Source organism: Capsicum annuum, chromosome 9, assembly GCF_002878395.1.
Source record: "Capsicum annuum cultivar UCD-10X-F1 chromosome 9, UCD10Xv1.1, whole genome shotgun sequence".
NCBI classification, from domain to species: domain Eukaryota; kingdom Viridiplantae; phylum Streptophyta; class Magnoliopsida; order Solanales; family Solanaceae; genus Capsicum; species Capsicum annuum.
In genome coordinates this window covers 100,157,030-100,229,118 of record NC_061119.1, presented here as the reverse complement: position 1 = coordinate 100,229,118, position 72,089 = coordinate 100,157,030, and positions in this window count along the sequence as shown.

Sequence of the window (72,089 nt, the reverse complement as noted above, 5' to 3'; positions counted from 1 at the left end):
TCAACTATTAGGTTTAACATGTGAAACCCTTTGTATGATCGTGGTTAGATCCCACAATTGTGGCATGTCTTTGTACGATTCTTATAAGTAAAAATTGCACTTTTTTTCTCTGGACCTATTTAGCCTTGAAATATAATAAAAGCATATCATACCCACATATAAATGACTTTTTACTCATAAATATCTCTAGTTTTTAGCATTAAAATTGCCATTAGTTCACGGCACATCCAAATCTTGACCAGGAAGACCCCAATCTTGATGTTTTTACATTGTTTTCCAAATTTCTACCAAAAATTTGGAAGAGGAAAGTACCATATAAATATTTCACATTATGTTTACTAAGACTAAGACACCAAATTAAACTTAACAGGCCAAATTCTTTTGATGGGTACTCGGTCATAAGCCCTCTTCAATTTTTAGGTCAAGACTTCCATGAACTTTCTAAATCTTATGCTTAGAACACTATAAGAGAGTTGTAAATATATGAAATACTAGTATGCTACTAGAATTCATTCCTCATAAATAAAAATAAAGATATACCCAATAACCTGATTTGGGGTTTAATTCTCTACTAATTCGATTTTAGATTTACTATGAAGAGTAGTACGCAATGTAATAGAGTGAACGACTAGAGTATACCATAAATGTTTGATTAAAATAGAAGTTGACAGATAGAAATTTCAAGTTATTGGAATGTGGAGATAGATTAAAGGGGGAAGGGATGCATTTTCCATTTTTAAAACTATCGAGAAATCACTATAGTGTCCTCATACTCACTATAGCACTGCTGTTGTACCGATCCATTTTGGTGTTGCAGCCATTACCTATCTCATTTTTATTTAGTTACATGTGTTGTTTCTAATATTTTTCCTTTATCGAGCATCGTGAGCTCTCATAATAACTAGAGGTGGTGAAATTTTTCCTTAACTACTATTGTACAGGAATTTTGTGAACTTAAAAGATAGTGAGGATGACTTAGTTTGTTTATGGGTTTGAATGGCCACACTTCTCAAGAGTGGTTTAGTGAGCGCCACTTTTTGTATATCTTCTTCAAAAAATTATCTGATTACCTTCTTTATTATAATATACTCTTTAGGGATAAATGATTATTAAATTGTATCTATTATAATGACCCATTTCCTCATTACTAAAGTTTTCATGATAAAATTATTTGATTCCACTAGAATCTTCTGCTATTCTATTCCAATGGTTAGAGTTGTGTCTTTTGTTTTGTTCTACAATGTATTGGATCTGTTGTTCATGTCTTTCTAGGCCTTGGGTAGTATGTATAGTGAAACACCATGAATTTTGGTGCTTTAAACATTTTTGAGTTTTAAACTTATTGGCTAGGCTACAATTCTCTTTACGAGTTGTAACGTGTCATTGCGGGTCTTAGGGACCAAATCGTATCTTGGCTAGTAAGTTGTACTGGGGTTTCTTGGGTGACTTTTACTAAGGGATAAAAGTTTTAAATACTTAAAATGAGTCATATAGTCCCATCCGTAGCCAAACCATTATGATACATAAAGTATTCTATCTTTTCTACGACTTAGAACCTACGAGTAGTAGGGTCTCATAACGAGTTATAGGTTAGATTCATAGGGTCATCAGAGAAGGATCCTTATCTACTATTTTTACTATGACTCATGGTGATGGGTCATAATAAGTCCTTACGAGTCGTATAGTAGCCTATAGTCACTGGCGACAATTTTTTAGCTTTTTATTAAAGGCACTTTGGATAATTCTGTTTTTCCCCAATCAATACCTATGACTTAAAACCCCTTTTGGGTATTATTAACACACCAAAACAAATCAAAATATTTTCTTAAACTCTCTCAATTCTAAAACATCAAGATACTTTAGGTTTTAAAGAAGTTGATCAATTAGGGCTCTCAAGGGTGATTCCTCTCCATAGTTGAGATACTTTTGGGCATGTTACTCTTCTTGAATTCTTATTTTATAAAAATCAATTGTTTTTAATGGTTAAGATTTTATGTATTTTAATTTAGGTTTTTTATGGTTAAGTGTTTTGGAATGTTTGACCCTTGAATTATTTTCCCACGATTTTGTAATTTTTTCATGCTTTTAACTTAATGTTTTGAACTAATAGGGTGCATGGGTGTGGAAATTCGAATAGTGGTCGAGGTATTACCCTAAATTGATGTTTTAAGCTTGGAATTGGTTTTGAATAGTTGTGTTTTCTCAACCCACTTGTTTAAATGGCTTTGAATGGTGAATTGTCACTTGGTTTGATTTACTCCCTTAAACTATTGCATTGCACAAATGGTTAAACAATGAATATAGATTTTAAAGGCCTTGTTGGCTTTGTTTTTTATTGTAACATGAACAGTAGAGGTAGAGGCATTCCTCCAATTTGATTTAGTGAACAAAGTGGGTATAGGCATTCCGCCAATTTAATAAGGTTGCTATGGCATAGTGTTAAGATTGCAAGTGTAAAGGTATGACAATACCTATGGTGTGCCTTAATAGTTAAATCCTTGGTTAAATAAATAAGTTATGTGAAACTTGTTTTAATTTGGGCTTAATAGGGGCTATGTAGTTAAGCCATAAAGGTATGGGTCATGGATGTCTTGTATAGGTAAATCATCTTTATAGATGTGAGGTTTCGTATTGATGAGCATATACACACTATTAATATAATTGTATCATGGATTAATGCGGGATCATGGAATTCCATGGTCTTCCTTGATAACTCCAGTTTTTTTATGTTTTGCTTACACATACTAGGGCTCTTTCAGTATGGGGGGTCAAACATATATAGCCCGTGGGTGCATATTTATGATGGATGATTTACATAGTCCAGGATAAAGTTTTACTTCATGCTAAGATTTGTTACCTATGTCGGCATAATGTAATACATATATATAATATTGTGGGCATGATTTTGAATTAGATGTGACTTGGCATTATTTTATCCCTTATCTCTAAGATACATGCTAGTGCTTAACCCACTAACTATCTCCTAATATTGTATCTCCATGCAATGTAGGGTCTGAAGGAAATTCAACTTTTCTTGCATAGTGTTATATTAATCGACTTATTTCTTCGATCATTTGTGGAGAAGTGGAGAGCTTCCATTCTTTTAAAGACTTGATCATTTCATCAGCTTCCTTCCATTACTTAGAATTGAAGACTTTACATTAACATTATCATTGTCATTATGATTGTCAATTTCATTATTGGAGTTGGCGACATATCCCAGCGTAGGTTGGTATTAGATTAGTAGAGGCGTTGTGGATATTGTTGTGTTTTAGGTATTTATGTTGACATTCTTAGATGTCTTTGACTTTATAAAATTCCTATCTTTTTATACATTTGGAATTCAACCATTGTTATGTATTATGTTCTGTGTTAGCTAGGAAAATAGGGTAGTTTTCGATCTTTGATGGACTTGAGATACCTGTCACGACCAGTCCCTTGTTTAGGTCAAGACAAAATTTGTATCATAGCTAGGTTTGGTATCATTAGGTGTGCACAAAGCAAGGTCAAGTAGAGTCTCTTTTATAAGTGTGTAGTGTGCAACGCTTACAATGGAAAGGATATGAAGAATTTAGGAAAGTTTCCCTTTCTTGTGATCTACTTTCGAGCTGTAGAGTCTAGGGTGTTGAAATTTTCCCTAATTACCATTTGTTCTCTATTCAGCTCATGCCTCCCAGATAATTTGATGCTCATGGAAACTCTTGTATCCTACTTAAGGATAATGTGGATGGGGGTCTTCCTAATCATGGAGTTTAGACCCGGTCTAGGGTCGCTGCTTCTGATTTATCTGGTAGAGTCCCAATGGTCGAAACTAATCCTTCTCCCGCTAGTAACATCCCTGCTCAGTCACTTCTAGGAGATATTAGTAATGCTAAGTTTTATTGTTCTATTTATCTATTGACCTAATTGGTGATATTTCAATTATATCAGTTGGGTCCTATTGGTGCTACAATGATTTCTTCTAAGTTTACTAGAGTTGGGAAATTTAATAGGCTCAATCCTCTAGCCTTTATAAGCTCAAAGGTTGAGGAAGATCCACAAGGCTTCATAGATAAAATGGAGAACATCTTTCAAGTTATGCATGCTTTTGGCTTTTAGGGTGTTGATTTTACGAAATACCAACTAAAGAATATGGCATATTAGTGGTACGAGGAATCAAATATGTTTAGGGGTGATGATGTTAAGTCAACTTTATGGGATAACTTTTTGGGTACTTTTATTGATTGTTTCTTTCCTCAGGAGTTGAGGGAGGAAAAAGTTAAGGAGTTTGTAAATCTGAAATAGTGTAGGATGACTATAAAATATTATGCCCTAATATTCTATCAGATGTCCCATTATCCTCCTAAGATACTATCTAGCATGAGGGTTAAAATGAGAAAGTTTGCTTTGGGATTGTCTTGAGACTCAGTGTTTGAGTGCAAGGCCACCTTGCTGCTTAGAGATATGGACCTTTTGAGTCTTGTGGTGTATATATAGTAGGTTAAATATGAGAAGAAGAAACAAAAAAAGATAGGGTAGAGGCAATGTGATAGATCCCGATATTCTAAGCAGAGTAAAGGACAACAAAATAGTGGTAAGGATGGCAAGTAGTGGTCTAAGAAGAAGTGGGCAAATTCTAATTCATATTACATGGCTAGTGCATTATTTCCTAAGCCATTCGATGATTGTCGTATTCATAAAAATAATAGTTTAAGGCACAAGGTTCCCAATCTCAGGCTAGTTGGGCCCAGTCAGCTCCATAACATCCTCCTTGTAAATTTTGTGGATAATTGCACCTTGGCTTTTATGATGAGGGAAGGAATAAGTGTTTTAGATATTGCCAGCCTTTCCATATTCAAAGGAACTGTCCTTTTGGGGATGTTTCTACTAGGCTAATAAGGTCAAGGTTGCTACATCTTCTGCTCCTTTAGTAAAGGGTCCTACTTCAATATCTAGCAGTTCACAGAATCATTTGTATGTTCTTGCTACATATCAAGATTTGGAGGCATCTTCTACTGTTATTACTAGTACACTAAAACTTTTCTCTCATGATGTATGTTGTATATTTGATCTCAGGTCTTCCCCTTTTTATGTAACCCCTTATGTGGCAATACATTTCAATTTTAGTCCTAGACTATTATGGATCTCTTTTCTTTGTCCACCCAGGTGGGTGATTCTGTGTTTGTTAGAATCATATAGGGGTTATGTGATATCTATCTACTGTAGGGAAACACTAGCGGATCTGATATAGTTGGACATGTTAGATTTCAATAAGGTTTTAGGAATGGAATAGTTGTACTCATGCTATTCATCTCTTTAATGTAGGACCCAAAAGGTCAGTTTCTAATTCTTAAAGGAACCAGTAATTAAGTGGGAAGGTAGTTCCGCAGTTCCTATGGGAAGGTATATTGTGTATCTTAGAGACTAAAAAATAATTTCCAATGGGTGTCTATACAATTTAGTGCATGTTAAGTATTTTAGTTCTGAAGGCCTATCATTCCAATCTATCCCTGTTATCTGTGAATTTTTTGAGGTGTTTCCTGATGATCTACCCAGTGTTCTGCTCTATAGGGTAATTGATTTTGGGATTGATCTTGTTGCAGATACTTGTCCTATTTCTATCCCTCCCTATAGAATTACTCTAGCTGAGTTGAAAGAATTTAAGAAGAAGTTGAATGATCTTATTGATAATTGTTTTATTCTCCCTAATGTTTCCCTTTAGGGTGCTTCTATGCTTGTCATACATAATAAGGATGGGTCCCTTTGGATGTGTATAGATTATCCCTAGTTGAATAACATGACATTAAAGAATAAGTATCCTCTTTCTTGGGTTGATAACCTATTTGATAAGCTTAAAGGTTTTAAGTAATTCTCGATGATCAACCTTCGGTCGGGTTATCATTAGTTTACTATTAGGGAGGTGGATATCCCTAAGATTGCTTTTCAAACTCGGTGTGGTCATTTTGAGTTCTTGGTGATGTCTTTCGTCTTGTCTAATATGCTAGTAACATTTATGGATCTTATGAAACTATTTTTTTATCAGTTTTTTGATTTATTCATCATCATATTTATTAATGATATTTTGGTATATTCAAATAATAAGGCTAATCATGTCGACCACCTCCTCCTACTGTTTAAGACTCTCAAGGATCAACAGTTGCATGCTAAATTTTCTAAGTGTGAGTTTTGCATAAATGTTGTTTCTAGTGAGGGGATTAGGGTGGATCCAGAAAAGGTTGTGTTGGTTAAGAAATTGCCTAAACCTATGACTACAACCGATATTTGAAGCTTCTTAACTTTAGTCAAGTACTATAGGAAGTTTGTGTAGAGATTTTATTTTATTAATGCCTCATTGACTAAGTTGACTCAGAAAAAAGTAAAGTTATTATGGTTGGAATCTTATGAGGGTAGTTTTGAGAAGTTGAAAGACAAGTTGACTTCTGCTCCTGGTTTGACCCTGTTCAATGGTACTGATGGATTTGTGGTTTATTATGATATGTCACCTATAGAATTAGGTTGTGTTCTGATATAGCATGGTAAGGTAATGGCATATATTTTTTACCTAGTTGAAATTTAATGAGAATAATTATTTGACTCATGATTTCAAGTTGTTAACTATGATTTTTGCTTTAAAGATTCGACACCACTATTTATATAAGGTTCATGTTGACATCTTCTTAGATCAAAAGAGTTTGCAATATGTGTTAACCCAGAAGGAATTTAACCTTGGGCAGAGAAAATGTCTTAATTTTATGAAGGACTACAATATGAGTCTTCATTATCATTAAGGTAAAACTAATATGGTTGTTGATACTCTTAGCAGGTTGTCCATAGGGATCTTATATCATATTGATAATAAGAAGTTTTTGGTGAAGTTTATTCACTATTTCGCTAATCTTGGGGTTCGATTCTTGGACTCTAAGGATGGAGGTGTGATTGTGCAATAGGTGGTGAAGTAATCTCTTAGTGTTGAGGTGAAAGAAAAATATGTTTTGGATCATATCTTGATGTGAATCAGGGATGATGTATGCCACCAATAGGTTATGGCTTTTGAGAGTGTTGGTAATGGTATCTTGAGGTACCAAGGTAGATAATGTTTTTCTAATATTAACTGGCTGCATAAGAAGACTTTGGTTGAGGCTCATGAGTCAAGGTATACTATTCTTTCTAGTTCGACAAAAATATACCATGTCTTAAAAGAAATCTATAGGTGGAATAAAATGAAATGAGATATGGCAAATTTTATGGCTAAGCGCGTGGTATTTCAGCAAGTTAAGATAAAACATTTGAGGTCGGGTAGATTATTTCAAGAACTTGAGTTGCCTGTGTAGTAGTGAGAGGTGATTAATATGGATTTCATTACCAGTCTTCCACAGTATCGTAGTCAGTTTGTGTTAACTTTAGGTCATCTTGGATTTGATGACTAAGTTATCTCACTTCTTTCCGATGAAGACAAATTTCTCTATTGAGGATTATACTAAGCTTGTTGTTCAGAAGAATGTGAAGTTGCATGGTGCACCAGTTTCCATCATATCTTTGAGGAACTCAGTTTTAATCTTACTTTTGGCATTTATTTCATAGAGGTTTGGGAACTGAAGTGAACCTTAGCATCACTTTCCACCCGCAGATAGATGGAAAAGCAGAGAGGATGATACAAATATTGGTGGATATGTTAAGGTCTTATGTGATTGACTTTGATGGTAAATGGGTTGATAATTTGACTCTCATCGAGTTTGCTTATAATAATAGTTATAATTCTAGCATTGGGATGGCTCTGTTTGAGGATTTATATAGTAGGAGATGTCGCTATCCAATTTGGTGATTTGAGGTGGAAGAGGCTGGGTTGTTCAATCCTGATTTGGTTCATCAGGCTATGGACAAGGTAAAGCTTATTCTATAATGGCTTAAGACTTTACAAAGTCATAAAAAGTCCTATGCATACTTAAGGCAATGGGAGTTGGAATTTGAAGTTTGTGATTGGGTGTTCTTAAAGGTGTCTCCCATGAAGGGTGTGATGCAGTTTGGAAAGAAGGGGAATCACAGTACCTATTATATAGGTTCGTATTTGATTTTGAAGTAAGTGGGTAATGTGTCTTATAAGTTAGAGTTTCCTTCCTGTTTAAATTCTGTTCACTTATTTTTTCATGTTTTGATCTTGAGAAAATGAATGGGTGATCCTTCTTTCGTGGTTTCATTAGAAAGTGTTGGTATTTCGGACTTTTGTCATGTGAAGAGGTCCCAATTGAGATCTTGGATTAACAAGTCCATTGATTAAAAACAAAGGAGGTAGCTTCCGTAAAGGTTCTATGGAGGAACTAAAAGTTTGAAGAAGATACATGGGAAGTAGAAGAGGACATGGATTAAAAATGCCTATCTTTGTTCTTCATTCCAGATAATTGTGCTTGAGGTATGTCTTAATCTTGGCATCTTTATATTTGGACTTTATTGAAGAAATTGGAATTTCCTTGACATCTTTGTTTTCTGTGTTTGTTAAAGGTGAATGTGGTTGTATTTAGTGTTAAATCATGATAGAGGGTGCCTTGTTCCATCATTCGAGTACGAATGATCTTAAGGGGGCAGAAAAAGACACCCCAAATTTTAGTCCTTGAAAAAATTCTGAGTTCTAAACTCAATGCTTAGTTAATTACTCTCCTTATGAGTCATAATGTGTTATTGCAGGTCTTAGGTACCCAATAATAGCCTAGCCAGTAGCTTGGACTAGGGTTTCTGTTATGACTACAACTAATGTCTATGAGTCGTAAAGAGTCAAAACTAGTCATTTGTCCTTTAGTAGCCAAACCAGGGCGATACCCAAAGAATTCTATCTTGACTATGACTTGGACCCAACGAGTCATAAGGTCTCTTAGTGATTCATAAGGTGGGAGTCTTAGGGTCATTAGAGAAGGGTCCTTCAGCTACTAACTTGACTACGACTCATGGTGACGGGTCATAATGAGTCCCTACGTGTCATATAGTGACCTGTAGTCACTAGTAACAACTTTTTAGCTTTTAATTAAGGGTACTTTGGACATTTCCCATTTTCTCCAGTCATGACCCATAACTTAAAACCCTTTTTGGGCATCATTATAACTCCAAAACAAATCAAAGTAACTTCTTAAACACTCTCAATTCTCCAAAGTCAAGATAGTTAGGGTTTCCAAGAATATGATCAATTACTGCTCTCAAGGGAGATTCCTCTCCATAGTTGTGATACTCTCATGCATGTTCCTCTTCCCTAATTCTTTTATGAAAAGTAATTCTTTTAATGGTTTAAATTTTATGGATTTTAAAGTGGGTTTTGTTATTGTTGAGGGTTTTGGAATGTTTGATCCTTGAATTATTTTCCCGTTATTTTTGTGAGTTATTCATTCTTTTAACTGAACGTTTTGAACTAATGGGGTGCATAGGTGTGAGAATTGCAATGAGGTGTAATACCCCGGGAAATTTTTCGTTGAAATTTTGTGCGTAAATGTGTTGGGTTCTATCTTCTAAAATAAATTATAAATTTTCTGTGAGAAATATCTTAGATTATGACCCACCATTGCATAGAGTATCGAATAATATTTCCAACGATATGTGGATCATCCAAAACAGACACCCGAGCGATGAGTTATGAACATTTCGATCGAATCGTGAATAGTAGTAAACAGTAAAATGCACAGGAAAAAGTACTGAGGCCTGGCGTATTTTTGCTCCACCTTTAACCGATCATAACTCCTTCTACATAAATATCTAGTTGATCTACTATATATCAATGGAAAGCTCTGCGAGTCCTCTTTCCAATGAAATTGGTTTCATCCAATTTTTCTATCGGAGCAAAAATTTATGGTTGATCTACTTCAGCCTAACAAAAGTGAATTTTTGGGTCAAATTCAAATGATCATAACTACTCGTACACAATGATCAGGGTGAGATACTATATATCAACGGAAATATATGAGAGTCCTCTTTCTAATGAAATTGGTTTTATCTAATTTGGATATCGGAGTAAAATGTTATGGTTGATCTACTTCAAACTATCAAAACAGTCCACCAAAGGACAGATTGAAGAATTGTTTGATTTTTAGGGGCGTTTTGGTCATTCCCCCTCACCCAAAATCTGTCCAAACCCTATATTAAAGCCTATTGGAAGCATTATATGTTATATTGTATCAAATTCCCTCAAAAAGAAAACCCTAAGCTCCTACATCCAACTTCAAGAACCTCCAAAGTTCATTAATTCTGCAAATTTATTCAATATTCCAAGTTCTTTGTTCAAGAACTCCAAGAACCATCATTCAAAGGCATGATTAACATCTCAAAAATGAGTATTGATCTAAAGTTCATCATTCAAAGTATGTGGGATTTTTCAACAAGAACTCTCTTTCGTTCTTGTGCCCAAAAGTAATTTTCTTTACAAAGGCATGATTTTTATTTGATTTTTACGAATTTGAAGCGTGAACCCATATCTTATGATTATTATGAAATCTTGACTAGTATATATGTTAGGAGTTGACTAATAAGTCATATTTTTTTATCTTTCTGAAGTTTTTTTATTCTTGGGCAATGATTAATCTGCTGATATTTGAGGGTTATTTATGGAAACCCTATTGATTTCTGTTGAACTGACTGAAAATGGATCAAAGGGTTAGCTTGGGGCTACTCGTTGCCTCAAGCACTATGTGACACGCCGGGACTTATTTTTTGGGGCATTACAAACTTGGTATCAGAGCCTAAGGTTTTAACGTGTCCTAGGGAGTCTAACAAGCCGCGTTAAGTAGAGTCTTGATCAATTGTGTGTAGCGTGCCACATCTATGAGCAAGAGTCTACAAGACGTTTTATGAAAAAGTGTGATTCTTTCTTTCAGAAGTCTATCGTGCTTAAAGTGTCTCTCTCTGCTATTGATTCTTGCTCTCCTCTTTCAGAAATATGCCTCCACATTAAGTGAGAAGAAATAATGATGGTCAGCAACCTCAATCCGTTGACCCATTGAATGAAAATGTGTCTCATGCTGAATTTTGGGCAGCTTTTCGGGCATTGGCCTAAGCTGTTATTGCAAATGTTCAGGCCAACCCAGCCCCGGCTCCACAGCTGCAGGGAGGTGATTCAGCTGCTGCCAGGATCCGTGACTTCATGCTGAAGAATTCGTCAAAATTCTAGGGGCCGAAGTCTGATAAGGATCCACGGTTGTTTTTAGAGGAGGTGCGGAAGATTACTTAGGTGATGCATGTATCTGAGGAACATAGTATGGAGTTGGCTGCATATAGGTTGAAAGACCTTGTTTATGACTGGGTTGTTGCTTGGAGGGAAGGTAGAGGTAAGGGAGTTGTCCCTACAACTTTGCAAGAGTTTTAGGATACATTACTGGATAAGTTTTTCTCTTTGGAGATGAGAGAGGCAAAGCAGAAAAAGTTTATGAACCTGCGATAGGGCTCTATGACTGTTAGGGAGTACTTTCTAAAGTTCAATCAGTTGGCCAAGTATGCTCCTGACTTAGTGGGTCATAATAGGGCTAGTCTGAGTAAGTTTGTGACTGGAGTGTCTAGTTATGTGGTTAAGGAGTGTAGGTCTGCTATGCTGAATAGTGAGATGAATCTTTTTGGGCTGATGACTCATGCCCAACAGATTGAGGCAGACAAGATTAAGGAGAGAGACAGAATGAGAGGGAATAAGAGAGCTAGGTTCGAGCAGCACGAACAGGGTCAGACTAGATCGTAGGGAGGGAGTCACCCTCAGTATCAGGATCGTTCATCTATGCCAGTATCGTCATCTGGTAGTTCCCCGTGCCTAGAGGTAGGAAAGAGCAAGGTAGCAGGTCATATGCATCCAGGTCCCAGTACAGTGCTAGCAGTAAGCCAAATTATACCCTGTGTCCTAAGTGTGGTAGGCCTCATTCAAGTGAGTGTTGGGGTAAGAAGAAGGGTTGTTTCTAGTGTGGTGACATGGGTCACAGAGTTAGAGATTGTCTACAGGATGGACAAGGGCATCATGACTATCGCCCTCAGATCGAGACTCAGACTGTTAGTGCTCCAGTTCTAGTGCTTCGCCAGCCCCAGCTAAGGGTGCCTCTTCTAGTAATGCTGGCGGGCAGCGCCAAAATAGATTCTATGCTTTACCGTCCTACCAGGAACAGGAAGACTCTTTAGATGTTGTTACTGTTATGCTTTGTATATTTCAGTTTGATGTGTATGCTTTGTTGGATCCTAGATCCAGTTTCTCATATGTTACACCTTTGATTGCTGTGAAATTTGAAATAAGTCCAACGATTATTCCTGAGCCTATCGTAGTTTATACCCTAGTGGGTGATTCAATTGTTGCCCAGAAAGTGTATAAAAAGTGTCCTGTTACTGTTCTTCATAGAGTCGTGTTGGCTGATCTGATTGAGTTAGACATGATAGATTTTGATCTGATTCTGGGTATGGACTGGCTATATTCTTCTTATGCCTCATTGATTGTTGAACCCGAGTGGTCAAGCTTTAATTTCTGGGTGCATCTGTGTTTGAGTGGTCTGGGAATTCTGTGTCACCCAAGAGTCATTTTATCTCTTACCTCAAAGCTAGAAAGCTTATTTCCAAGGGATGCATTTACTATTTGGTTAGAGTCAAAGACACTAAGTCTGAGACTCCAACTCTCAAGTCTGTTAACATTGTCAATGAGTTTTTTGATGCCTTTCTGGGTGATCTCCCAGGGATACCTCCTGATAGAGAGATAGAGTTCAGGATTGATCTCCTTTTCGATACTCAGCCCATTTTTATTCCTCATTACCATATAGCCCCTGCAAAACTTAAGGAGTTGAAAGAGCAACTCAAAGATCTACTAGATAAGGGTTTCATAAGGCCCAGTGTTTCTCCTTGGGGAGCTCCTATGTTGTTTGTGAGAAAGAAAGATGGCTCTTTGCATATGTGCATTGATTACCGCCAACTGAATAAAGTCATCGTAAAAAATAAATACCCCCTTCCGATAATAGATGATTTGTTTAACAAATTGCAAGGTGCAAGTTATTTCTCAAGGATAAACCTTCATTCCGGCTATCATCAACTCAAAGTTAGGGACTGTGACATCCCAAAAACCGCTTTCCAAACTTGTTCTGGCCATTTTGAGTTTCTTGTTATGTCTTTCGGGTTAACTAATGCCCCAGCAGCTTTCATGGACCTCATGAATCGAGTGTTCAGACCATATCTTGATATGTTTGTCATATTGTTCTTCGATGATATACTGGTGTACTCCCGTAGTGAGGATGAACATTCTGATCATCTCCAAACTGTCTTGCAAATCCTTAGAGATCGCAAGTTGTTAGCCAAGTTCAGTAAGTGTGAGTTTTGGGTAAGGTCAGTTGCTTTTCTGGGTCATATCATTTTTGTAAGGTATTAGAGTTGATCCCTAAAAGATCGAAGCTGTTAGAAATTGGCCTAGACCTATTTCTCTGACTGATATCCAAAGTTTCTTGGGTTTACCTGGCTATTACCATTGTTTTGTTGAGGGTTTCTCCTCTATAGCATCTCCTATGACTCGGTTGACCCAAAAGAAAGTGAAGTTCTTATGGTCTGAATCTTGTGAAAAGAGTTTTCAGGAGTTGAAGACTCGACTCACTTCAGCCCCTGTTATGACTTTGCCTGATGGTGTTGATGGTTTTGTGGTGTACTGTGATACTTTAAGATTTGGGTTGGGTTGCATATTGATACAGAAGGGTAAGGTGATAGCTTATGCTTCTAGATAGTTGAAACCCTATGAGAAAAATTACCCCACCCATGACCTTGAATTGGCTGCTGTTATGTTTGCTTTGAAAATCTGGAGACACTATTTGTATGATGCCCATGTTGATGTTTTCACTGATCATAAGAGTCTACAGTATGTGTTTACCCTGAGAGAATTGAATCTTAGGCTGAGACGATGGTTAGAATTGTTAAAGGACTATGTTATGAATGTGCTGTACCATCCGGGCAAGGCCAATATTGTGGTGGATACCTTAAGTGGAGCGTCCATGGGTAGTGTTTCTCATGTGGTAGAAGGAAAGAAAGAGTTGGCTTGTGATGTACATCATTTGGCTAGATTGGGGGTTAGGTTGTTTGACTCTGCTGAAGGTAGTATAGGGGTTCAGAGTAGTTCCGAATCCTCCATGGTTTCGGAAGTAAAGGAAAAACAATACTATTCAGAAGTAAAGGAAAAACAATACTTAGATGCTAGTTTGGTCAGACTGAAGGAGTCTATCAAGGAGCAAAAAGTAGAGGTTTTCTCCCAAGGGAAAGATGGTGAGTTGAGATTGCAGGTAGATTGTATGTCCCGAATGTTGATGATCTGAGATAAAGGATTATGGATGAAGCGCACGGGGCGCAATATTCTACTCATCCCAGTGCCACCAAGATGTACCAAGATTTGCAGAAAATCTATTGGTGGAGTGGCATGAAGAAAGATATAGCAATGGTTGTAGCTAAGTGTGCAACATGCCAACAGGCTAAGGTTGAACACCAAAGACCTGGTGGTATGCTGCAAGATTTTAGTATTCCCACCTGGAAGTAGGACGAGATAAATATGGACTTCGTGATTGGTTTACCTCCTTCGCGATGCCATCATGATTCTATTTGGGTTGTGGTTGATAGATTGACTAAGTCTACTCATTTCTTGCCTGTTCATTCTTCATATACTGCTGATTGTATATCCGAGAGCTAGTCAGATTGCATGGAGTTCCCTTGTCTATCTTTTCGGGTAGGGGTACTCAGTTCACTTTGTAATTTTGGAAAGCTTTTCAGAAGGGTCTTGGTACCAAAGTGCTTTTGAGTTCTACTTTTTATCCGCAGACTGATGGTCAGGCTGATCCATCCAGACCTTAAAGGATATGTTGAGAACTTGTGCACTTGACTTTACGGGAAGTTGGGATGATCACTTACCATTGATAGAGTTTGCTTACAATAATAGTTTCCACTCTAGTATTGGCATGGCTCCATTTGAAGCCTTATATGGGAGGAAGTGTAGATCACCCATAGGTTGGTTCGAGGTGGGTGAAGCAGGTGTAAGTGGTCCTAATTCGGTATTTGAGGCTATGGAAAAAGTTAAGTTGATTAGGGAAAGGTTGAAAATTGTGCAGAGTCGTCAGAAGTCATATGCGGATGTTAGAAGGAGAGACCTTGAGTTTGAAGTTGGTGACCTTGTGTATCTGAAAATTTCACCAATGAGGGGGGTGAAGAGATTTGGAAAGAAGGGGAAGCTTAGTCCCCGTTATGTTGGCCCTTACAAAATTCTTAGCCGTGTTGGTAAGGTAGCTTATGAGGTCGAGTTGCCTTCCGAATTGTCCTCTGTTCATCCAATATTCCATGTCTCCATGCTTAGAAAGCATATTAGAGGTGTTGTGGTAGTGGATTCCTCTGTGAGTGCTGACATTTAAGAAAATCATTCTTTTGATGAGATTCCTGTTGAGATTCTTGATTTCAGTGTCCGAAGACTACGGAACAAAGAAGTTCCCTTGGTCAATGAGTTGTGGCGAAACCAATCTGTTGAGGGTGCAACTTGGGAAGCTGAGGCGGATATATGATCTAAGTACCCGCACCTATTTTTCGAAAACTCTGATCAAGCTGAATGTATCGTTCTTACCTAAATCATGCACTTTTGATAAATGTTGCAGTAGTTTAGCTATAGTTTCTTCAATATATGCATTCTATGTTGCATGCGGAGTGAGAAACGATGTGGTGATGAGTCTAAAAAATGGTTTCAGCTGTATGCTCTATTCCCTATCTAATCTTGGCATGTCTAGCATCATTCGACGATGAATGTTTCCAAGGGGGGTATGATGTAATACCCCGGGAAATTTTTCGTTGAAATTTTGTACGTAAACGTGTTGGGTTCTATCTTCTAAAATGAATTATAAATTTTCCATAGGGAATGTCTTATATTATGACCCACAATTGCGTAGAGTATCGAATAAGCTTTCCAAAGATATATGGATCACCAAAAACGGACACCCAAGCAACGAGTTATGAACATTCCGATCGAACCATGAATAGTAGTGAACAGTAAAATGTGCAGGAAAAAGTACTGAGGGCTGGCGTATTTTTGCTCCATGTTTAAACGATCATAACTCCCTATACATAATGATCAGGGTGATCTACAATATATCAATGGAAAGCTGTGCGAGTCCTCTTTCCAATGAAATTGGTTTCATCCATTTTTTCTATTGGACCAGAAAGTTATGGTCGATCTACTTCAGCCTATCAAAAGTGAATTTTTGTGTCAACTTCAAATGATCATAACTCCTTGTACACAATGATCTGGGTGAGATATTATATACCAACGGAAAGATAGGATAGTCCTCTTTCTAATGAAATTGGTTTCATCCAATTTGGATATCGGAGTAAAACATTATGGTTGATCTACTTCAACTATAAAAATAGTCCACCAAAGGACAGATTCAAGATATTTGATTTTTAGGGGCGTTTTTGGTCATTCCCCCTCACCCAAATTCCGTCCAAACCCTATATTAAAGCCTATTAGAAGCATTATATGTTTTATTTCATCAAATTTCCTCAAAAAGAAAACCCTAAGCTCCTACATCCAAAGTTCACCATTAATTCTGCAAATTTATTCAAGATTCCAAGTTCCAAGTTCAAGAACTCCAAGAACCATTATTCAAAGGCACGATTAACATCTCAAAAATGATTATCGATCTAAAGTTTATCATTTAAGGTATGTGAGGTTTTTCAACAAGAACTCTCTTTCGTTCTTGTGTCCAAAAGTAATTTTCTTTACAAAGGCATGATTTCTATTTGATTTTTACAAATTTGAAGCATGAACCCATATCTTAAGATGATTATTCTGAAATCTTGATGTTTATGATTTTGAAATATGAATTTACATATGTGGAGATATAAAGCATGAATCTTGAATGATATTTATCATGATTTTGATATTTGGGTCATGAATCCCAATTGAAAATTGTGGTTTTTTAGAAATTGTGTGTTACAAGCACGTTGATGTTGAATATTTGAGATATTTTGAACGATTTGACATTTTCGTCTTTATGGAGTTGTTTTAAACTCGTGTGTGAAAGAAATCCACAACGTGGTTGATTTTGATAGATGGAAAGCATGATGGCAACTGATGTATATTTATATATTACTGAAATTGTTTTGGTGTGGATTGTCTTTGAAATGATCTAAGCTAAGTCTGGGAGAAATCTTTAGCACTGAGTGGGAGGTATAAAGTGACCTTACCTCCCTAGAACTACGTGCCCCCATAGGAGTAAGTCTGAGGTTGTTTTATATATTGATCACTAGTTTCTGTGGATTTGATATCGATAGTCTTACTCTGATGACAAGGATAGGATAGCTCTCCCCAACGTGGGTTGTATGTTGGACTCCATATAGCTCACATGGTTTATGTCGGTTAGAGGATCACCCTCTGTATGTGTGTGTTTCCTTGTGTCTATGGTGAATGGTGAAGTGATTTGAAAGTTATTCTTTCAAAAGATTTAAATGATATTTACATTATGAGAATTGATATTTTTGATGAAATAAAAGTGATTGACAAATTATATGATGACTCACATGTGTTATTGTACTTATTTCATCCTCTCATGATTATGATGATTTTCTTTGGGCTATGTGAGTCTTTCATACATCTTGCATATTTCTTATAAATATTTATGATGATGATGTTTATACAACTGTATACACCCCCATATACTCGATTCCTTTCCATGGTACTGACCCACATCTTCGGATGTGGGCTGTATTTTCTCGGAATGTAGGTTCAGGTGCTCTGTTCCAGGTTCGACAGTGATTCTTTGGTACGTTGTTCTACATCCTCTATTATGGTGAGTCCTCATGTTCCGAGGATGTGATGTCTGATGGTTTTTTCACAAAATTGTTTACATTTGATAACTGTGTATGAGTCAGTTAGGGCATGTCTCAATGGCTTGATGGTTTTATTGATTTTCTTAGAGGCTTGTCAAACTAGTATAGATGTTGGAAGTTGACTAATAAGTCGTATTTTTTTATCTTTGAAAAATTCTTTTATTCTTGGATGATGATTACTCTGTTTATATTTGAGGGTTCTTTATGAAATCTCCGTTGATTTGTGTTGAACTGACTGAAAAATGGGTCAAAGGGTTAGCTTGGGGTTACTCGTAGCCTCAATCACTGTGTGACGCTCAGGGACCCATTTTCTGGGGCGTTACATGAGGGTTGGGGTATTCCCCCAAATTGATATCTTAAACAGGGAATTGGTTTTGAATAATTATGTTTCCTCAACCCACTCGTGTAAATGGATTTGAATGGTGAAATCGTTACTTGGTTTGATTTAATCCCTTATACTATTGCATTGCACAAATATTTGAACAATGAATATAGATTTTAATGGCCTTGTCCGCCATGTCTTGCAATGGAACATCAACAAAGGAGGTTGAGGCATTACTCTAGTTTGATTTATTGAACAAAGAGGGTCAAGGCATTCTCACAAGTCAATGTGGTTATTATAGCATAGAGTTAAGCTTGCAAGTGTAAAGGTATAATGATACCCATGGTATTCCTTAACGGTTAAATCCTTTGTTAAATAAATTGGTTATGCGCAAATTCCATAAATTTTGGTTTAATGGGGGTTATGCAGCTAAGCCGTAAAGTTGTTTGTCTTGGATGACTTGTACAGGAAACTCATGTTTGTTGACGTGAGGTTTGGTTTTGATGATCCTGTGCATAGTTCACACTATTGATATAATTGTATCTTGGATTAACGTGGTGTCGAGTCATTCCCTGGCCTTTCTTGATAGCTCTTGTTCATGCGCCTAATAACACACAGTGTGTCCCTTTCAGTAGGGAGAGCTTAACCTATATAGCCTACGGATCCTTGTTTATTATGGTTGAGTTACATAGTCCAGGATAAAGTTTCACTTCATGCTAAGCCTTGTTCCCAATCATGATATAATACTTATGCATGAATATGATAATGTAGGTATGATTCTGAATTAAATGTTACATGGCATTATTTTATCCTTTATCCCTAAGTTGCATGCTAGTGCTTAACCTACTAATCATCTATGGATGCTATATCCCCATGCGATGCAAGGTCCGAAGGCCATTCTACTTTTCTTGTGCAGTGTTAGGTGAATCAGCTTTGTTTTTCCATTATTTGTGGTAAAGTGTTGTTCTTTCAGTCTCAAAATACTTGATCATTTCATCAGTTTGCTTCCATGACTTAGAATTGAAGACTTTATATTAACATTATCATTGTTATTGTCAGAGTCGGGCATATGTTCCTATGCTGGTTGTTATCAGATTAGTTGTGGCTTTATGAATATTTCTTTGGATTGGGTATTGATGTTGACATTCTTAGATGTCTTTGACTTTATAAATTTCCTAAGTTGTTATATGTTTCGAATTCAGCCACTGTTAGGTGTTATGTTCTGTGTTAACTTGGAAATGGGAGTGGTCTCGTATCATCGGTGGACTTGAGATACCCGCCATGACCAGGCCCTGGTTCGAGTTGTGACATATTATTTGATACTATAAAAGATCTTTTTACTTAAATAGGTTTATTTCTTATATGGGATTAGGGTCATTTCCTTGTTTTTTGGGTTTGTGGAAAGTGTCCTCCTATCTAGTTAAAGTAGAGTAGGTGTCCATACCATCCTATAATTTGGATTGTAGTACATTTGCTAACATTTATACTATTAATTAGCCTATATGCATGTGTATCTAATTTAAATCTGTAGTTGTGACATCATATTCTTGATCTCCTCCATCATAACTGCTAATTCTGAAGGTACCTTCACTCTTCTTATAGCCCTTTTTTCAGTGTGGGATACTAAGTCTCTAAAATAATGTTATTCATATGATTGGTGATGCATTTCTTGAGTGCTTTTAGAAAAGTTGTAGCTTCTTTCTTTATGTTTGTGCTTATTCTAAGATCTTGAGATTCAACATACTTTACATTTTCATTGATGTCTCCAATGCAATACCTATTTGTATTGCTCTTGATGCATCCAGGCTCTATGAAGCCCCACCTAACCACCTTGTAATGTAACCTTGGGTTCTATTATGATACTAAATCACCAACTTTCCCTATTTATTAGTACTCTTCACTTATGGATATTTTAGTGTAATCAATTGCTAAATAGTTTGTTGACTTTACTTAAGCATCCTATCGAAAATTTTCTCCTTTGCATACCTCATGCAATTTATCCACTTCTTTATTGCCAACATGAGAATGACTGAGATAACCCTGAATATGCCTTTCAATTTTTGAGTTGTCAAAACCTAAAACATGGACCATAACAACACCTGAAACACCCTCCGGTAAAACTAAGCCTATTCTAACACACTAACGATAAAAAAGTAAAATGGAAGTAGAAGAAGTACTATATTGAAATAATCCCAGGAGTGGTTGACTAGTACAAGCCTCTAATTCAAAAATAATGAAATAGACTAGAGTATCACAAATACAACTAGGCAAGAGATAAAATAAGGAGAGATTTGAGTAACCTTTAAGATAAGTCAATTGCTACCTCAATCTCTGGAAAAGTCAACATCGGGAGTCACAATCAACAATTAGCCACTGGTTAATACCTGCACATAGAGCAAAAAGATATTAAAATCAGGGAATGACTATAAAAATTGGTTTGCTTATCAATAATCATTATCAATTGAACCTAATCAGACTTAATGACGATAAACATAACACCAACTATCAAAATTACTTTTAACTAACCTACATTTAGAAAAGTCGAGATCTATTCTACCATATAACCATAATTAACAAGTTAGCCAAATTACTTAAATTAAATAAACATACATATGTTTAATATAAATAAATAGTAATAAGTCACATCGGGAGAGAATTTCACCAACATAGTGTATTATATCCACTCCCCATGCCAAACCAACAATATAAGATAAGATAGAGAAATTGTATATCGCGTCACAAATAAATGTGACACAACAGTCTCAATAGATTAAACCATAACAAATACAAAATATATTACATCATTTCAACAACAATATCATGCAAAATAAAGTGCAATGCAAAAGAATGCATTGATATGAGATAAAATATAAAGGCCAAAGTACAACATGTAAACAACTTTCGAGCCTACGCTGCAGGAGATAACTTATAGAGGTGGGGGAGGGGGAGGGGGTTCACAATACATATATGAATCACGATCTCATAAATCAACATTGTTGGCACATCCCTCAGTTAAGGTATTCTATAAAATAGTTCATTTTTTTCTCAAAGAATCCAAGTTCCATAGTAGTACCTATTCCACGAAAAATGAGAGATGAATGAACATGCATTATTCATGAAAACATATATAATATGCATAATAATAAAATGAAAAATGGTCTAAATGAACCCAAGTTAAAAAAAATTAATAAATCATGATACAATCCACCAGCATAGGCATTACAATAGTGAAAGAACCAAATAAGACTCTAATAAGGTTAATAGAGCTACCTATCTAGCATCAAAACTATAATAGGCTCTCAAATAAATTATATGGTCAATACCAGTCCCTACATAGGAATCACAACTATAATAAGCTCTCAAAGCGATAATAAAGTCAACACAAGTCCTGATTTAGCACAAAATACTGCAACATGGGAGTTTCGTAATTCAGTTCCTTGATCAGATCTGAATTCAGTAATCTTACAATTCAGCTTCATTTTCATTTTCTTGGCAAAAGTTTCCAGAACCTTATAGGTTTCATCCTTTGTTCTCAAGAAAACTGTCCAAGAGAATCTGGAGTAGTCATCCACAATGACAAATACATATTTCTTTCCTCCTCTACTTTGTACTTTAATAGGTCTACATAGGTCCATGTACATAATATCAAGAGGTCTAGAAGTACTTAACTATTTCTTCATCTTAAAGGAATACCTGATTTGTTTACCTTTACTGTAAGCATCACAAACTTTGTTGTCTGGAAATTTTTAGCTTTGGCATGCCACACACATGGTTCTTTGAAATCAACTTATTCAACAAAGAGGAACTTAAATGTCCTGGGCTTCTGTGCCATAGATTGGAATGTTTACTTTTAACACTTAAGCAAGCTAATTACCCATCAGCTATTCATATAACTATTCTTGATCCTTTAGGCTTTGAGAATAACTGTACCAGACTTCAATCTTTACATAGTGCATCTATCAGATGAGAATTTAACTTCATTACCCTTATCACATATTTGAGAAACACTTAGAAGATTATACTTGAGGCCATTCACATAGTACACATCTTCTATTACTTGATCAAGTAATTTTCCAATATTTCCCACACCATGGATATAACCCTTTTTGCCATTTCCAAATGTGACACCTCTACCCTGAAGTGTTTTGAGAGAGAAAATATAGTCAGTCATTCTAGTCATATACTTTGAACATCAACTAACCATGAACTATTTCTGACTACAATCCATTTTCCCAGCTGCAAACATAGTAATTTGTTAGATTTGGGAACCCACTTGAGTTTGAATTCCCAGAAGGAATACAAAGGTGTGGTCCAATATTTCTTATCCCATCTAGTTAGTTAGTTATTCTTCATATTTTTTAAAGGATTTGAACCCTTAGGATAGGAATTCTCTTGCTGGATATATCTAGAACTATTCATTCTACCTCTAATCTAACTTTGATAGTTTTCCTTCAGGTGCCCATCTCTTATATAATGCGTACATAAAGGTTTGTGCACTATGTTTCTAACACCATGAACAATTTTCCCTTGAGACCCAAATTATTGGCTTTATACTGATATCTAAGGCTTTTATCACTTTGATATGCTAACCAGTTAAATTAGTAAGGGTTTGTGAGGATATGATCGACTTTAGTGTTTTGTTAAGTTATTCTTTAATACAGACCAGGTCTCTTTCTAATTCTTCATTCATATTTCGTGTAGTTATGAGGCGCTTTTGAGAATCCCTTAATTTTTCTTCAATCTAAACTTGACGGCTTGAGGCTTCTTTCTTCCCTTTATCATCAAAAATTATTTACTTTCTCCAGTTAACTCATTAAGCTTAGATTTTTAGATTTCAATATTGTGAACAGTTCTTCTAACACATCAGATAAGCATAAATCCATCTTATTAGTCATGCATCAGATTTGCATATTTAGTATGTTATATTTATCCATTAATCATACAGCCATGATATCGTGTGACAGTATCATTCAACGATGGATGTCCTCAAGGGGGAGATATTGCAATACCCCATATTTTTCCTAGTTTGAAAAGTTTCCCAAGAATGGTAGAATCTTTCTTTGAAAGATGAATCCACTTTTGTACATGTGGTATTTTCAAGATTTTCACTTTTTTTCATGTGGTAAATTTAATAAGCTTTCCATCTATACCAAATTCGTCCAATTCCAACACTAGGGTGAAGAGTTAGAGCCTTCTTAGTGAAATAGTGTGTCACCCGAGCCTTCAACGCATCATGGAGATAATTCAAATGGAAATTGTCAATTTCCAGTGTTGCTCCATGATAGTGACATGTCGCGCCAAACTTCTAGGTGGTAGACAAGGTGGCAATGCGATACCTCCGCATCGTGCCACCTAGGAACTTCCCATTTGTCATTTTTCATTGACTTGGCGCGATAGTGGCGCGTCATGCCAAGGATTGTGAACAGTTCTTCTATTTTAGATGTATGGAGAGTTAAGACAATCAATTCAAGATCTAGATATTCTACTTTCTCTTCTAAATCAATTTTCTCAGCAGTCAGTTCAGACACAGAATCAATCAACACATTTGAAAGTTTATTTATCTTTCTAGTAGAGTAGTTATCAAAATTTTCCTTAATGTTAGAAAGAGTTACCTCATTTTCTTCTTCATCTTCTATGTTTACAATATGATCAAACAAGGAATCATAGATAACTTCACACTCCTCCATAGCAAACACAGACACCTCTTGAGGCTTTTTAGCTTCATCAGATAAACTGGATGAATATCGAAACTACCAGAGCTTGTTTCACTACATAATCAGTTGCAGCCTTTCTTCTGGACTTTTCAGGGACCAGGTCCTTCCCTTTTCCAAATATATCTCTTTACCTTAGATATTCCTGATAGCCAATTTTGTGTATTGGACAATCCCTGAGGAAATGCTCAGGACTTCCATATTTGTGATAGACTTCAATAGTACCTCACTTATTGTTGTTGCTTTCTCTTCTTTGAAACTGACCACTTTTCTTTATTGATCTAATAATATTTTTTTCCAAATAGAAAACATCGATGTCTTTCTCACTTGAATCAGACTTTGAAGCCTTCCATTCCAGAGATATTTCCCTTTTTTACTTCCTTATTCTCTTGACCTTGTTGCTTCTTGAGATCATAAGTCCTTAGATTACCAATAAATTCATCCGTATTGAGAGTTTTTAGTTTCTTGCCTCAGTAATAACATCTACTTTGCTTTCTTATGACTTAGGAAGAACACCTAGAATTTGTCTAACTTGGTTATACAAAGGAATCACTTATCATAAGTAGTCCAACTCATTTGTTATAGAAGTGAATCATGTATGTATCTTTTGAATTATCTCTCCTTCCTTCATAGAAAAAGTTTCATACTGAGCTGTCAGCATGTAAACTTTTGAATCCTTCACATCAATCATTCTGTCATAAGATGTCTTCAGGCAGTCCTAGATTTTTTTAGCATTTTCACAAGTAGAAATCATGTTATACTCATCTGGTTCTATACCACAAAGAAGCAATTTCGTCACCTCATAATTCTTTTAAACTTCTTGCGATCTTCATCATTAAATTCTCTCCTGGTTTTGATGACCATTCTTGTTATGTCTCCTTCTTTAATCAGTTTAATAGGGAAATGAGGACCATAAAGTATTACATCCATCATCTTAATTTCCTTAGCATAATAAAGTCATACATTCTAGTTTTTAAACACCCATTACCCATTAAACAAAGGTGGTCTAGTGGTAGATTTCCCTTCTTCCAGATTAGGTAGAGCAACCATGATCAATAACTCACTCTAGGTATGAACATTTTAAAGTGCCCATACTCTGATACCAAATGATGAATCATGGGGGATGCACCATCTTATAAGGTATCACGCCCTTTAGAGTCAGATATGGAAATAAACTAGTAAAGCAGTAAGGAAATAAAAATTTGTTGGAAAGTAAAGAAATAATGGTTTAACGCAGAAACCTCTTTGCTTAATTAAGGAAAAACAATGAATTTCCCTAATAAGAACTAAAAAATACGCTATAATCAAACTCATGATTATAGACTCCATTGAATCTTAGCTCCAAGCGCCACTAGTTTGTAATAACTCTATTACAAACTTTCCTTGACAACTCTGCCACGATCTCCTCCTACTATTGATTAACTCTAACCAATTTTAACTAGGGTAACTCTACCTAAGAACTCAAAACACAAAAGAAAATCATTACTCTTATAAGATGAATAATTCAATTAAAAACCATGACTTGACTCAAGAACAATAACTCTCTCAGCACACAAAAACTTGAAACTTGAGCAATATTGAGTTTTACAATTTTTTCTTTCAATAATCAAATTGCAAAAACCATTGAATTTAGAAAAATTCTATTTTATTTAGCAGGATAATCTTCGGGCAGAATTCTGATTAGGCTAGGTATCGTAATTAGTACACAACTCACCTGCACAGTTTGTTACATTAACTGAAAAAAATACGCTGACATTTGACAGTTGTACTAAATTCATGAAGAACTAGGGACCCTGTCCCTGGTTGTTAGCTGATCATCATCAAAACAATGTATAGAAACCTCCAACCTACGATGGCACTTACGAGGGGAGTAAGTGGTAATTACACCCTTAAGTAACCCTCCATAACTCTCATAACAATCATCAAACTTCAGATCTTCAAAACATATTTTCTCTAATACTTATGTGGCCCCTTATGGTGATAGGAAGTACCACTTACATCCCATAAGTAGGTCCTAAATTATACCTCTACAAATTTTTTTTCTTGTATTTTTCTTCAGAACCAAGTTTTCAGCAACACAAACAAAAAAACTCATCACATCTAATAAAAAAGACGTAAGTACTAACATATTTTCTTATTTTTAATCATAGAAAGTTCCATGAAACAATGGCACATCTACACGTAACTAAACAAATGAGATTAAATTTGAAACATAGTCAAGTCCTCAGATAGGAATAAGCACTTGTGATCATAGCTAATCGTGAGTCTAAGGGAGACCACTAGAACCTACGTCATAATAGGATATAGAACACAAAGAGTATATGGTCAATACTTTGGATTCTACTAAGTATATGGGGATGTATGCAATGCAAATATTGTCAGTACTATGGAATGTACTGAGTATATGGGGATGTATGCAATGCAAATATATGCAACTAATGTAGATCATGATTGGAGTAAAATTTATACAATAGAAGTATATAATGACTCAACATTCCCAGCTCAGATTCTCTTAATCAACATACCTTATTTGAAAAACATGGAGCCCAACTTATAACCCTTTTAGGGAAGATATCTGATAACTCTCAACTCAATCCCATAATTGAGGGGTGAGGTAGTCGTTGTCAAGTAACATAATTTGAATTGGGATTGAATCTCAAGAAGAAAATTATAGATTTCAAACCCTATGGGTGTTCAAATTGCTATGAGGTTACCCAGAATGCTAAGAAAAATGACATGTAAAATAAAATGCAAGGATTTGTTTGGATACTTTTAGTTCAATCTTTAATAAATGATCAAAAGATGACACTTTTGTTTTAAGCAAAAATATTAGGGGAAATCTTTGGATTATATCTACCTAAAGGTAAAATTATGTGGGTTAATGATAGTTTAGCATGAAATTTAGTTGATAACTAAAGGATAGGCTAGGCCAAAGGTCATTGTGGTTAATCTTTCGATAAAACAACAACGATTTCACCTGTTGGCTCTTCCGAGTGCCTAACAAGTGTGAAATTCATAATCACATAAAACCAAAATCAAGCATGTTATTTATAGGATGATGATCTTGGCATGATTTACACTCTTAATACATTATTTCTAAGATTTCAAAAGAAAACAAACTACAGGTTTAATTGTCCACCATTGCCTTATCCTCCTATAACCCTCTATCAAGGATGTTACGAGTTACCTCATATTCACCTGCATCCCACTTTCAAGAATGATAAAGGGTTTTTTAGAGTTTCGGGTTTTCACCCATCAAACCCATTTGGAGAATTGGGGCTTTTATCCATCAAATTTCAATTCATAAACTTAATCACTGGTGAAATTCTTACTCAAAAACTAATAATCATGCCAATACAATAATACCAATACACAAATTATAGTCTAGTTTAACATAATTCAAAGACTAAATTACTTAGCTACTCATGAAGAAAGTAAAGAGATATATACCATAAGGATTATCCAAAGCATTCAACCTTCAGAAAAATGTCAAGATGTCAAGCTTCCAAAATTAGTTACACACTTTCCCAATTAGGGTTTCGATATTTTAATTCAAAATATCTTATGAGGTAAGCAATACCCAAAGAAGAAAGGGTTTTTGCTTATATATTGTTTGGAATTCATCCATGAAATATTATAAATCTGCCATTGGGGATATTTCCTCAGAACCTTGATCGCGCAGGTCTGACCACGACTACGGTTCTATTTTGCGACCACATTATGCTGACCATTTGCCTGACTATGATCATGGCATGACAACCACGGTCGCAGTAACTGAGGCTGAACAACATCAGCTCTCCAGCTGAACTCTTTTTTATCCATTTGATCTCTTCTTGAGTTTCGATCCATATCTTTCCTACTTCTTAATTTTAGACCCTCAAAATATAGCGATCAGTCCATTAAATAACTTTTTTTCTTATTTAACTTTATGAAAATGGTTGTACACACAAATAGTTAGTGCATATGAGTGGTAACATCACCACTCATTAACAATTTCATTGTAAAGGGTGTTAGTTCCCAATGGTCATGAAGGATCCAACTTAATTACAACCATAAAAAGCTATTCACGCATGGATAAAGGATTTTAACAATTCCCCTCAACATAAAATTGAATAGCAAAGGATATAATAGACTTCAAGGAGCTACCACACAATAACTACTAGAACTCTAGAAATGACTAACTTGTTAACCGCACCATGTTAAGTCTCCTTTGATCTCATTATGCAGAAGATGCCAACTTCTCCCACCTTAACTCATTCATATTCCTCCTCGCAAGAAAGAAAATTTCACACTCCTAGCTACTAATCATGCTAGAAGGAATTTTAAGTGTGAAAACTCACTCTCTCAAGAAATTCTTTATGTTAACAAGTACCATGACATAGGCTTTCCCCTATTTTTAATCACCACTATTATGACCACACTAGGTTGAAAATCACAAAGGGATTCTTTGAGCTTGTAATGTAGGTTAGAGGTATGGTAGGATATCAACTTAGGAAATAAGGGAAAACACTTCTTGAAATTCTACATCACTTTTTTTATGCTTTGTTATTAGGCCACTTCATCTCACATTACTATTTAGCCTATTTTCTCCCTCTTTTTTTACCAAATTTCTTTTTACCTCTTCTTCTTCACTCTTTTTGCTTGCATCAAGCTTCATGAAACTCATTCTTTTTATGGAATATATCTTCATTCAAAGATAAATGCTTATTTGATTAAGCTCGTAGGCACTTTCTTATGAATTTGTGGCTCGACTATACTTCCTTTCTCTTTCTACCACCCCCAACTTTGGTTTATTTCCTCAATTTATATTCTTAAGTTCAAGGAGGATAGGGTTCAATAGAGGATTAATAAAAGGGTCACGTCTTATAATTCATTTGCCAAAGAAAAGTCCTAATGCTCAAAAAGGGTGACTAGGGGTAACTCCTATGTATTGGTAGGCTTTTCAGGCTAATGTATGCTTCCAAAACCACAAGATGGCCCATGATCATTTTACCAATATAGCACAATAAAAATTTATATTTAAAAGATTATGGGGAAAGTTGTACATGGTACAAGTACATATGAGATGTAGACAAATAAGCTCACACACATGGAATGTGAACGTTGTCAAGGAGATTCAATTGATCTACCCATTTGTGACAAGGATGGAGTATTCACTATTTTTCCAAAGTTAGTTTTTCTTTTTTTGGAGTCATATAAAGAGGGAAAGTTTTATCAAAAGGTTTCTCACTTTCGTGCCTTCAATTTGTGCAAAGTTTTCAAATAGAGGGGGATGTTTGCTTTTGTATACGCACTATGCATAATTTTCTAATCACGGAAGCAACCCAATTTATAGTCTCACATTGCAAACTATTGTATGGGTGAACCCTCAACGTGGTTACCAAATTTTCACCAATGGACATGAATGTGATTCCAAAACTTAAATTCTACAGGTACTCAGACTTCCCTTACATTTTTTGACTCGATGCCACAGGTACTCAGATTTTCCCTGCTTCTATGGTTAGGAACACAATCATTAAAACTAAAATAGTAAGACATACTAATAAAAAGGTAACTAATCCATACATATGTGGGAACTATCAGAGTGCTTGAATATTATAGCCAAAATAAAATAGGAATTATCCAAAAAATCATAAAAGTATGCAATAATATCCATAATACAGGACCTAATTAACGAATAAGGAGGCACCCCCAAATAAAAAGGTAGAAGTGTCCCTACTGCATAAATAATCAAGGATAAAAGAGAGATAATGTTTCTCCCTAAAACCATATCATAGCTTGCTATCATTTTTGTACTCTATATCACCACCATCCTCCTCAAGATCGGACAACTCGGTTGGGGCCTCATCATCACTGTCTACCCAAGAAGAAGGAAGTCCATCCCAGGGTTTTAGGACCTTTCATAGGTCCTTCACACAGTTCCATATCCTAATAAAAAACTCATCCCATTTTTTCTTCCTTGTAACCATTTTTTCATATGCGATCCGAAGGCCTCAGAGTGAATCTGCCAAAGAGGAATAGGCCTTCTTAAGCTTATCAATGGTGTCTTCTTTCTTATTTTGGTCTTTCTTTTACTTCTAAGAATTGGTATATGATGAGTGGTGGAAGGCTCTCCCGGTCCTTGGGGCAATTTAGACAGAAGCTCTTTGATGGTGAAAATATTTACTCTAATTTCCTTAAGAGATCCCGTTGTGGATGTCCTATGAGACTTGGGCTCACTAAATGCAAATTTTTTTAAATCAATATTTGTTTTCTTGCTTTTTCCAGGTGCGCACTCACCTCAAATACTCAAGGGATAAATGGGGAAACTATAGCGCACCCATGTATCACTAGCATACTCTTCCACCCCCGCTCTTTCGCAAATCTCTGTAATCAAGGAAGGGAAGAATATATGTGTGCCACCTTGGTTCTTGAAATGATCTTATTGATTAACCATGATTTGACCAATATGTAGAGGAATGATGTCTAGAATGCACGCAACCATCTGAGGAAGCAATTTTAGGAATATTGTCATATAGGTGCAATGAGAAACTCGGCTACAAATTATGTAAAACCATATTCTATCCTCAAAAGTGAAGTCTTTCATAGAAATATTTCTTTTATATTTAGTCCTCGAGACTTCCTTTTTGTGGCATAGCCATTGTGCCATCTAATTCCTCAATTTACACCCCCTCTCTTTGAATTCGCCCATGTCTACCTGCTTGATCCCATAAACATCATTGATTTTTTTAGTCCTAACTTTCACCAGCTTTTATTGAATCCTGATAGTCACATTGAATGGGTCAAAAAAAGGTACTTCACTAATGATTGAATAAAATTCATGGACCCATTGTTCATTTGTAATGCATGGAGCCAGGGAGAAGAACTACCATCGTATGGATTCAAGTTTGTCTAGGAATGTCGGTAGTTTATCTGGCACATTCTCCAAGAAAATTCCACTCTCCAAGAGTAGCTTTGTCCTCAGAAGATCACTTCATTAATGAGTGTGGCACTCTGGTGTCATGAATCGGATGTGATCATACTTATACATGAGGTGGAACTGAAAGCACTAAGCAAACGTTATATCTTTCGATGTTATTTTAATCATGCACGTTGTGCTATATTGATCACTAAAGTTCATTGGACTAGGTTCTTGGTGTTTCTTGATTAAAAACTAGGTGTAGGTTTTTTGGCATGGCTGGAAACTATCCTCAGTTACCGCAATCATGAGTCAGGATTGAGTTTGTGGTCTATGACCGCGGTCCTGCTAGTTGAGGCTAGTTTTGTGTCAGCTCTGCATGTATAGATTTCATCCAAATTTAAGCTACTAGTATGTTCTACAATATGGATGCATATGAAGATCATTGGATGATGCTAACAAGTGTATGAATGTGCCCTTTAGAAAGTAAATATTAATATTGAAAGTTTTTTTGATCATTTTATCAAACACTTGGTGTGCATATATTATTGGTCTACCTATTTTACACATCATTGGGTACTCAACATTTCCCCACTATGTGAACACCTTAATCAAATAACCAAAATCACACCAATACCATGTATGAAAATATGGAAAGCATAACAATCAAAATTTAAGGCCATTTCATAATCATGCATTCTATGGCCTATTTTCAAAAGTAAAGGCATGGAATCATGTCACATACCAAATTTGTGATGCAAAGGGATGCAAGGATACTATTTGAGATCTTAGAAACTTAATTTATATATATATATATATATACATACTGAAATGGAGTGTGAGGGAAATAAGGGATACTAGGGGTTAAATGACTGAAGTGGCAGCGATCGCGGTTAAGGGACCATGATCGTTAGCACCCACATGACTGCGATCACACTTAGGGACCAGGATCGCGGTAACTGAGTGAAATCATACTCCCCTATTTGCCCCTATTCTTCATTTTACATAAATTTTTACACATTTCTTCCATGTTCAATTCTTAATGCAGATTTACACACTTTCCCCTTTTTAAGCTCATCCAATACACTCCATAGTTATACAAATACATGGGTTATTCATATGCAAATGATAACATCTACCCTACAAAAACATAACAAAAAGGATACGAGCCACACTCATGGGATTTGTGGGTTTCCTCCTACCTAGCGCCTTAGTTATCATCATGGCGTGACTTTTTCCTTTATTTATTATCAAGGTGGGTCATCGTACCCCTCCTCATTCACCAACTCATTTTACATATCCACCAGGGATACTACTTGCAACTCCGCAGTTTGCTTCTTTGACTTGCAAATTTTGAAAAAGAACTCATCCTCTTGTACTCTAAATTTCATCTCCCCCACTCTATATCAATAATGCCTCTCCCGGTGGCTAAGAAAGGAAGACAAAGAATGATAGGCACCACTTGGTCCATTTCAAAATCCAATACTATGAAATCCTCCGGGAGATTGAACTTGTCACAAGGACATCAAAAATATACCCATAAGCATTTTTATAGACTGGTCTACCAAAAAGAGACACATAGAGGTCAGCGTTTGAGTATCCAAACTAAGTTTATTGTATATGACAAAAAGCATTAAGTTGATGCTTTCACCAAGGTCATATAGAGATTTTGCAAATTCTTGTGTCCCAATTATGCAAGGAATAGTGAATGATCCGGGGTCATTTTTTTTTCCGCAACCTTGCTATCCATGATAGTGCTATACCTATGAGTTACCTCAATAGTGTCTCCTTCAACAAGTTTATTCTTGGAAATTAACTTTTTTATCAACTTATCGTATCTCGGTACTCTTGGAATGCCCCAAGAAATGTGATATTTAATGATAGGTTGCTAAGATTGGCCATGAACTTCCTCAATTTGTTATTTTCCTCTTTTTTATGCAGATGTTGAGAAAATGGGGGAGAAACTTGGATGGTTGGTCTTGCTTCAACTTGTGGCCTTTCAACTTCAACCACCTCTTCATTGCATTCATCAATATCTTTCTCATTATTTCCCTCTCTTCTTTGAGGCATCACCTCTTTTGCTTTGGACTTGGGCATATTCTCACTCACGCCTTCTCTAAAAGGTTCCTTATGTTCTTTTCTACTCTTTGTGGAAATTGCTAGGACTTGAGCGTTATTCATTGGGTTAGCAATTGTGTCACTTAGAATACTATCTTTACGTCTAGCATTTAATTGCATGGATATTTACAACACTTAGGTCCCTAATTTAGGTGAAATGAGACACCACCATTTAAGAGGGTTGGGAGAAATCACCCTTCAACTTACAGACCATCTTTTCTGTGCCTTCTACTATATTCAGGATCATTGCTTATATATCCTCGATCTTGAACTTTTCACGGTCAATCGCACAATATTCCTTGACCTTAGCTCGATCATGAGGAAGGACATAATGGTAATAATCACATCCATGATCTCTCCATTCTCGATCCCAATCATGATTCATCAAACGTTGGTTCCCACCTTGCCTTTGATACGCGAGTAGGAACCCCCTGAGTAGTTTTCCAAGTAGTGAATTTCTTCATCCCACTTCTTTGCCACTTCATTATCTTCATAAGATTTTGATGCTTGGCGTTTACCACTTTTGTGCGTTCACCTATAACATGATTCGTCAAGAGCTTAAGTTGGGTCATCATTTTATCCATGTTCTCCTCCTTTTCTTCTTCTCATTTTCTTTATTCATTAGCCACCAAAGAGGTAGTAGAAGGGATTTTGGAATCTTTGTTATCTCGGGTATACCAACCCCAATTTTTTTTATACCTATCCTATAAATCGGAAGGCAGCAAGTGGAAGAAATTTTACTATAGAGCCACTTTCCACATTATCCATCACCATTTTGGTAAATGGATCAAGAGCCCTATAGAAAATCTTGAGAATCATCTCTTTCGGGACCTCATGATTTGGACATTGAGCTAGCTTTCCATTATACCTCTGCCAGACTTCAAATAATGGTTCTCCATTCATTTGTTAGAAATTCACAATCTCATCCCGCTTTTGAAGCATTTTTCATGGTGGGAAGTATCTATCAATTAATATTGTGGTAAGCTCTTCCCATGATATAATTGAGCCAGATAGAAGTGTGCGAAGCCATAAAACTACCTAACCCATTAGTGAGAATGGGAAAAATTAAAATTGGATGGATTCTTGTGTAATATGTGCTATGTTAAATGGAACACAAACTTCTAAAAAGTTCTTCAAATGGAAATTTTATTCCTCATATGATTGACCCCCATACAACCCTTTCATTTGCAACATGAGAAGCATAATGCTAGTCACATGAAACACTCCATTCTACTTGGTTGGCGCAATATGAATTGCTCTTGTTTGTCCAGTTTTATTTTATTGGACTTCATCATTAAGAGGGGCATCGAAGGGGCCCATATTTCTTATGTTACTGCTCATTAATCCGTTTACACTTTGATAACCTACAAAAGATTCAAAAACAAAAAATAAAAAAAATAAACAACTCTGGGTATTCCCAAGTAAGAATGAGACCACACAAGTGAAATCCATATTTCACTCCTTGGAAATGGCGCCATTTTGATTACGCATAACTCACTCCCATAATTGGAGGGTGAGGCGGTCATTGTCAAGTAACCCAATTTTAATTAGGTTCGAATCTCAAGGAGTGAATTATAGACTTCAAACCCTAAGGGTGCTCTAATTACTATGAGGTTACCCAGAAAGCTAACAAAAATGACATGTAAAATAAAATAGTGGATTTGTTTGAACACTTTTTGTAGAATCCTTAGAAAATGATCAAGAAATGACATTTTTATTTTAAGAAACAATGTTGGGAGAAATCTTGGGATTATGTCTACCTAAAGGTAAAAGTATGTGGGTTAATGATGGTTTATCATGAAATTTAGCTTTTAACTAAATAAAAGGCTATATCGAAGGTCATTGTGGTTAATATTTCAATAAAACAACAATGATTTCACCCATTGGGTCTTTTGAACACCTAACAAGTGTGAAATTTGAAATAACCCAAAACCTTAATCAAGCATCCTTATTTTTGTGATGATGCTCTTCACATGATTTACCTTATTGTTGTGATGATGCTCTTGACATGATTTACACTCCAAATACACTTATTTCTAAGATTTCAAAAGGGAGCAAACCATAGTCTTAATTGTCCACTGTTGCCTTGTCCCACTATAACCCGCTTTAAAAGATATTTTGGGTTACCTTATTCACCTTCAACCCTCTTTGAAGGATGATACTCAGAGAGTTTGGGGTTTTCACCCATCAAAGCCATTTGGAGATTTGGGGCTTTCACCCATCAAATTCCAACTCATACGCTCAAGCATTGGTGAAATACTAACTCAACAACTAAAAATCATGCAAACACAACAATACCTACAAATAAATTACACTCTAGTTCAACATAATTCCAAGACTAAATTACTTAGTTACTCATGAAGAAAGTAAAGAGAGATATACCATGAGGATTATCCAAGGCATCCATACTTTAAAAAAATCTTAGAAATCAAGCCTCCAAAATTAGTTACACGCTTAACCAATTAGGGTTTCAAGATTTCAATTCAAAATATCTTATGAGGTAAGCAACACTAAAGGAAAAAAGGGTTTTTTCCTATATATTATTTTGAATACGTCCATGGAATATTATAAATCAGCCCTGGGGATATTCCCGTTGAACCGCAATCGCGTAGGTCTGACCACGACCGCGGTTCAATTCTATGATTGTATTGTGCTGACTGTCTTGACTGACCACAATCGCGGCATGATGAGAGTATTCGTGGTAACTGAGGGTGAACAACATCAAGTCTCTAGATGCACTCTTTTTTTCATTTGATCTCTTTTTGAGATCTGATCAATATCTTTCCTCCTTCTTAATCTTAGACCTACAAAATATGGAGATCAGTGCAGTAAATAAAAATTTTATCTTATTTAACTTTACAAACATGGTTGTTCACATAAATATTTAGTGCCTATGAGTGGTAAAATCACCACTCATTAATATCTAACATCTTCTAGGAGTAGAGAACCATGGCGTGGCGTGAATTCACCAATGGACCAATTTCTGGGAGAAATAAGACAATCTCAACTAGTTAGGACTATTTGATAACCTATGGTGGCATACTGTTTAGTAATTTAGGTTTTTATCTGAAACCTCATTCCCTCGGTACTAAATCATACCTCCAAAATATGTCATATGGCTTATACTATAGTATTTATCATAAAGTAAGCATAAATTAATGTATGAGTTTAAAACCAGATACTGCTATTTCTATCTTATATCAACATATAATATTTCTTGGTTTTTATGCTAAGTCTATGACCATATGGCCGAATTATTTCAAATACTAATATCATACTAAAATCTTATGGAATCTACAAATTCATAGAGGTTTTGGTAAATTCAAGTGAAAATAGCAAAAGTTTATGCTTGAATCTCATAAGATAGAAATCATACTTTTGGAAAGCTATAAAATCATAGGAAACAAGAAAATCATACGACAAAACCAAAATCATAAAGCAAGTGTAAACCCTGGTATTTAAATTCAAAAATACCATGTTTAGAAATAGAATTTTGGGGCAAAAAGATGGAAGGAAACCCTTTTTAAAAACCCAAATACAAGAAATTAGAGAAATTCTTGGAGGAAAGATTTTTGTGTTTAAAGCCTTCGAGGTTGAATCTCTTTATAGAAATTATTGTTTTTGTTTTCATAAGACATGGAAGGAGAATGAAAGATTATAAATATTTTTTTTCTAAGTGTTATGCATGACTTTTGGGACTAGGATGGGTTTGAGGAGGTTACATGTGGGAATAAGGAAAAATTTACCCATATGTTTTAAAGAAAAAGTGAAAATTTTATGTCTAGAAGGACGGTGTGCATCGCATGACCCATCTAAAATTGCCTAAGCATTCCTCGCATGACCTATTATAAGAGACCCAGATGTTCTTCGCATGGCCTTTCACATGGCCCTTGACAAACTGGAAGTTGTTATATAATACAAGGCCTAAGGCTGAGGTCCCCGTATACGGTGTATGACCTCCTATATAGATCCATGATTTTATTTTCTAGCCCAATTTATACCCCAAATGTTTATCAACCTTATTAAGGGTCAAATAACATTATTTTATTACCATAAACACATAGAAGACATGCTACGAGCATGCATAAACTTTGAGAGTGTTCAAATTTTATAATTCGTGGGTACTTAGGCATATGGTCATACTTGATTCTGACCAATTTTCCAACTACTACTCATGAATGTCTCATCATGATAATATTAATTTTCTAAGTAAGTCCACCTCAACTTTTACACCAGAATGACTAGGCCTTTTGTAACAACCCTTATTGTGATTTTCAGTTTTTGTTGTGTTTTGACTATTTTACCCTTTGCATAGTTGTTTTATACTATTTTTGAGTTGTGGGGTTGGTTGGAACGAGCCTCTAAGCATTTGAGAGTTTTTGAATGAGTTTGTATTTTTTAAAGGCTTGAAAGTATTTAGTTTGACTTTGATTAATATTTTGTGATACATGCATTCTATGGTGATTCTAGCAGTTCCATTAAATCAAAAATGTCTATATTGATTAGTAGCATGATTTTTCCAAATTTTAAGCCTTATATTTAGTTTTCACCGATTAGGTAAGAAACTAGTTAAATTTAGCCTAAAAGGGTTATAGCGGTTAACTTGTTGAAAATGGATTATTTTTATAAATTCAATGGTTCCATTGTTTCCAAACAATCAAAATTACCTTAGTATCATAATTATATTATTTTTTTAGGGTCCAAAACTAATCGTGAGGATCCATTAAAAGACTTTTCCAACCTTGTTTACATTTGGTTTGTTGCTCTAGTGCATGAGGAATCCTTCTTAACATCATACGAGCAATTGGTTCTATTTATAGAGAAGAAAAAATATTGCTCACTACAAATATGATGGTGGGACCATATTTATGAAATGTAGCTTCTATTGTTCATTGCAATCGCAGGGTTGTGGCCATATTTAAAAAGGGATAATTGGTCCTGGTTTGGGCCGTCCTTCATAGCTATTTCAAAGATGTATCATAATTATGGGACTAGGATCGGTTTTGTCTTCGTGTTTTCAGCCAAGGACCCATGTGCGTGAAGAGAATTTTGTACTTGGAACGAATAAAAAATTCCATTATCATCTGAAAATCTATTTTCACCATTTTTCATTTTTGAGACTTCAATTTTTGATAATTTCAACACAAAATTTCATCTATATTTTGAGGTTAAACTTTAAACTACTATTTTCATTATTACCTATTGATTTTATCTTCCAGCTACTTCAAATTCTTGATTTTAAAATTTCAGGCTTTTTTTCGATAAAGGACAAAATTAGGTTTTTTCAATTTCAAGTGCAAATTTTAAATAGTTTTTCATTGGGTTTTTAGATTTAGAACTCTCTTAGTATGTGGAACATTTTTATTAAATAAAATTATATTTTTACCCTTTTCAATTCTAAGTTAATTTTTGAACAATTCTTGGATCCAATATAACAGTAGCCAATATAGGTATTATTAGACTCATTTTAATGTGTAGAGAATATTTTTGTTAAATTTGGTTTGTTTTGAAACCACTCGTAAATGAAATTCTATTTGTTGAATGGTCTAGGCTTGTGTTTTGACTTTTTCAGATAAGTTATGGCTTAACTTTTTTTAGAGTGGCTTGAGTAGTTAACAATCAATGTGAAGCATGCTATGGGTTGGGGATTGCATAGTAAATTCATATTTTGAGATTATTATTTTATCCTGTTGTCCATATGGGGTCTTATTTGAGAATAAATGTTGACTTGAGATATTATTATTTTTGTAATATCTTAATAGGGGCATATATGTGTATTATATTTGAATTAAGAAATGATTATTATGTTGATACCCGAGTGGGGTTTGATATTAGTCTTGTTTGAACATTATTTTCCATTTATCTTTACTGTGATGCATGAGTGAGGGCTTGAATTGATATTGTTGATGTCTTACTTATATATTCATTAATTTGGTGCTATTTATACCATTATTATCTTGATTCATTACTTATGATATTATATTAGTTGTTGAGAAAGTATCCTCATATCATTCATCCATATACATAGAATTGATATAATAGAGAAATTCTAATTTTTTAAAAAAAGATAAAACAGTTTATAAATCTCTTGATAAATATGTTACCAACGAGTTTGATTAATATATAAGATTAAGATTGTGAAAGTATATATATTGTGAACCCCCAATGGGTCCTACGCTGAAATCCTATGCTCGAAAAGTGTGTATGATACCATGTAATGACTGCCATGTGATGTCTTTGCTTTGTATGATTTGTATTTTTATTTATATGTTATTTTCTTATATTTAGCCTTGTAATGTATATTTGTGGGTTGTCATCCTTATATAGATACTGCACTTGTAAAATTATTAGGAGATACATTTTTAGCCACCATTAGAATCTTTTCTATATATACATAGAAGTGGGCTCAGCGTATTCTTATTTGGTTAGTTTTCTACTTTGCTCAGTTATCCTATGCTACTACTGAGTATAAGTAGATCTTACTGACTCCAGATTTTGGGCCATTTTGGTATAGATCCCAATACAAGTGCAATTTGTGGTAGTTGATTTATGCTTCGAGTAGTAATCCAAAGTACTATGAGCTCCTCATCTGGAGACTTTACCATATTCTATATATTTTTTATATCTTAACATTTATTTGGTGACAGTGATGTATTGACAGACTTCTATATTGTCATAGATACTCTTTATTCTTAAGAAGCCAGATTTGGGATTCGATTAAATTTTTAGTTAAAAATTTAGATTTTATAATTATTATGGTCTAACTTTGTTCTTAAAGTCTCATATTGATTCACTTGTTTTTTTTTTCATATTTCATATATATTGTGGATTTTCAACTTCTTTTCTAAGGCTGGGTCAGAGTAGGTGCCTTCTTGACCATCATTTCTAAGTCAGAAAAACTTATTTGATATTTTACTGCCATATCTACTTGTAATGTCTTACCAACAACACCAACTAATGAGAATACTACTTTCTTCCAAAATAAATTAGGTGGAAGAGATGGAAAATAAATACAAGCAATTGCAGTAGTTACTTCCTTATTTAGATCAAATAGTGAATCCCACTTCAATGTGCATATAGGAGATGTCCAATGCCTATGTGTTAAATGAAAGGATGGATTTAAAAGTGAGTGTAGATAATCCTCCAACTTTTTTACTCTTATTATAACATGTCTACTACTAAATAGGCTAATTGTAATAATCTTTCATGTTATTTTCAATAATTCTACTTAGTTTTATTGTTATAGCTTTTCCATTGCTGTCCCAAGTCATTTATGACTTGTTGCGACAAATAATTTATTTATCAAATAGTTTGTTTAGTTAGTAGAATGAATTCCCAATTTTGAAGTCTTTGTTAGTTCCAAATGTCTATCGAGCAAGAATTTCAGTAAAATGATCTCATATGCAAATTTTTACTGCACTAGTAGTTTCAAAATGATTATTTTAGGCTAGGTAACACAACTAAATATCAATTTTAGTCTAGGTAGAACTTTTATTTTTGTCCCAAGGCACTCGAGATTATTTTGACCTATAAGTCGGAAAGTTGAAAAATTGGAAATTTGGGTGTGGGACCCATATTTGGTCAAAATAACCTCAGATGAAAAATCCGAGTGCTATTGAATTTGGAATGTTGAATTTAGTATGGTTATATAGTTCATTTGTGTATATAGGATTCTGAATGAATCTCGGGGGCTTGACAGAATTAGGAAAACTTTTAAGTTTCAGCTGTCAACTAATGCAGCGACGATCGCAGCCAAGGGCCGTAATCGTGACTCGTTGTGCTGAGGATATAGAGAACTCACCAATGGCTTCTTCGGATTACAATAATCCTTAAAGCTGAAAAGTAGTGCAATTACACACCTACATGTCATGATCGCGCCATTTGTGGCCCTGGACTAGGTATAAGTTTTGCCCATTTCAATGATTTTTTAGGTATTTTTCATATTCCCCCTTCAGAGCTAAACCCTAAAATAGTGTGTTAGCTTAAAATTAAAGCTTTTGAGAGCTTGGGATGTTATATTAATAGCTATTTTCATGATTATCATCTGATTTAAGGTAAGAATTCAACCTTTTTCTTATTGAAATTTCTTGATTTTATTCTCAAAACCCCAAAATCTTTAAGGATTGATTTTAACCCTAAATTATCTTAGTTTTCACCCATCTATGAGGATAATGATCCCTTGATCTTGATATTATATTGGGTTTGTTTCAAAAATGTGATTTTTGCAAGTGGGACCCAAATAATATTTTTGAGGTGATTTTTTAACCTAAAGAACAATGGTGGAATATGGGTATCTATATTATTGTATTGATTAATAGAATGTGTTTTTGATCGTTTGGCATTTTGAGAAAACTTCTTAAAAATAAAAAACAAAGGTTTAGCTATTCATGGAGCTTTATTCGATGTTCAGATAGGCAAGGTTTATCCCTTGTAAGATTGAGCTATGTCATAATATTCTTATGATATTTCATTGGATTTTGGATGGGTTTAGGTGGTGGATTGATGAAATTCAAGACTTGGGTTTAGTTGGATCATATATGTTAATTAAAATACTAAAGTTGGAATTCTTAGTTTGTGGCCTGGAACCTTAGTGAATTAGGCTTTAAGTCTCATGTTTTGCATGAGAATGCGTTAGATAACTCAAGTTAGATATAATGACTTGGTCACTCATGCTTAGGGTAAGTTTGTTCTTAGTTGCCTACACTAATGAAGGTTGTCTTTGTTCTATTGGACTTAGTTTAAGTGCTTGAGGAGAATCTCTATCTTAGGGTAAATGAGGTCTTGGCATACATCCAAGCGTGGATTTATATGCCATGACCTAGTACGGGGTAGTGTTTTAATATAGAATGTATTTACGGGACTCAAAAGTGAGCCCTTGACCTACCTTAAGTAAAGATTGATGATAGTTCTCTTGAAACCCTTTGTACGCTTATTAAATTCATAAAGAATTCCCTTTTTGTCAATGTTTACAAACCTTGGTGCTTGTTGTTATGATGAAATACATTAGAATTAATGCCTAAACAATCATTCCATATGTATGAGTTATTTGGTAAGCTTATGATGAGCCATTGATTATGCTATTATTTTGGTAATTGATTAGGCTACTGAATATACAATTAAATGAGCCCTTGACTATGATATTGCCTAAGACATAAATTATGTTATTGATTATTCTATGAATATGCTATAGATTATGCCATGGATTAGCTATTGTTCAAGCTATTGATAAACTATCTTTATGCAAATAATAAGACATTGAATAGGCTATTAATAAGTCAGTGTTCATGATATTGCTTATGATTATGACCATGCTAGAAAGCATTCCTAATGATGATATTAGCAATTATTCCATAAATTATGTTAGAAGTCATGCTAATTGATTATATTTTAAAGTTATGTAATTAATTATGTTTGAAATCATGATAATTCATTATATGATTGTTTATGGTATAGATTTTCCCACCGATTATGACTATATAGGTTTATTGATACCCAGCAATGACTCTTGATATTATGTTTATACCTGACAAGGCTGGACAATAATATGATGATATTGATATCCGAAAGGTCCAAAGGACATTATGTTGATATATTGATGCCCGACAAGGCCAAAGGAAGACTATGATGATATTGGTAACCAAATAGGCCAGAGGATAATTATCTTGATGTGTCAATGTGTACGCCTACAAGTTTGAGTCTGGCTAGCACTATATAAGGCAAATTATATGCTTATATATATATATATATACACATATATATATATATATACATATACACTTATGTATAATTTGGGTGATATTGATATTAGGGATGCCAATTATAGCCCAAAAGTAATAAATATTTGTAAACTGGTACAATTGATTATTAGTGGTAAATAAGTATTAGTGGTGGATATTTGTTTATATGTATTATAATGACTAGTAGATAAATGAGGTTTAGTTGGTAATGATGTTTAGTAATAAGTGATGATTAGTAATAAATGAATCTAAGGATCATTGATGGTTATCTAACAAATGATAATTAGTGGCTATGTGGTAAATAGTTATTAAATAATGATTAGGTGTTATCTGATGACTAGTAGTCAAATGGATTAGTAATAAGAGATGGCTAACTAGTAAATAGTGACTAGTGTATAGTTATGATATGATTGTTTAATGATGATAATATTATGGAATCTGAGTACATTATCTAGTGTTCGGAAATGATGAAGTATTGATAAAGGAAAAATTGATGATAATCATGGAAAGTTGTTAAATGATAATGAAAGCTAATTATTATGTAGGTTGACTACTTTATGCTTATCCTTAGTGTACTCTCTATTAGTATGGGAGGTTATGACGAGTTCTTTACTTTTTTTAAGCAATTGGCAATGGGAATCAATTTTGTGATTTTGTATGCTTGTGTTTATGCTTTGTGTTAAACTATTATTCCTAACCGTTTACTTATCTAGTATGATAAAATTTGAGCGCATTGATGCCTTATTTTATACGGTCATTCCAAATTAATTACGTATCTTTTATAGGGGTATTAGAGGTGTTCAGTTTATTTTGGTACCTTGACCAAGTTCATGTTATCTCGCATTTTATCATACTTATATCATGATTTATCTCAGTCGGCCAATGATGCCTACTGAGTTCCCATTGTATTGTTTCTCATACTACACTTATGTACCTTTTTTATGCATATTAGATTACTAGTTTCTTCCATTAATTCAAGTTTGTGTAGTGATTGATTTCCAGAGATAGGGTGAGATATTGTAGTCTGAGTCGCCTATTTCTTCTATCTTATTATTATTCATCCTTTGTATCGAGATAGATGTATTGACTATTCTCGATATTTGAGTTATATTGATACTATTAGATGCTCTTGTACTGCCTCTACCAGGTCATGGGATTTGTATTTTGTGTTGACTATATTTTTCGATCTAGAATACTTTGTTTATTTATATATATAGTATTATTGAATTTCACCTATGATGGACATTTCCTACAAAATTAACCCATGGTGTTAACTTTCAGTTATGGTTTTAACTTACCTACTGGTGAGATTTAGTGATATCATCATAACTCATAAATCAGGTCGTGCCAAATTTGTATTGAAGCCTAGTCTTCAACGATATTATTAGTATAAGAGCAAGTGTATAGTAGAGTCCTATGGATCAGAATGGCAACGTTCATTTTCTCTCTTCTGGAGGCTATGGTAGATTCTTAGAAATTATTCATTTCATTCAGTCATATCATGCAAAGAGTCTGAGTTTGTTTGTAGAAGTATTCCCATGACTCTACTCTTTGTCAATTACCTAGGACACGTGTTATCACTAGAAGTATTCCCATGACTCTACTCTTTGTCAGTTATATCCTTCTCCTATTTTTGGATGACCTAGCGGTCATGGACAGCTACGTAATGTGTCCCCATCTAGGGGACAAGATAGGCTGCCTTCCCCAAACCCTATTCCTACTCCTGAGTTAGAGATTATTCTACCCCAGCCAGAGATGGGATAGGAACCAGCCCAGTTCCCACCAAGGCTTAATTCCTCTTCAGGGCCCAGATATGCAATGGTTTAATTCTTGGGTAGTGGTGCACTATTTAATAGTGAACAGTCTACAGATCAGAGTAATACTAAGGCAGGAACGAAACCTATAGCTGCGACTAGCAGATTTGAGGTTCCTCCTGCACATCAGTTGGTCAATTGGTAGTTTTTGAGTGAGTGGTTGCCTATTCTACTATATCTTTTAAGAAGTAGAATATATTAGGTGGATTCTAGAGATTAGCACCACCTAGGTTTTTTGGTGCTCTGAGTGAGGATGCATATGATTTTCTTATTGTTTCTAAGTATAGGCTCAATAATTTAGACCTTATTGAAACTCGTGGTCTGGATTACACAACATTTCAGTTGGATTTGGATGCATTACATTGGTGGAGAAGTTTTATTAATTTTGGACCAGCTGGATCTTCTCCTTTGATATGGCCATAGTTCTCCATGATGTTCTTGGAGAAGTACATGCCTCATAGCCTTACAAATTTTATGAGGGATCAGTTCTCTACATTAGAGAAAGGATCCATGATTGTTACAGAGTAAGAACATAGTTTTTATGTCAGGTTAAGACTTCCATTCATATGGCTAATAAAATTTTAGTTGTTGTGGATAGGCCTTTGGCTGAGGTATCAGATCACGCTTGGGTTATACAGGAGATACAACTTGTGGATCATAAGGTCCATGATAAGAGGACTACATTTCAAAGAAAATTCAGAAGGAGTCATCGTAGGTCCTAACCTAGTGATAGAATTTCTCACAGTAGGTATCCTCTGCATCCATCTTTTCAGACTCAGGGTTAGCCTAGTCAACCTATTAATATAGAATTTTTAGATTACTGATGGAGGTCAGTCTTGTACTAGTGATTTCCCTGGTAAAGGTGGTGGTCAGTACTCTAGAGGATTATCTTCTAGTTATACTAGTTATGATGGTAACTCTGATTCAGCTGAATTTGGTTGTTCTAGTTCACCTCATGTTTCATGTTTTACTTATGGACTTCCTGGTCACTATTTGTGAGATTTCCCCAGAAGTGGCTCAATTGTTGCTTTAACTAAGAGTGTTCCCCCTATTAGAGTAGTTCATCCCTCAGCTAGAGGTGGCACTCAGGTTACTGGGGTGGTTTTTAGGGTACTCGAAGAGGTTCTTAGGAAAATAGGACAAGAAATCGATCAGGTTCCTAGCCAAGTGGTGGGCATGTTTGGTTGTATGCAGTGCCTACTAGGCCTAAGGATAAAACTTCAAATGTTGTTTTACAAGTACGATTGTAGTATGCCACTAGTCGTCCCTTACTTTATTTTATCTGGGATCCACTTATTCTTACATTTCTACTTATTATGCTTCATAGTTGTAGTTGTCTTTTGATTCATTAATTGTGCCACTATGTGTGTCTACTCCTATAGGTGATTCTTTAGTAGTGGATCGAGTTTTCAAATCATGTGTTGTGACTATTAGTGATATTCATACCTATGTTGATCTTATTATTTTGGATATTATGGATTTTGATGTTATTTTATGCATAGACTATTATCCCACTATCATGGAGTCATGGATTTTTTTTCCATGACCATTATCTTAGGAATGCCCGACGTACCCCTAGTCATATGGTAAGGAGCATTTATCCATGCTCCAATGGGATTATTTCTTCTGTTTGTGTGAGGAGGCTTATTTCAAAGGGATACGAGTCTTATCTCTCTTATATTTGTTATAATAGTATAGAGAGTTCGACGCTTGACTTTGTTCCTATTGTTTATAAGTTTCTTGTGTGTTTCCTATCTACATACCTGGTATTCCCCTTGAATGTTAGATTGAGTTTGTCATTGATCTTGAGCCTGGCACCCGACCTATTTCTATGGCACCTTATCGTATGGATTCTGTCGAGCTTAAGGAGTTTAATTCTCAACATTTGGATCTTCTTGATAAGGGATTTTATAGATTGAGTATGTATCCTTGGATAGCTCCTGTATTATTTATGAAAAATAAAGATGCTTCGATGCATATGTGTATTGATTATAGGTAGCTTAATAAGGTGATAGTAAAGAACCATTATCCTATGCCTCACATTGATGATTTTTTAGGGTGCACTAGTGTTTTCTATTATTGATTTGAGATCTGGTTAACATCAATTGAGGATTCGGGATTAGTATATCCCGAAGGTAGACTGTAAGAAATATTATGGTCATTATGAGTTCATAGTTATGTCATTTGGGTTGACTAATGCCATAGCCATGTTCATGGATTTGATGAACTGAGTATTAAGGTCTTATGTTGAATCCTTCATGTTTGTGTTCATCGATGACATCCTTGTGTATTTGTAACACCCTAATTTTTAAAACCGAAATGCTACACGGTTCTCATGACCCCGAAGGACCACAAGATAACCCATGACTGATATCTGTACCTGTATACTGCATAATATTTCATAAAATGTGAAAACATGGACATGAAAGGCGATAAGGTTCAAACTGGATAAATGTCTGATAACAAAATCTCTGAAAAAGGTATAACAATACCAAAATAAGTCATAAATATTGAAAATAATGAGATCTAAATATCTAATCTGACTTTTAGTCTGAAATCCTCTAACTGAACTGAATAAGGAGTTGAAGGAACATATCTCTAACTAACTGATGTTGGGCGTATTTATACGTCTAAGCACCATAACTTACCCATGTTTTAGCTAAGTTTTGAGAATAAAATACATAATTCTTGTACTTTTAGTATATTTTTAGTTAAGTGAGCTGACCTATGTGATTAGCATGTTTTTCAGGTACTAATGAGGAAGATTACAGCACTTTGGGGACCTATGGACAGCAAAGGAAAAACATAAAAAGGAAAGTAGCTTTTGGACTGAATGTGATGTATGGGAACTTTTTCCCGGGCAAACTCAATATTTTTAAATAGTTAAGGATGCAGTAGCAATTTATTAGAGAAGGATGTTATTAAAAGCATTATTGCTGAATTTTTAGGGATCATTCACATTCTGTATTATTTTGAAAACAAGAGAAAACGGCTTAGCTTGAGGACGGAGAGAGAGAAACACTTTTCTCTCTTATTTTCACTATTAATCTTTATCACCAAGATCGTTCTAAGTTTTGGTATGATGAATATGTCTATTTTGATTTCCATTTTATTCATGAGTAGCTAAGTTTATTTGTTAGGGTTATGGAAACCTTGTAGTATACTCTCTATTGCTATGGGTTTTTGAATTTATGATGTGTTAATCCACTTATATCATTACTCTCTTCATTTTGATTGAATTCTCGTGGTTGCAAACACAGGGAATGCACCATTATAGCAATAATTTTTTTGATAGAAAAGTTACTGTTTGGAAAAGAGAGTGTGACAAGAAAATAGGGTTTCCAACCTCTATTTTTCACGTTAATGCCTTAGCAGGAATAACTTCTTGGAGAGTTCGTATAATTGGTTGTACACTTTGAATTCAAGAGAACTAAGGTGAATAAATCCTTGATGGTTGAAAAACACTTGTATTTAGAATTACAATATGTCTCTCTATAAGTGCATGGATGTATAAAATCCGTATTACTCATAGTTAATAGAGAAGTAGAAGCTACATGGTGGACATAACCCTAACTTATCATTCTCTTTGATCAAATATTATTACACATATCATCTCATCGTTACACTAATAATATTATTGTGCACCTAAACTGAAATCCCCCTTACCTTGGAACCTTCGATCAACAGTCTAATAATAATCGCAATACTTAGTGATCATAGTATTCCCTGTGGGATTCAACACCCAACCCAGTTGGGTTCTATATTTGACAGCGACCGCTTGCACTTTCTAATGAGAGTTGTAATTTTGGTGTATCACTAACTCTGTCTAGCAACTGAATAGTAAATGTAGCAATAATCATATTATCCTCGAATGAGAAGGACTCATTGCAAACTCTGAACACTGGAATGCTACTGCTGATCAGGAGCTCGTGCCTCTGAATCTATAGTGTAACATAAGAGAAATCACCATAGCGCAAATGCGTCAGTATGTCTGAATGTACTGAGTATACGAGTGAGGTGGGATAAATGCAAAGGGTTATATGCATGCACAATGCTGACTAATATGAACGTGAGAATACATACATGCATACATAACTATAACTGAATTCATAGAGATACTGACTATTAAGTTTGAATACTAACAACATGAGTGTACTGATACTGAGACACTAAATAGATAAACAACTATTTCTGACAGTTCAAATTATAAAGAACTGGTCTGGTTGACTGTGTCTAGCATTCCTGAAGCTGAATACTGATATCATGAATTTTGATAACTATTATGACTGATACATGAGTTCAAAAAACTGATATAACTGATATAACTGTGATGATCGGCCTAATCGATGTAACTGATGCTGAGCGATTGTATCTGACAATCTAAGTTCTGATGGAACTATCTGAGTTTTGCTTTATATGGAGTAACTAAATTTGAGATCAGTCCTATCAACTGGGTTATCTTTAAATCTGATGATTCTGATACTGTTTAATTATAGTTGAGATCAGTCCTGTCTAATGGGTGATCTCAAAGTCTATTTATAATAATAAGGATTGATTGTCTCTAATATTACTGAATCTATACTACTGAACTGAGTTGACTATATCTAACAGTCCTAAATCTGTAACTAAAACTGTGGGATGTGTTCATCTAACCGACATGCCCCAAGCTAAGCTGACTGGGGTCCAATCTCAAGGATGTCAATACCACGCCACTAGTAAAAACATCTGCTATGGAGTCAGTCCTAATCTAGCGGGTGACTCCTAGGATAAGTCCTATACATATAAATATGCTAACAAGTGACCCCTGAGTATGCCAGTCCTATCTAACGAGTGACATCTCGTACCTATGCTGGCTACGTAGTTCTGGAACTTAGGGATTGCTTCTAATGATCTCATTCCTAATCTAGCGGGTGAGTCCCCATCCCTTGGATCATTTGGTGCTGAATCCTACTCCCATGTAAAAGACACTTAACTAAATAACTGGACTGAACTGAATAACTGAACCGAACTGATTAGCTGAACTTATATTGATTAACTAGACTGATACTAGTGGTATTATTTAGTGGAGCTAAACTAAGTTTATTAGATTCTAATGACTGAAGGAATGTACTGAGTTCTGAGGACTGGTTAAGAGTACTGAAATTACTAAGATTGACCTTGAATACTAAGGTTATAGATTTTACTAAGTACCGAGATCACTGATATTACAGAACTACTGAGATTACTGAGGTTACTGGATTTTCTTGAGTCACATAACTGACTAAATTCAATAGATCATGGCTTGAATGAGAGAATCATGATAACATGACATGCTCAAGGCACACAGCTATATTTTCGGGTATGAATACCCCCGGGACTCGATGTAAGGAAACTGACACAACATGACTCACTTGATCATAAGATTGGAGTCCACAATTCTCATTGTCATAAGTAGGGGATATTATACTTCATGTATTTATTCAACATCTCAAACATGGTACGGGAAAGCATGGATATATTTCATGTACATAATTCATATCTCCATTATCGTGCATGCTTCATACCACAACAATAACAACACATAAATAACATGGAAATCCATATTGAAGTGTATAGCTAACATGGACTTGTCATAAAGATATCATGGAATCATGTAAATATAAATTTCTAACATCCTAGGCATTTTATCAAACACCTTTCATGAATTCTTTAAGGCATAGGTGGATTTCATACTTGCATCATATCAAACCACCCAAAGTTCGTGTTTTTCAACTAAAAACCTCATATATTCCATGAAAACACCTTTAGATATCATCTTGAAACTTAAACAACAATCATCAACAAGTACATGCTCATATCACCACAAAAAGGTTTACAAAATAACATTTAAAAGCATGATTCTTGAGCTCTATGAACGAATTGAATCCATAGATGAACACTACGCATACCTTAAAGCTTGATCTTGAAAGAAATCTAATGTTTCTAAAAGTTCCTAAAGAAATCCTTAGGCTTGCCCTTGATTTTTCTTGACTAGGGTTTAACCCCTTTGGGAAAGAATGTTCTTGTTACTGAGGATATAATAGAGAGTTGACACCGTAATCTTGTGGTTGAAAGCATAAGAGAGGGTTTTTGAGATGCTTAACTGAAGAAAAATGGGAAAAATTATGCCTCTTTAGGGTTATAAGTCGTGGAAAGTGAAGGGAAAAGACCAAAATACCCTTATGAAATAAATTCCCAGTTGCTGAAAATCATAGCTAACGACATTTGTGACAAGGCATAAAAAATGTGGTAATCCATCAAAAATATCGTCACACAGGAGCTGGAATTGATGGTTTCTACCAAAGTCTGACAACCTTCGTGGTAAGGCGTAACAAATGTGGTAAGCTACCACGAATTTCGTCACTAAGGAGTTGGTTTCTGCCTAAGGTTGATGACCTTCGTGGTAGGGAATCATAAATTAGGTAATCTATCAAGAATGTCGTCACTTTGGAGCTGGTTTCTGCCTAAAGCTAATGACCTTCGTGGTAGGGCGTCACAAATGTGGTAAGCTACCACGAATGTCGTCACACAGTTTCCAGCCTAACATACTGGAGTAAAATAGGAATAACTCTTTGCTCTGATATCATATTTAGGAGAAATTAGTGTCGTTTGAAATCTAATTCAATTATCTATCTTTTGATAAGTCATCAGCTCAAAAATTCCAAGTATAATGAGAGATATGCTTGTTTGAAGTTGACTATACCAATATCCTTCTCAAGAATTCAATTGGTAAGGAATGTTTTAATTTATCTGATAGCTGGGAATTATTTGAATCCTTAATATACATCTAACTTAATCATAAAACTATAAAAGAACCATGATGTACTATGCATGAGCTTGGTACATGGCTCTAATATTGGTTTGGATTTTTGGGGTATTACAATATCTCCTCCTTAGAAACATTCCTCCACGAATGATGACTGCTTGAGAGGGGAGAAAAGACAAAATGAAGCATATATATCATGAGTGACTGATCATTATTTCATGGCTAACATGACTAAAAACTTGGCATTTCATACTATACATACATATCTGATGCATGGGTAGCTGATTTATGAATGTAGGACTGAGTGTTCCGATAAACTGAGTTTCTCAAACTGAGAATGCATATCTGATGCTTAAATTATAAGTTGAATCCATGCATATTTTATGCATGATTATATGACTGACATGATACGTGAATGCATGACTAAAAGTACTGATAAGTTGACCACGTATATCTGATGTGGGAATACATAACTGAACTGACTCATGAATATGTAATGGTAAAGATACGAAGTTTGAATTGAAAACTGAGCATGGAACTAAATACCATGTTTGGTACTAAAATCTGAACATGAGAATGAGTGACTTCAAGGAAGGTTGTTACTTTTAACTAAAAATATCGATGAGTCTGAGACTAATTACTCAATGTGCATGACTGGGAACATGAGAACATAACTGGATCTGGAGTGTGATACCTAAACTGAACTGAGTCTGCAATGCATGACATGGATAGAGTATCATATCATGGACTAAACTAAGCCATTTAGTACATGTCTTACTGCTGAGTTTTGGACCTAGAGGGTTGGCTCATAAGTAACACTTCCTCCAAGATAAATTCATCAAAGAAAATGACATGTTTAAATCATGAAAGTTTAGGGGCTATAGTGTATCTCCCCCTTGGGACACTATGTCCCTTGAAGGATGCTGGACTGACCTTGCTGAGATATTAAGAAAGTTCAGGCAATGCACAAGGCACCTAGGTATGAAATCGTGATTGATTATCTGAAATCTAAAATTAAACCGTGATGCACGAATACATAGACATACTGACTTATCTGATTAACTAAGTAACTAGTAACTGAATGTTGTGTATAAAAGACTGAATTGTACCTAATATGAGTAGCTGGACTGAGGCCATAAAGTATTATGCATATGAGAAGAGACTGAATGATTCATGAGCTGCATGACCTGAGTCTGGAATTTCTAAGTTCATGGAACAAGATTCATAACACTGAGTGATCTAGAACTGAACTCCATATACTGGGAACTTAAATGCACACGATTCTATGGAATGAGTGTGAGCATAAGTTGTATTCATGGAATCTGAGACATAAATCATACATAGGCACTATGCTGACTGAAGTACGAAGCTTTATGCTGAGATAAGGATGGGTCGGGAATTGCCTTCCCTAACTGCTTTTCTGTACATACTATCACTACTGCTAGAACCTGAGAGCCCGACTTGGTTACTTGATCTATTATCTCTCCCTTAGCTTTAAGCCATCATCATATGTCAGTGAACACTAAACTAACCTTTGAACTAAACTTCAATCATTATCACATACTTACACTCTGATTAATATATGCTTGCCTTACTAAACATATTATCTTCCCCTATTTCCCTCACACACTACTAGTATCACATTCACCCCTTCATGCTTAATTTTGGGTCAATAAACTTAAATTTCTAACTCCCACTGTTCAAGCCTACTAATTCATTCTAGCATAACTATACCCATGAATACATTGTCTATTCAATCTGGATATCATTATCCCAAATCTACTACTGCTAAACTCCTGGTTTCATGCTTCTAAGTTTAGTCATAGGCTATCATAGGATTTTTATAAAGGATCTACTGGCATATCTAAATTTGGGTTTGAGAATGAGTTCTCATAATCATGAATGAGGTCCATACAACTTTGGGAGATAACGGAACTGATGGGATATTGTTGAGCATGAGAGAAATCCCATAGCTATCTGTAGGGACTATTTGAGAAAGCCTTATCTGTAGGAATTGAGCTTCACTACTTATGTTACCTTGAAAGTAAGGTAAAGTTTACATGACTAAAGCATGATTAGAATCTACATGAGTTTCCTTAGAGAACCTTTTTATAGCACGATCTGAGACATGAAAGAACAAAAACTGTTCCTAAAACATCTTATAGCCTCTTGCACATAAGTGTGGTGCACAACACACACATGTACAAGATTCTACTAGATACGCTTTCACACTTTCTAGGACTCTATTGAACCTTAGGCTTTGATACCAAGTTTGTAACACCCCAATTTTCTGAACCGAAATACTACACGGTGCTCATGACCCCGAAGGAGCATAAGCTAACCTATGACTGATATCTGTACCTATATACTGTATAATATATCATAAAATACGAAACATGAACATGAAAGTACATAAGGTTTAAACAGAATAAACTTCTGATAACAAAATATGTGAAAAAGGTATAACAATACAAAACAAGTCATAAATACTAAAAATAGTGAGATCTGAATATCTAATCTAACATCTGATCGGAAAGGCTCTAACTGAACTAAATAAGGAGTTGAAGGAATATGTCTCCACCTAACTTCGTCTAGCAACTGAATAGTAAATATAAATATAATCATATCATCCTTGAATAAGAAGGAATCACTACAAACTCTGAACACTAGAATGCTATTGCTGATCTGGAGCTTGTGCCCCTAAACCTATGGTGTAACATAAGAGAAAGCACCATAGCACAAATGCATCAATACGTCTGAATATACTGAGTATATGAGTGAGGTAGGCTAAATACAAAGGTTTATATGCATGAACAATGCTGACTAATATGAACGTGAGAATACATACATGCATACATAACTATAACTAAACTCGTAGAGTACTGACTACTGAGTCTGAATACTGACAACATGAGTGTACTGATACTAAGATACTGAATAGATGAACAACTATTTCTGATAGTTCAAATTATGAAGAACTGTTCTGGTTGACTGTGTCTGACAGTCCTGAAGCTTAATACTGATATCATGAATTCTAATAACTGATATGACTGATACATGAGTTTAAAAAAGTGATATAACTGATATAACTATGATGATCGGCCTAACTAATGTAACTGATATTGAGAGACTATATCTGATAGTCTAAGTTCTAATGGAACTATCTGAGTTCTATTTTATATGGAGTAATTGAATTTGAGATCAATCCTATCAAGTGGGTGATCATTAAATCTAACGATTTTGATACTGTTTAACAATAGTTGAGATCATTCATGTCTAATGGGTGATCTTGAAGTCTATTTATAAGGATAAGGATTGATTGTCTCTAACAGTACTGAATCTATACTACTAAACTGAGTTGACTGTTTATGGTAGTCCTTAATCTGTAACTGAAACTGTGGGATGTGTTCATCTAACTGACATGTCCCAAGCTAAGCTGACTGGGGTCCAATCTCAAGGGTGTTAGTACCATGCCAGCAGTAAAGGCATCTGTTGTAGAGTCAGTCCTAATCTAGCGGGTGACTCGTAGGATTAGTCCTATATATATAAATATGCTAACAAGTGACCCCTAAGTATGCCAGTCCTATCTAACGAGTGACATCTTGTACCTATGCTGGCTACGTAGTTTTGGAACTTAGGGATTGCTTCTAAGGATCTCATTCCTAATTTAGCGGGTGAGTCCCCATCCCTTGGCTCATTTGGTGCTGAATCCTACTCCCATGTAAAAGACACTTAACTAAATAACTGGACTGAACTGAATAACTGAACCGAACTGATTAGCTGAACTTATACTGATTAACTAGACTGATACTAGTGGTATTATTTAGTGGAGCTAAACTAAGTTTACTAGATTCTGATGACTGAAGGAATGTACTGAGTTCTAAGGACTGGTTAAGAGTACTAAAATTCCTAAGATTGACTTTGAATACTAAGGTTATAGATTTTACTAAGTACCGAGATCACTGATATTACTGAACTATTGAGAGTACTGAGGTTACTTTATTTTCCTAAGTCACATAACTGACTTAATTAAATAGAACATGGCTTGACTGAGAGAATCATGATAACATGACATGGATCTTGGTACATATCTATATTTTCAGGTATGAATACCCCCAGGACTCGATGGAAGGAAACTGACACAACATGACTCACTTGATCATAAGATTGGAGTCCACAATTCTCATTGTCATAAGTAGGGGATATTATACTTCATGTATTTATTCAACATCTCAAACATGGTACGGAAAAGCATGGATATATTTCATGTACATAATTCATATCTCCATTATCATACATGCTTCATACCACAACAATAACAATACATAAATAGCATGCAAATCCATATTGAAGTGTATAGCTAACATGGACGTGTCATAAAGATATCATGGAATCATGTAAATATAAATTTCTAGCATCCTAGGCATTTTATCAAACACCTTGCATGCATTCTTTAAGGCATAGGTGTACTTCATACTTGCATCATATCAAACCACCCAAAGTTTGTGTTTTTCAACTAACAACCACCTATATTCCATGAAAACACCTTTAGATATCATCTTGAAACTTAAACGACAATCATCAACAAGTACATGCTCATATCACCACAAAAAGGTTTACAAAATAACATTTAAAAGCATGATTATTGATATCTATGAATGAATTGAATCCATAGATGAACACTACGCATACCTTAAAGCTTGATCTTGAAAAAGATCTAATGTTTCTGAAGGATCCTGAAGAAATCATTAGGCTTTCCCTTGATTTTTCTTGACTAGCGTTTAACCTCTTTGGTAAAGAATGTTCTTGTTCCTGAGGAGAAGATATAAAGAGAAAACCCGAATCTTATGGTTGCAAGCATAATAGAAGGCTTTTGAGATACTTAACTGAAGAAAACTGGGAAAAATTATGCTTCTTTAGGGTTATAAGTCGTGGGAAGTGAAGGGAAAAGACCAAAATACCTTTATGAAATAAATTCCCAGTTGCTAAAAATCATAGCTCATGACATTTGTGGAAGGAGTCAAAAATATGGTAAGCCATCAAAAATGCTGTCACACAGGAGCTGGAATTGATTGTTTCTACCTAAGCCTGATGACCTTCGTGGTAAGGCATCACAAATGTGGTAAGCTACTACGAATGTCATCACTTAGGAGTTGGTTTTGCCCTATGGTTGACGACCTTCGTGGTAGGGAATGACAAATGTGGTAAGCTACCACGAATGTCGTCACTTAGGAGATGGTTTCTGCCTGAGACTGACAACCTTTGTGGTAGGGCGTTACAAATGTGGTAAGTTACCACGAATGTCGTCGCATAGTTTCCAGCCTGACATGCTAGAGTAAAATAGGAATAACTCTTTGCTCCGATATTTTATTTAGTCTAAATTTGTATCATTGGAAAGGTAATTCAAATATCTATATTTTGATAGGTCATGAGCTCAAAAATTTCAAGTATAATGAGAGAGATTCTCATTTAAAGTTGACTATCCAAATATCCTCTCAAGAATTCAATCGGTAAGGAATGTTTTGATTCGTCTGATAGCTGGGAGTTATTTGAAGCCTTAATATACATCTAAATTAGTCAGAAAACTATAAAATAACCGTGATGTACTATGCATGAGCTTGGTACATGGCTCTAATAGTGGTTTGGATTATTTAGGGTAGTACAGTATTCGGGGATTAAATAGGAGCAAATTCAATATTTCAGGATCATGCTCCAGACTTTGAGAGAGTATGTGCTTTTTGCCAAGTTCTCTAATTATGTGTTTTGGATTGATTTAGTGACATTCCTTGGACATGTGGTCTCCATGGATGGGATTATGGCACACGCAGCTAAGATTGAGGTGATTCATGATTTGGCTAGACCAATATCTCTGATTGAGGTTTTGCTACTATTGTCAACCCTATGACCAGATTGATTCATAAAGAGGTTCCTTTTCAATCATCTATGGAGTGTGAGTTGAGCTTTTGAAAACTCAAGTATTTCCTTACTCCACCCTCTGTTTTGGCTCTTCCAATATAGGGCAAGGAATTCATTATGTTTTTTAATGCTTCTGTTGTTGGTCTTGGTTGTGTATTGATGTTGCAAATTCATTTTATCTTATTATTTGATACAACTTATGGTGAATGACTGCAATTAACCCACTCATAATTTGTAGTTGGTGGTGGGAGTTTTTACGATTAAAATTTGGACGCATTATCTTTAAGGTATGCATTGTGAGTTTCATCGATCGTCGCAGTCTTTAGCATTGTATAATACAGAGGGAGATTAATTCTAGACAACATAGATGGATGGAGTTTCTTAAGGATTATGATATTTCTATCTTGTATCATCCTTGAAAGGCAAGTATGGTAGTAGTTCCCTTTAGTCAGAAGGCAGTGAGTATTGGTAGCTTGTCTTGTATTTTACTTTCTTAATGGACATTGGAACAAGACATTAAGTTCTTATCCAACTTGATTGTCTACCTTGATATTTTGTATCCTAGGAGGATTTTGGCTAGTGTAGAGCTAAAGTCGTCATTATTTAAGCAGATTCACGATCATCAGTTTGAGAGTAACAAACTTTGCTTTCTTTGTGAACAGGTGTTGAGTGGTGAGTTTGAGAGTGTGACAATAGAGTCTGAGGGTTTTTTGAGATTTGAAAGTCACATTTGTGATCCATAGATTGATGACTTGATTCAGTTGATTTTGTGTGAGGCTCACACCTCTAAATATTCTATTTTCTCAGCACAACCAAGATGCGTAGAGATATGAGACAACACTATTCATGGAGTTGTATAAAGAGAGACATGGCCTACTTTGTAGCTTGTAGCCTATTTTTTTCAGTAGGTAAAGGTCGAGCATCAGTGACCAGGTGGTTTGACTCAAAGGTTGCCTATTCTCGAGTGGGAATGGCAATAAATTAACATGGATTTGGTTAGCGGTTTTCCTCGCACTTCTTGTGGTTTCGGTGGTATTTTATTCATTGTAAATTATTTGACCAAGTTAGCACATTTCATTTATATAAAGATGTCCTTTAGTACTGAGAGATTAGCCCATATCTATGTTCAAGAGATAGTCTGTTTGCATAGAGTGAAAATTTCTATCATTTTAAATTAAAGTGCTATGTTAACTTTGAGATTTTGGAGAGCATTTTAAGAGGAGTTGGGCACTCATGTGGATCTTAGTACAACCTTTTATCCACTGACAAATGGTTAGTTTGAACAGACTATTTATGTCCTTATGGATATGCTCTAAGCCTTTATTATGGATTTTGGAGTCCAATAAGAGTAGCACTTATCCTTGATAGAGTTTTCTTATAGCAACAGTTATCCTTTAAGTTTTGAGATGGATCCTTTTAAGGATCTGTACAGTAGGATATATTGTTCGCCAGTTTCATGGTTTAAGACTTCTAAGATTAGGCCCCATGGTAATGATTTACTTAAGGAGTCTTTGGATAGAGTCAGGGTTATTCAAGATTGGTGAGAGCAACTCAGAGTAGTAAGAAGGCCTATGTAGATCATAGGCTTCATGCCTTGAGATTTAGAGTTAGAAACTATATATTCCTCCGTGTATCGCCCATGAAAGGTGTGATTAGGTAGGATGTACGAGCAATCTCAGTCCTAGATATATTGGACCTTTTTAAATTCTTCGTGCAGTTGGTGAGGTTTCTTATGAATTAGCTTTAACTATAGTTTTGCAGATCTTCATCTAATTTTCTATGTCTTTATGTTGCGGTGATACACTCCTAATCCTTCTCACGTGCTTAGATACGACTCAGTCTAGTTGGATGAGCATTTAACCTTTGTAGAGAAGTTGATGCTTATTTTTGCTAGTGATGTCAGGTATTTGCGCACTACGGAGATTCATATAGTTAAGGTTTAGGGCAGGAACCTCCAAATGGAGGTGTCCACTTGGGAGATTTAGAGAAAGATGTGGACCCAACATCTTCACCTGTTCAAGACTTTAGGTATATCCTAATCTTTAACCTTTGGGGATGAATGTTCCTTTGGTAGTGAATATTGTAATGACCCTTCATGTCATTTTCCTTAATTTTGTTTATTTTTGACATTACAAATTTTCCATTACTTTTTCAAATAATTTATGACTTGTTGGGACTGACAGTTCAGTTATCGGGCAGTTCGTTTGGTTTTTAGAGGCAATTCCCTATTTTTAGTCATTAGAGGCTTCAAATGGCTATTGAGTGGAAATTTTAGTAAAATGATCTCGTATACAAATTCTGACTGCGCCGGAAGCTCCAGAATATTGATTTTAGGCTAAGAAGACCATTGATTCTAGACCCAAGGCACCTAAGCTCATTTCGACCTATTGGTCAAAAAGTTGAGAAATTGGAAATTTAGGTATGGGACCCACATTTGATCGAAACAAATTTGGATGGAAAATCCAAGTTCTCTATTGAGTTTGGGACATTTAATTAAGTGTTGATACATAATTCTTTTGCATATAGAAGATTTTGGATGAATTACAAGGGCTTGGAGGAATCTTGGATAACTTTAAAGTTATAGTTGTCGACTGATGCAGCAGTGATCGCTAGCCTAGGGACACAATCACGACTTCTCGTTCAGAGGAGAGAGTGAGATGGCCAAAATCCTCTTATGAGTGTGATGGACAAAGTCCTATGGAGATCGTGACAACCCCCACAGTTAAAAGGTAGTGCGATTGGACACCTGTAGGCTGTGATAACGATTGCTAAGGCCCAGAATTGGGTATAAATTGATCCTATTTCCACATTTTTTTGTTCATTTTTCATCTCCGTCCTTGATATCTAAACCCTAAAATAGTGTGTTGTCCTAAAATTTAATCTTGTGGTAGCTTGGGAAGCTTTATTAACATCTATTTTCATATTATCATCAATTTTAACGTGAGAATTCACCCTTTTCTTGGTGAAATTTCTTTATTTGTTTCTAATAACCCCAAAACCTTTAGGGATTGATTTTAACCCCAAATTATCTTGATTTTCACCCATTTATGAGGTTAATAATTCCTTGAGCTTGATATTGTAACGCCCTGAATCTGGTACCCGAAATGCTACACGGTGCTCAAGACCCTGAAGGACCACTGCTAACCCATGTCTGATATCACTGACTGGGCGCTGCATAATACACCATATTAATGCGGAAAAAGGCTGAAAGGCCATAAGGTTGAAATATCTGATAAAACATAACATTTGTAAATAATGTATATCAATACCAAAACAAAATTGAAATAACTGTCTGAACATTCTATAGTCTAGAAGCCACTAAAATATCTAAAAACTGTGGATTTGATGGGGCACGTCCCCAACTAACTCCGAACTACTAAAATAATAAAGTAATAAATAATCATGTTGTCCTCTAATGATGAGAACTCACTGCGAGTCTGGCTGCTGAACGTTTGATCTACTAAGGATGCTCTGGAGCTCGTACTTTTGAACCTATGGTATAAAAATGCCATAGAACAAATGTGTCAGTACAATTGAATATACTGGTATGCAAGTGAGGTAGGCTGAATGCAAGGGGTTTATATGAACAATACTAACTGACTGAATAACATGAACATGAGAACACCTACATGAATACGTGAACTATAACTGAGATCATGACATCACTGAATCTGAATACTGATAACATAAGTTTTCGTCTAACTGATATACTATTATTTGAATGACTGTGTCTGACAATCCTATTTCTGATGGAACTAGCTGGGTTCCGTACTAAACTGGGTGACTGTATCTGACAGTCCTGAATTTTATAGAATTATCTGAGTTCTATTACTGAGACTAAGACTGAGACTGTAATGGTTGGAAGTATTCATCTAACCGGCATGCCCCAAATAAGATAATATAATTGAGTTGGGGTCCAATCTGTAACCCCAATTGGAAGAGTGTCAATACTGCGCCACTAGTAAGGACAAGCTATAAGTAATTCCTCATCTAACAGGTACTCTAAGGAGAATAGTGGGACCCTCATCTAACAGGTTAAGTCACCTCATCAACCCTCATCTAATAGGTTAGACATCTCAAGCTATGTTGGCTACGTAGTTCTGGAGCGCAAGGATTTCTTTTAAGAATCACACCCTCTACTCGCAGGTGAGATCCCATCCTTGGGCTCACTTGGTGCTGAATCCTACTCCTATCTAATTAGACACTAAATTAATTATATTGAACTGATTAGATTGAGTTGACTGAGTTCCGTTGACTGACAAAATATTAGTGAGATCTAATAACTGACTGAGATTACTTAGTTTTCCTGATTCATGAGACTGACTAAATTCTACTAAACATGGCTTGATTGAGAGTATCTTGAAAATTGACACTGGCTCTAGGGACACAGCTAAATTGTTGGGTACAAGTACCCCCAGGACTCGATAGCATGAAATTGACAAGACATGACACTTCTTGGACTCACAACCATAATCAACAATCCATAATACAATCATTAGGGAATTTCATGAGGAACTTGATTATCATGGGTTGGTACATGAATAGGAATACATATAAACATGTCATAATTTCATAGGGATAATCTCATGAACAAGTAATCAAAAAATTTTAATGCATAACAATAACATGGAAGTCATTTTGAACATAAGGGTAAAGCATGGGTTCAGCAATCTGGTCATAATTGAGTCCTAAAGCATGATTCTTATTCTCTTGGGCATTTTATCAAACACATTGCATGCACAACCTTAGGCTTAGGCATATACACTAGTTCATACATCATGGTTATTTTAATCAACTGAATTTAAAAGATTCCAAACCCACATACTAGCATAATTTCATGAAAATTACATAAAGACTCCAACTTAGGATTCATATAACCACATCAACATAATTAAAATCAACTCACCATGTGGAAATCATAATTCATGAGTTTAAAATAGGATTCTTGAGCTTCATGGGTGAAAGAAACCCATGAATCAACACTTTACATACCTGGGTGGATGATTTCTTAAAGATTTGTGGAGGAAAGCATAAATTATTCCCTTGGGATTAGACACCTAGGGTTTCTTGTTCTTGGGGATTGATTTCCGAGAGAAACCCTAATTTGGCATTGTAGATGAATAAAGAAGTTATGAGCTCTGGTCTGGTATAATTAGGGGTTAAAATGGGTAGAAAAAATCCAAATACCCTTTTAAAATTGGCTTAAAATTGCTGATCAATAGTGGCAACGGTTTAGACGACGGACTGTCGCTGGCTCGACAGTCCTTCGGTCCTGACATTGTACTTGGCCAGAACCTGAACTTTCTACCTTGTCTACGATGGTTTGGGAAATATTCCATTGCTAGCTCGATATTCCACCGATCCTAATCATCGCCTTGACCAAAAGTCGGGTTCATTACCTTAGTCGCGACAGCTTGGGCGAAGGTCTGTCGGCCTGACCGTCGCTTCTGGGCAGTTCTGATTGTTCTCTGTATAACGTCCATAACTTTTTACTCCGATACTGGATTTGGACGAAATTGTTATCGTTGAAAATATAATTCAATTTTCCATATGATAAAAATTCTAAATTAAGGAAATTTAATCTGATTTAAATATTAATTATTTAGGAAGTCATCACTAACATTTTTGGAGACTAGATTAGACTTAAAGAAAGTTTGGGGTATTACATATCTCCCCCGTGGGAACATTTATCCTCGAATAGGACTGACCAGACTGGGAAAGCTAATAGACTGATCTTACTTAAGGGATGTGAACATTTAAGCACGTCTATGTGATTGAAACTTCTAATATACTGAAATCTCATACTGAATATGCATGTCTGATACATGGATATATGACAGATAGTCTTCATGAATGCATGACTAAAATTACTATAAAGTTGAGTTATTTGTGATGAGAATGCATATCTGATGTATGAATACGTGACTGACATGATACATGAACATATGACTAGATATGCAAGGGTATTTGATACCAAGTTTATAACTTAAATCTGAACATAAAACTGAATAAGCGTAAGGAAAGCTATTACGTTGGGCTAAGTCCAAGATTGCAGAGAAGAGGTGAAGATACTTGGTTCGCATGTCTGCTTCTGAGTCCCAAGTAGCACCCTCAACGGACTGATTCCTCCAATGAACTTTGACTAGAGGGACTTCTTTGTTCCTCAGTCTGCGAGTCTGGTAGTCAAGAATTTTGACTGGGATCTCTTAGAAAGAAAGATGTTCCAGATGTCTAAGCCCTCTACCGGGACTACAACTGTTGGGTCACCTATGCACTTCTTTAGCAAGGAGATATGGAATGCTAGATAAACTGAGGCTAGATCTGAAGGCAATTCTATCTTATTTAAACATTAATCATTTAGGAAATCATCACTAACTCTTCTGGAGAATAGATTTAACTTAATAAAAGTTTGGATTTTTATAGATATTATGTTGGGTTGGTGTCAAAAATGTAATTTTTGCATGTGGGACCCAAATGAGGTTTATGAGTTATTTTTAAATCCAAAGCAAAATGGTGCAATATGGGTATCGATATTCTTGTATTGATGAGTAGAATATAATTTTGATAGCATGATATCTTGAGGAGGTTTCTAGGAAAGGAAAAGCAAAGGTTTAGTGATACGTTGAGCTTTCTTCGACGTTAAGGTAGGTTAGGTATATCCCTTTTTAGATTAAGCTATATCATAGTACTCATATGATACTATGTTGGATTCAAGATGGGTTTATACGTTGGATTGATAAAATACATGATTTGGGTTTAGTTGGATCGTTTTGGCTAAATTGGAACATCGTGACATAATATCATACCCAACAACAACAACAACTCATCATCATTAATATGATCAACATCATGAATATCATGATCTTAATATCATCATTAATAATATAATACATCAATATACAATGCAGTCATAATCATAAAGTGTAATTGAAAATAATTATGTGCATTAGATTATAAATATGTGTATAAGCCCAAAGAGAATACCTCACCTCATCACCTGTATTGATCCCCATGGTATCACATTACTCTTACCTTTGTTACCTCATTTATTTATTGACTAAGGATTCATTTATATTATGTATGTGTATATCTTCTAGGCTTATATTCACATAACCCCTCTTTAGTCCATATGTATTCACTTTAGGGGCCAATGCTCCTCTTAATTCCTAATGCCTAGTCACACTGTTAAGTTTTTCTTTCCCTCTTTAATAATATTTACAAAGCCAATACTATTACTTGTGTTACCTTACTGACATAGCTTTGACGTCGTGGTTTCTCCTCATTAATATTCTTAATGCAGTAGTGGTTTATCAGGATTACTAATAATAACCTAATTCAACATTAGTTCATTACCTTTACTCTCTTTTTTATTATATTCAACTCCCACTTCACTCATATACACATATATTTGTTCAATATATCCTAATATCTATAAGATTTGGAAAATTATCCATATAAATATCACCCTAACTGGTTACAAGAAAAAAATTTCTGTAATATTTAAGACCGGCCGGATTACTATTAGTTTTTTCCTATCAAACCACCATACATAAAGTCCTAAAGCATGAAATATCCCTACACTACTATTACATATTACATGCATCTGGTCCAAGTCTATGATTAATTAAACAATAACCTAACTCATATATTAAACATGCTAATAATGAGAGGAAAGACATATCCCTCATGTGCTAAGCGTCTTTCCATGTCAGGTTTTTGCTTATTGTGTCTTGAAATGGCCCTTATGAATCTTGTCCTTTGAAATTTCATGATTATGAATGTGTGTTTTACACAGGGTGACTCTTTAGGGAAATGATATCCTAAAAGGGTATAAACAAGAATAGGTTTTTAAAAGAGTTTGTATAGGCTATTACCGACCACTACAATAGTGAGCTTACCACTGCATCAGTAGGATTTAGGTCGGACCACTACTTTTTAAATCATGGCCCAATTAGTTTGGCCCTATTTAACCCATCAAAATATTTCCCTTAAGTCCATTAGGATCATTTTATGCATCCCATAATTTTTATGAGAAATTTTCACATATACTGATATTTTGGACCATCATACTAAATATCAATTTACCCACCATTTGTTCTCGAACGATCATAGAGTGGAGGTCAAACAATTTAGGCAAGACTTTCAAAGGACTATGGCCTATGATATGAAAAAGGTAGGACAACTATAATCCTTTCTAGCCCACTTACTTACTCAGGTCATGCCAATAACAAAATTAACATATTGACCATCGTTAACCTTAACATGTCCTGTGTAATGACCCTCTGGGTCATTACCTATATTTCTTCTTATTTTTGTCATTTAGAACTTTTGTATACATGCCCTAAGTTATTTATGACTAACTTGAACTGATAGTTCGGTTATCGAGTAGTTTATTTAGTTTTTAGAGCCAATTCCCTATTTTGAAGCCTTCATTAGTTTAAATTGGATATTAGGAATAGACTCCCTATGTGAATTCTAAAAGTTTCAACAACTCTGAAACATCAATTTTAGTCTAGGTGGACTCTTTGTTTAGGTCCCAAAGCTTCCAAACTCATTTCGAGCTATTACCTAAAAGTTATGAAAAATGGAACATGGATATGGGATCCACTTTTCATTGAAACAGCCTCAAATGGAAATTTCAACTAAGCTATTGAGTCTAGAACGTTGAATTTCATAGGGTAGCATAGTTTGTTTACATATAAGAGATTTTGGCTGAATCCCAAGAGGTTAACGGGAACTTAGAAAAAATTTTAAGTCTTAGCTAGTGCTGGTACATAGCTTAAGCGCCCACAGGGTCTCTTAAGTGAATGCTGCTAAAGAGGCCTAGCGGTTGCTTAAGCTTTATGGCATCGCCCAGCAAGAATCTCTTAAAAGATACCGTCGGTTCTTAAGCGATGGCAGCTTAAGTGGTATCTTATGTCTCTTAAGCAATAACAACTCAAGCAGCCCAGTTCCTGCTTATGTGACACCGTGGACCTGGTAGGGATAAAACACACCACTTAGTTTGATTTCACCATTTCTCAGTCACTCTTTAGGATTTTGCATCCTACGAAGTGGGAAAACTTGGGAGAATCATTTGTGGGTGATCTTGGATCTTTGAAATAGTTAATTTATGTGTTTCTTCATAAAATTTATGGTAAGATTCCATAAATTTCTTGGTTTAATTCTCTGACCTTTTCTAAAACCCCTAAAAGCTTGGTGGCTTGATTGTAGAAATATTAGAGCTCAGAATTCACCCATTTTTAGTGTAATTGTTCCTAAAACATAGAAGGATGTTGTGTGTTTGTTTTGAAAGTGCAATCCATAAATGGGTCCATGTGGAATTTTTATACTATTATTTAACCAAAGCACAATAGTTTAATATGGGTATTATTTTTCTTATTTCATGAGTAGATTGTGATTTTCGTAGGGTGGCATCTGGCAGAAGCTTCTCATAAAGGAGATTCGTGATTTGGCGGATTCTTTGGGCTTTTCTTTGGCATTCAGGTGGGCTAAGTTTACCTTCTTCATAGATTGAGCTAAATCATAGTGTACTTTTAAAGTAATTATAGACATAGAATGGGATTTAGGTATTGGAAGCTTGATTGGTATGGTTAGTCTTATTTGGACTATTTAGTCTATCTTGGAACTATAAGTTAGGTGAAATTGTCCTAGTTGCTCACATTTTAGGTGGAAACTAACTTTGTTTCACATGTTTTAGGAAGGATTTCTATTTTAGGGATAATTATTGCTTATTTAACATCTAGAAATGAATTTATATACAATATCCTAGTCGAGGGTAGAATTTTCCTCAAAATGGATTATGGGGATTAAAAGTGGGGCCCTTCATCCACTCCTTAGTGCAATACTTGTGTTAGCTTTGTAGACTTATTTAGGCATGTTGTACCTTAATTTATGATTCTTTTGAGACTTTGAGGAGGTTAAATACTTAATTATTATGCTAGTATGGTAATTGGCAGTTAGTGATAATTTTGGGTAAAATTTGATGGATTATTGCTATGATTTAATGATATGACTAATGGATATGGTTTATTTGTATGGTTTACTGATATGATATATTTATATGAGTTCCAATTCAAGTCACACAACTAATGATGATATTGGTAGATGAGTTTCGAATTGAGTGAGGCAATGGATGATTATAGTAATACTATAAGTTTTGGTTCAAGTCCGACAAATTATTTTATGATGATTTATACTATTGATAAGGTTATGATGACAATGATATGAGTTCCTCCAGAGTCCAACATTTAGAGTCGGGTATGATATGACACGATATGCATGGTTTGATGGTTATAGCTAATTTTTGGTAAAGTTGTAGATCTTCAAAAAATTATTTTTCTTTGATTGTGCCCTCCGAGCTTATGGAGGCCCGCATTTGGTTATTTACTTTCTTGCACTTATAATCTTATAGAGGCCTAGTAGTTATAATTGTATGATCTTTATGCTACTTCTCTATATTTATTTATTTAATTATGGACAACGTTAGTGAAACTAATTTCCAAGTCTGACCATTAACTTTGACTTAGCTTATCTTAGCTTGTATTTTATCGTACTTATATCATGATTTAGTTCAGTAAGTCAATGATACCTACTAAGTACCCATGGTTTTGGTATTCATACTATACTTCTGTACCTTTTTTGTGCAGATATGAGTACTTGTTGTTGTTTTTGACATGAACTTGTGCCAAGTTGATTTCAGAGATTGAGTGAGCTCTTAGAGATGGAGTTGCCCCTCTTTCTTTCTATTATTCATATCTAGTGTTCCATTTTCGAGATGAATTATATTTGACAGTTTCAGTCTTATGTTCCATTAAGGGGTAGGGACGCTCAAGGGGGAAGCAATAATAAGAGAAGTATGGGAGAAGAATGTAAGAATATCCGATCCAGTAGGCGCATGGAGTTTGACACCCTTTGTAATTAGGCTCCTGTATATCTTAGTGTTTTGTTTGGAAGATTGAACTTACGACTATGCTGAATAATTTGGACAGGACTCAGTTTCCCCCACCTGGGTTTACTACTTCAACCTCTAAAGCCCCAGTATACCTGGGTTGATCCTATGTTGAGCTCCATTGGGAGATAAATATGGAGAAAAAAAGTGTCACTCTCGAAACTGAATACTAGGAGGATGTGGAAGGCAATGCAGGTGATGTTCAAAGGTGCCTTCCATATAAATAAACACCTAAATCTGACATGGAAGGATGTTAAAGAGTTCTTATTTCTTGGCAGGATGTAGGAGAAGGGTTTAAATTCCTCGATCATCGAAGACAATGCCACTAGCTAGATATCTCCGCCTTTTATGTTTTATTTGTTGACTAGATTTGGAATTCCCCCATTTGGGGCTTGACTTACTCGTTTTATGTTTCTCATATTTTTAGGACCTCTATTTCTATCGTACTTTAGAATTAATTGTTTTAGGTTATTTTATGTTTTTGGGATCGATTTCTACATTTTCTTATTCCGACAAGAGGGATGCTTTTCATTGAGTGCAAAATCATAAAATAGGGGAAGGACCTTGGAAGGTAATGCCTAAGACCGTTCAAGTAGTTAGCTTACTGCTGTAGTGGTACCTTCTTTTGGTTCCACTATTTTATCGTCAAACTAGTCACAAGCCCTTTTTCCACACAGTACTATCCCATAAATACTTTTTTTATTGATGACCTTTTTGTCTATCGAAAACCTCAACCCAAATACTCATTTATCATCCCAAACCAATGCTAATGTGATTATAATTATGTAATTCCAGTAAATATAAAACTATGCTCTCCCTCTTACTCACCCAATTAGCCACTCCAAAATATTTTTCACTCCTCTAAAGAAGCTCGACACCTATGTAGTTCGTTAATATTTTGATAGAAATGAAGGAATACTCCAAATCATGAATATTTTTAACATGTTTCAAGTCGCAAAAATGAAGATACAGCTCGAGATAACATGCAGTCCTACAATGTCTACCCTTTGTCAAACATCATTCAAATCAACACACATAACAAAAATTTACACTTAAGGGATTAGCCAAATAAGTCACAATGTACTACACTTAGCACCATTCAAATAAAAAATTTATTCATGTTATTGTCTTGTAAAAAATACTTAACATAATATCAAACAAACACAACAAATCAATTTTCTATGCTCGTAATTGACCTCTACTAGTTGGAATGTCTTATTCCAACCTTAAATGTTAAAAGATACCATTTGCATCCAACTAGTTCCAATTTTGATGATTCAAATACCAATTGAAATTTGCTTGATACCAATTAGACTCAACTCAGGGGCACAACATCGAGATGGCATGGTAGGAGAGATAAAAATTTAAACAATTTACTATATCCCTTGTATCATTCTATATATTTAATGTGGACATCAACACACTAATCCACATGACCCTACTAGATATTTTCTCTTAAAGTAGGAGAATGATAAAATATACTCTGATACTATCTTGTCTCGACCCAAGACATAGATTATGTAGACACCTACCTAATACTATTTATGATATGAGAACCCTTACAAAAGCTAAATCCAATTCTTATTCGAAACTATTTTAATTAAGTTGATACATAGCAATCATTTTAATACATTTGATAAGTTAAAATTATGCAAGAAATAATCAAAAGTAAATCCCTAAAATTAGACTAAATTAGAAGAAGAGCACTAGAGGTGTAGTAATCCATGAAACAATATCCATGAAATATCGAGAGAGTAGGAGTTGTATGAGAACAATCACCACCACTGCTATAGAAACTTCAACTGACCTGCAATATGGCTATATTCCTGGAAGAATATAAAGTAATTGTACTATCAGTAAAACCATATGTACAGTATATATCATAGGTAGACTAGGGTTAGAAACAAATAATAATAATAGCAAATAGAAAATAAGCTATGAATTTAAAAAAATTAATGTTAATAAAGTTCGTTCATACATGTGTTACTACTAACACTTAGTCTCTCTATGACCTATATGTCACTTAACATTTTCATGTATTCTTGTCCTTGAAAATCTATTCTACCTATATTGTTACTCAATTTTATGTAACCCTATTTCTAATCTAGTTTGGACAACCTTATAGGGTTCACTTTATCAACACTTGAGACTACAAGTACTAGTCGGGTTCCTTATTATATTACTTCTTAAATAGCATAGCAACTCTAATCATGTAGTTTCAGGTAAATATGACATATTACCTTGAGACTATCCAACACTACCTAGTTATCAAACATAATTATAGGTTTTCATATACCAAACAATCAAAATGTATAAATATGAATATATACCCAATGCATATGTGTAATGAATATATGCAACATGAATAACTTCTCTTTCCTTTCTCAAATTATCACCATCATCATCAACACCATCAACATCACGATATACCATCATACCTAAAAATGTAAACTCTTTATTGTTAATATCATCAACATTCTGAATATCATGAGCTTAGTATCATCATCATCATCATCATAAGTATTAAGATTAATATCATAATTTTCTTAAAACATCATAACCTCCATATCATCATCATCAAGAATATCATGAATCCATATAAATAGAACTACAATCACAAATAGTTCCCATATCAAATACGTGCATTCTATAATAAATAAATGTATAAATTAGAGGGACTACCTATCCTTATAACATGCATTAATACCACGATATCACGTTGATCATACACTTTCTGTCAATGGCCTATGAATTAATTTATAATATAGATGTGTATACCGTTTATGCTTATATTAACAAGTAACTGACAGAGAAATAAGAGAAACCAAGATTTTCTGAATAGCAACTTATCTTGTTCCATAATACATAATGAAATACTTATAGCTATACAATTATAGGTTAGAGTTCTATTTTAGGAAAGAATATATATTGCTATAACTACACAATCAGTAATAAAATCCTATTCTTGGAATGAGAATATTTTGTCTATACAATTATACTATTTCCTAACATCCCCTCTCAAATTGATATCGGTGATCACATAGTAGAAATTTGGAGCTAAGATAGCTATGTCATGCGTGTGTCATAGCCTTTGTAAACAAATTGGCAAGTTGATCATGAGAAGAAATATGTTGTAGAGTGATAAGACGGTCAGCAACTAGTTCCCAAATTTAATGACAGTCCACCTCTATATGCTTTGTATTTTCATGTTGCACAGGATTTGTGGCTAATTTAATCACAGTAGTGTTATCAGCATGTAACACTATAGGAGATATAATATAAAACTATAGGAGATATAATAGCAACACCAAGCTTAGATAATAGACATCGTAGCCAAATAATTTCTGAACTTGCTGCCGACATAGCCCAATACTCAGCCTCCATAAATTATTTAGACGTACGAGATTGTTTCTTACATTTCTAAGATATCAAGGATGTGCCTAGAAACATGCACCAACCAGTAATGAAATGACGAGAATTGGGATAACCAGCCCAGTCTGCATCAGTATATCCCTTAAGATTTATAAGAGAATCTAAATGGAAATTAACACCTTGATTCATAGAACCACAGACATACCGGATGACACAAAGTAATACAGTGTGATGTATACGGTAAGGATTAGCTACAAACTGACTTAGAACTTGTACTGCATATGAGATATTCAGCCTTTTCATAGTGAGAGAAACTAATGATCCCACCAACTACCGATACAATATGGGATCACTGAATGGATCATCCTCCTTATATTTCATATTAATCTCCATTGGGGTGTATACAACCTTGTCATCAGTAAGACCAGCTATAGCAACAAGATCACTGGCATACTTTTGTTGTGTAAGCATTATCCCAGTAGGCAAGTATAGAACCTCAAGCCCAAGAAACTATGTCAATCATCCCAAGTCCTTCATCTTAAATGAGGTATGCAAGAATTCTTTTAACTTAGTAATATTCTCTTAATCATTTCTGGTGATAATGATATCATCAACATAGATGAGAAGTACTATGATACCTACTGGAGAAGTATGAATAAATAAA